This window comes from Pinus tabuliformis, chromosome 5_1, assembly GCF_031772625.1.
Source record: "Pinus tabuliformis cultivar Carrire ecotype Pingquan chromosome 5_1, CPIR1, whole genome shotgun sequence".
Taxonomy (NCBI): domain Eukaryota; kingdom Viridiplantae; phylum Streptophyta; class Pinopsida; order Pinales; family Pinaceae; genus Pinus; species Pinus tabuliformis.
The window spans coordinates 156,626,099-156,698,187 of NC_142305.1; the positions used below are offsets into that span (position 1 = coordinate 156,626,099).

The 72,089-nt window shown below is 36.0% G+C and overlaps 1 pseudogene; it reads left to right on the top strand.

Annotated features, from left to right (window-relative positions):
* Positions 1-6,021: 6,021 nt before the first annotated feature.
* LOC149163904 (iron-sulfur cluster assembly SufBD family protein ABCI8, chloroplastic-like) lies at positions 6,022-23,553 on the top strand (annotated as a pseudogene).
* Positions 23,554-72,089: the final 48,536 nt, after the last annotated feature.

Here is a 72,089-nt window from a genome sequence, read left to right on the forward strand (position 1 = left end):
AATATAATATAGCTACCATCATTTTGCTTTTTCAGATAAACATAATGATCAGAGTGACATCTAGTATAACCTTGTTCAGACATAAACTTGTCAAATTTTAGATACCACTGCCTTGGAGCCTGTTTTAAGCCATACAAGCTCTTCTTCAACCTGCACACTATTTTCTCCTTCCATTTCACATCATATCCTTGTGGCTACCGCATATATATCTCTTCCTCCAAATCCCCATGGAGAAAGGCTGTCTTTACATCTAACTGCTCAAGATGCAAATCTTCAACTACTACAAGACTTAAAATAGTTATGATTGAAGTCATTTTAACAACAGGAGAAAATATTTCATCAAAATCAATACCTTTCTTCTGTGCAAACCCCTTCACCACAATTCTAGCTTTGTACCTCTATTTTCCTCCATCTTCTTCCTTCAGCATGTAAACCCATTTATTCTTCAATGTAGTTTTTCCTGCAGGTAACCTGACTAAATCCCAAGTCTGGTTATGCATTAAGGAGTCCATCTCTTCTTCCATGGCTACCTCCCACTTCTTCCTGCTTTCAACCTGCATTGCTTCTTCATAACATTCGGGTTCACCAAAATCAGTCAACAATAAATAATATAATGAAGGAGAGTATCATTCAGGGGGTCTACTTATCCTGGTAGATCTTCTAACACCACTTTCAGATGTTTGGGGTGCCTCTTGCTGTTGTGGTGGTTGTTGTTGTTGATTATTATTATTTTCAGGCACCTTTACCTTTTCAGTGATTTCATCAAGAACTGCGTATTCCTTGTTTTCTTTTTCCTGTTTCTTTTCCTACAACCGATTCTTATACAAGACCTTTTCATTGAATATTACATCTATGCTCCTAATGATTTTGTGATTTTCGTAATCATATAAGCAATCACCAAAATCATTAACACCATATCCAATAAAGGTACATTTCTTTGACTTTGCCTCAAGCTTTGTTCTATTTTCTTTATCAATATGGACAAAGGCCTCACAACCAAAAGGCTTTAAAAAGGAGTAGTTTACCTTTTTACCTGTCCATTCTTCCTCTGGAACACCACCATCCAAGGAACTTGAAGGCCCTCTGTTTATTAGATAAACAACAGTATCTACAACATCTGCCCAAAATTGTAAAGGCAATCCTGCATGCAATCTCATGCACCTTGCACGCTCCATGATTGTTCTGTTCATCCTTTCTGATACACCATTTTCTTGTGGTGTTCTTGGAACTGTCTTCTCCCTGCGAATTCCATGTTCTGAATAGTACCTATCAAACTCTTTGCTGCAATATTCACCTCCATTGTCTGATCTAAGACACTTCAATTTCTTTCCTGTCTCAATCTCAACCAAAGCTTTCCATTTCTTGAAAGTATCAAATACATCAGATTTATTCTTAATACAATAAATCCAAGTTTTTCTAGTTGCATCATCAATAAAAGTAACATAATAACAAGAGCCACCGAGAGATGATACCTGAGCAGGTCCACATACATCTGTATGCACAAGCTCTATTTTTTCGCTCTTCTTTTCTTTCCCAACTCTGAGAAATCTAACTCTCTTATGTTTTCCATAAATGCAATTCTCACATAAATCCAAATCAACATTCTTCAAACCCGGCAACAAATTCCTTGAGTGAAGAATCTTCATCCCCTTTTCACTCATGTGTCCGAGCCTATGATGCCATAATGCTACATCTACTCCTTTGGAAGTTAAAGCATTAAAAGAGTTAGAAATACCATTGCATAAATACAATGTACCAACCTTTTCGCCTTTTGCTATTACCAGAGCTCCTTTGGTGACCTTCCAAGCTTTATCTGTGAAAGTTGTCACACAACCTTCACCACCTAGCTGCCCTGTTGCAATCAGATTTTTCTTTAGATCTGGAACATGCCTTACCTCCTTTAGTAGCCATTGGTTTCCATTCTGTTGTTTTACAAGAACCTTACCCATTCCAATAATTTTACAGGGTTTATCATCACCCAAACGAACTTGTCCAAAATCTCCTTGAACATAGTCATGAAAGTATTTCTTATCAGGTGTGGCATGGAATGAGGCCCCTGAATCTACCACCCAGGAATCAGTAATATTTTCGAAAGAAAGAATCAAAGCATCTTGTAACACCTCACCTGTCACATTTGCTTCATGATTGTTTTCTTGATGTGCATCTCCTTCTTTTCCCTTCCGAGATCTACAGTCTTTCTTTAGGTGTCCTTTCTTTCCACATTTCCAGCACACTATCCCCGATCTGGACTTGGATCTGCCTTTCCTTGATTTACTGCGATATCCTGAGCTCTTTCCTCTTTCCATTTTTCTTCCCCTAGACTCTGTACTCAAAGCATTACCCGATGTCTCACCGGAGCTTTTTCGTCGCATTTCCTCGCTAAGGATAGCACCGACAACATCATCAAACTTTAAAGTACTAGATCCAGACACAGAGTTACTAATGGCCATTACTAAACCATTCCAACTTTTTGGTAATGAGCACAAGAATAACAGAGCTCTAACTTCATCATCAAAGTTTACCCCTACAGAACATAACTGACTTGTAACAATATTAAAATCATTTAAATGGTCTGCAACAGATCCACCTTCCGACATCTTCATATTAAATAACCGTTTCATGAGAAATACCTTGTTTGAGGCCGAGGGTTTTTCATATAGTTTCGACAATGCCTCAATCAAACCCTCTATCATTGTTTCCTTCGAAATGTTGAAGGTGACTGATGCAGCGAGGCACAACCATATTGTTCCGAGTGCCTTTCTATCGAGAAGGTTCCATTCTTCATCTGTCATACCCGTCGGCATCTTTGTTTTTCTGCCCAATGGTAGGTACAGATCTTTCTGATACAGATAATCTTCCATCTGCATCTTCCACAGCAAGAAGTTTTGGCCGTTAAATTTCTCGACCCTAAACTTACCATCTTCCGCCATTGCTCCCACTCGAACCATGAACCCTTCTTTCCTGCGAGTTTATCAGCCAAATAGACCTTCGGCTTTGATACCAGTTGTTAGAAAATTATATATTACTGAGCAATGTAACACATAAAATATTGCAGAAATATAAACACAGAGAACGCACAAAACAAGAGAGACACAGATATACGTGGTTCACCCAGTTTGGGCTACGTCCACCCCGAACAACCAGTCCTTCCTTTCTATTATCCAGCAAAATGAAGAGACACAACCTACAACAAATCTACTGTAATATCCTCTGTTTTCCCTCACAGTCCCACCTCTCAGTTTCTCGCTCGCAGAATACACATCTATATCTCAGCCTCCAATACAATGCCCTCATACAAAGAGAGGGGTTGCCTTCTATGGCAAAAAACCCTAAACTAAACATAAGTTCTACCGTCAGATCATCTGCCTAATGAACGGCCCAGATTGACTAGAAATTACTATACTTTTACAAGGCAATTTTACATTTGTTTTTAGCTTCGGGGGCGCTGCCCCCGAGCCCCCGCCAGTGGATCGTTGGCCCCTGGACCCCCAGCCGAGGGGGATCGGCCCCCCCGCAGCCCCCCTACGTGGAGGGGTGTACAAACTTCTTGGGGTATACATCCGGCTGAAACAAAGACCTCTGAACAATCATGCTCCACACACAACATGATTATCTCAAATATTCCTCAAATCTTCAAGAGTTTGAAAGGGAAATTCGAATTTGGGACTTAGAGTCCAAATATGACTTTGTTGGAATCTTCAAATATGCCTACACACATCACAAAACTAATCCAACTTATATATAAGTCAATACATGTTATTTTTCTAATATTTAACCATAAATTGACTCAAAATACTAAAATATTGCGTTGGAAAATAATAATGATAAGCCCATATATGATCATGAAAATGGTCTTAGTGTAAGCTTATAATATAGTGGAATATGGTTAAAAATGTATGAAAAGATGATGAAAAATATGACATTTTGGAGACCCAACATTCCCCCCCAATTGAAGATGTTGAATGTCCTCATGCAACCTTACATTGATTCTCATGAACGAAATTCATCTCATTTTCTGTAGCAAGTTGATTTGGGACTTGAGATACTTTCAAAGATTTGCATCATTTGCAAAGGATTCTTCAATTCTTTATTTTTCTCTAGAGATTTCTAATGTGGAGGATTCTTTGAAAAATATCTAAGTTGTAGCTCTTGTGGTTGTTTCTTGTGTGGTAACCACAAGTATTGTGAGTGTTGGTTCTTGTGTAGCAACACTTTTGTTTTATTTCTATTCTTGCTACAACAAAGAATACTTGAAAATACATTCAAAATGAAGACCCATGCATATACATATCAATTTATCTTTGCTCATGATCTGAATCATTCCAAAACATATTCATCGTTTAGTAGAAGAGCAACTACAGTCAGTTGGGGGAACATGTTGGTCAACAATATATGAGGTTATGGAATATGAAATTGAAAATGCTAATAGATACCCTCCCCCCAACTAAAGGTGTTTTCTATCTTTGAAAAATGGTGAAAGAAATGTCATATGGGAAATTTTCCAAATACATGTCTTTTAGAATTCAAGGAATTATTGATTAAAGATTATAAAATTACATACCTTCACCTACATGAAAAGTCCATAGACTATGCATTTGGGGGATCTTGGTTGTTACTGTTGATCATGGAATATGAAGTGAAAGAGTATGCTATGCTTCTTCGTTTCTCTTGGTTGTATTAATAAAGAATAAAATATGAAATTGGAGCCTTTCTGCCTTCATATTACTGGAACTAGGAACCGAACCTTGATTTATTGGAACATTGTTGTAAGTTGTTGTTGATACCATAAACCATAGTCTTCACATATAACCATGATTAGTACAATTTAATCTATGTTAATAGATTTCATTGAAGTCAAACATAGAAATAATTCATTGGATTATTGACCATTAATGTTAATCATTAACCAATGGGAGAAAACTCACCAGTAATGTAAATGAGTTTCAAGGTACAGGTGTGGATTGTGACAAGTACAAATAAATGTGTTGAAGTCGAGTCACCAAAAAGATATAAAAATTAAGAGACATTGTTGTCATCAATGAGGATTTTCGTTGATGTATGCAAGCTCCAAGGCAATTAAAATAGTATATGATCATGGTCCCAAATAAAGTATTAAAGTCAATGGGACAAGATCTGTTGGAAGGTGGGCCTTAAGGAATCCCACATCAGCCAACTCAAGCATAGAACTAAAAATAATTTGAAGAACCATAATGAAATATTGAAACCAACATGAAACTGCATAATTTATTGTGAAATTTGTTTGCGAGTTGTCTGGTTTTCAACAAAGCTTGTGTCTAATTGTGCTAGTAAACTAGTTTCCACAAAAGACCTTTTTTTTCTCTCTTCTCTTTTTCTGTTATTTTTTTTAATATATATATTTTTTTCTTCTCCACCTTTTTTTATTCTATCATACTCTACTTTCAAAATGAAAATATCTGTCAAGTATAGGAATACTTCCAGCGGAACCATGTGTGTAACATGATGACAAATAAACTCATATGCAGGTTTGAAAGATATATTTTTATATATACCAATATATATATGAGAGACCAATTGCCTTGATTGGAATGATGTCAGAAAATATAATTGAAAACTGGGATCTGATGGCTGTCTTCAACCAATATTAAATGTAATCTTATCTTCTTCGGCTTCTTGTTATCATTCCATTCAAGTCTTTAGATATGTGATCCCCGTTCATAGAATCTGGTGATAGGCATGCAAGAAACTCTTCAATCTCAGGTTCTAGAAAGTTCTCTTCATCAACAGGAATCCATGATTCTTGGACATCATTTGAATCTTCTTCTTCTGGATATTGTTCTTCAATGACAACTGGAGAATCCTTTTCTTTTGGTAATACATTTCCTGATCTAAGATGAAAATCATTTAGATAAAGAGGATTTGTTTGAAGATATTGTACCTCAAAATTGTAAGTGGATTGAGTTATTTTATTGTTATGGATTGAAAACGGTTGTGTAGGTAGTTGAGTGGGAATGATTCTTTGGGGTGCTTGCATAGGTGGTAATGAGAAAGGTTGAATTGAGGTTAATTGACATTGAAAATGAGTTTGCGGTGGAGGTGAATGTCATGGATAGCATTGAGATTGAGGATAGTGAGAAAAAGACTGAGGATATGGTGGAATTATTCCATAAGGCCCTTTCCAACCTTATTGCCAAGATTGATTTTCAGGTTGGGATTGAGATGGTCAAGGTTGCCAAGGAAAGTATCTTACATTGAGATTGTTGTGTATAAGATTGAAATTGTGAACTAGGATCTTGAATCATACCGATTTGACAAGGTTTCCAAGGCCTTCTTGGAGCTACATAATAGAGATCCTTTGGTGCTTGATTTGCTCCATTATCATTTTGGTAAAATGTCATCAACTGTGGTAATGATGTACATTCCTTAGTAGCATGTTATTATGCACATATGACAAAAATTTTAATCTTATCAATTGGGCATTCAAGCAAATCATGTTTCTTTATACATTTAGGGAAAACTATAGACAACTAAACATTCTCAGTTTTTTTCTTATTTTTCATTCTTATCATATTTATTTGTTCACTTAAGTTACGAAGAATATCTGTTTTAAAACTATCAAGTAAATTTCCAAGTTCATCTCGACTTACCTACTCTAATGTTGACATACTTATTGAATCTTGAGGGGATCTACCATACTTTTCTTTTCCTCTTGATATGTGCTTACAATTAGTTCACAAATCTCTTCAAATAATAATAGAGAAACATCTCCTTTGCCCATGAGATTAAGAATATCAATCCATTCGTCTCTAATTTCTCTATGTAAGATGCTTTTTAATGTATCAAATCTTGAATTATGCAATTCTTCCCTCTTAATATTATGCATAAATCTCTTTACCAGATCCTCAAGGCTCTCATCTTCTTTTTTATTCATTTTAAGGATTTCCTCTTTAAGAACATGATGTATACAATAGTCTTCATATTGTTTCTAGAAACATGATTTTCATGTCATCCCATTACCTTATTGAGTTAGTCCCTAAACACATGAACCATTTAAGAGCTCTATACTTTAATGTAGCTGAAAGAAATTTCAATTTTTGAGCATCTAATATATAATTATAAGATCTACAAAGTATTTCAAACTCAAAAAGAAATATTTCTAGGTCTTATGACCTCATACCATGGAAGTTGGGAACTATAGACAGAGAGATGTTTCTCATTTTAACATTTATTTCGGTATCTTGAATGGGAAATCCAAAAGGATCTCCTTCATTTTCATCATTTCCATCATTTTTTTCTACCTTCTCTACCATGTTTTCCACATCAAGGAGGGAGTCTTCTTCCACCTGCAAAAGTAGGAACTTATAATGTGGATGGCAATGTGGTTCTTACTGCACCACATGATATACTGGGGATGGTAGGTGATTGTCGATTTTATTTGATTTTTATTTATTTGATTTTTATTTGATTTTACTTTATTTATTTTATTTTTTATTTTTTATTTTTTATTTTATTTATTTATTTATTTTTATTTTTATTTTTATTTTCTGTAATGAATCTACCTCTAGAATGCACTCTAAAATGAATGAAATTAAGCTTATGCAACAAAAAAGAAAGCAACTAAGAATGATATGCAATTAAACAACTAAGGCTAAGAAAAACCTCACAATGGTGATGTGCAGATTCTTACCTCTCGTCTTACCATCTCACTTTTCCAAGGCTGCATAAATTAGAAAACAATCTAAATTGAAACTAAATCCTATGTATACTTCCCCGACAACGGTGCCAAAATGTTGGGTAATTTAAATGTGCTTTAAATTACTTTACATTATGTTGTGAATTTGAGATCATAAACTTGTGAAACATACGACACAATCTATGTTAGGAGTTTAGTTTTCAAATCTAAAAAAAATAAATTGCAATGAAAGAAATTTCTACTCTATAAAAACAAATTAAATGGCATGAAATGAAATATTAATCTAGAAAATAATTGAAGAATTAATCTAGGAAAGCATTGAAAAATCAATCTAGGAAAACATGTAAACTTAATTTATGAAAGCATGGAAATCTCTTATCTATAAAAGCTTGTAAATTTAATCTAGAAAACATTTGCAATCTATTTCTATGAAAGAAAGAAACTCTAATAAAAAATAATAATGTTTTAGATTTTATTTTTATTTATTTTGTATATTTATATTTCTTAAGCGCTTGATTGCAATATGGAAAATAATGAAGTGAAAATTATAAACTTGAAATTAACGCATCTAAAACAAATAAATAAATCAAATCCTAAGTGATCATTGAAATGTAAATTATTTGTTAATTAAAAAGATCAGAGAATTGTGATGAGTTAAAAAAATAGATTGATTTAGATTCAAAATGAGAGATCTCTTTCTTAATTTGATGGACAGTTCAAATTCATTTTTCTATTGATATATTTGCTGGTAGCAACATGAAATTTGAAAATTTACATTTAAAGATCCTTTAATATCTTCAAAACTGTGCATTGTTTTGAAGAAATTTTGTTAGTGTAACTAAATTGACTCATTCTGTACAAAACCCATGTTTTATTTTTTGAATATCTATCTTATTTTAGTAAGAAAATGTGTTAGAAGTTAGATGCTCAATTTTTTTTTTAAATCTAAATCACCATCTTTGATCAAGTGTTGAAAGCTCACAATTGTAATATTAAATAAAGTGTTACTGTTGATATGCAATAAATACTAAATTAAAAGATAAGAAAACTAATATAAACAAAATATACTATGAAACTACATGAATTATGACACTACATCTTACAACAAAATAAAAATATAAAAATCTAAAATAAATAACACAAAAACTTATCAAATGTATTTTACTCCATCATAGTTTGGAATTATGCTCCAAGAGTTCCTCCCTTTGAATGGAGAAGACACTCCTATTTATACAAAAACTAGGACAACTAATTAATAAATGTAGATCCAACAATCTCTCCTAGATCCACAAATATCTCATGTGGCTACAACCATGTGTTAACATCTAGCAAGTGACATCTCTACATATCCTCTTACAAATATCTAAAATATTTGATAAAAAATATTATCATAACTTCCATGATTTTTCTCCCTCAAATTTGCTTGAATGATTATCTCAAATATTCCTCAAATCTTCAAGCGTTTGAAAAGGAAATTCGAATTTGAGACTTCGAGTCCAAATATGATTTTGTTGGAATCTTCAAATATGCCTACACACATCACAAAACTCATCCAACTTTTATATATAAGTGAATACATGTTTTTTTCTAATACTTAACCATAAATTCACTCAAAATACTAAAATAATGCTTTGGAAAATAATAATGATAAACCCATATATGATCATGAAAATGGTCTTAGTGTAAAGTTATAATATATTGGAATATGGTTAAAAATGAATGAAAATATGATGAAATAGATGACATTTTTGAGACCCAACAAGTCCCAAATGAGAAACTTTATCTAGATGATAACTATGATTCCGTCTTTTAATGGATCTAGCCATAAAATGAATCTAGATATAAAATCTGCAGTTCAATGTGAATTGAGCTAAATAAAAATTGTTAGGGATTGATAGATTCTTTCTCCATAATTTTTCTCATAACTTTGTTAGTTAATGTATTAAGAGCTAAACCCAAGCTTGATATAGATTTAATTTCAATCTCGTATTCTATTTTAGACCAAGATAACTATACACAAGTAGAACTTTGAACAGTGAACTCTAAGATTGAAGTTGGGATTGTAAGTCCCATCCTGATAGTATACATCAAGGGCTTGTAATGGTTAATCCATTTGGAATACAAATAAGACCAATATCAACTTTATCCTTGCTTTTAAATATCTCTCAAAATATAGTAAATGCTCAATTATAACACAAATAACCATACATAACCTATATATATATATATCTATATATATATATATATATATATATATATATATATATATATATATATATATATATATATGGAAGGGGAATGTTACAAGACTTTTCTAATACTAACATCAGCTTCCTCCTTTACATAATTTTTCCAGAACTAAAACACTCACACACACACTCTCCTCCATATACTTCAAGATTTTTCACTGTTACATAATTTGTCTATATATAATAAGAATAATTTTTTGAGATCAAATAAACATGGACCAAATGATTTATTCATAAAAAATACCAAGTCTACCCTAAAAGGTTTAATTTTCTCAAGAAACCACTAGAAATAGCGAATTACATGTCGTTGAGGAAATGAATTCCTCATTCCTATAATCAAGCTCTATTACATCTTTATTTCTTTGGAAACAAATCTTATAATCCTATCTTCATAAATCAAATTGAATCAAATTAAGGGAACCTAATCCCTTTAGTAAAATTGAGAAGACCTTCTAGGTACTTTTTTCTTTGAATAGATGTTCTTGCATTTATAATACATTCAATCATAGTCCATAATGTATCCACCTATTTAACATGGATACATAGCACACAATATTTCCTTGTGCTCACACTGAAGGAATTCAAACACACACACAGTATCTTCTTTGCTAAACAAGAGTCTAGAGTTTACAGTGTTTCCACTTGCTCAACCCTGCAAGCCTCTGGAACACACAATGTCTCCACCTTTTTATTTTTCTCCTTTACTTCAACCACTCTCCTCACACTAGTACAAAATGGCTAATTAGTTACTAAAAAATGACTAGAATTTTCATATAAACAACCATGTTTCGGTCGGTGACCAATAGTAGCTAATTTACAGTATCTTATAATGCGACCAACTTTTGTTTGTTTTTAGCATAGTCATTAATTGGTTGTCACAATTTCATTGTCCAATATTATATTTAGTCATAAATTTGGTTATTAATTTAGTCATTAATTTCCACAATTAATAACCAAATATACAACAAAATAAATTATTATATAATTACCCGAGAAAATCCATTAATGGCCAAAGAAATATGACCAAAACGTTGGTCATGTTATAAGATACTGTAAATTAACTACTAATAGCCATATATATGAAAAATTTAGCCATAATTTGAAACCAATTAATGACCAGAGAAATATGAATAAATTTTGGTCGTGTTATAAGATACTGTAAATTAGCGACTAATAGTTGTATATATGAAAAATTTAGTCGTTATTTGTAATCACAAATATATCATTTGCATTAGTCATTTATTTTTTTTTCCGTAGTTTCATATTCAAGATATAAATGACTAATTTATTAGTTTATACTCATTTCATTTACTTTCATTAATAATCATTATAAACAATTAATTCAGATATATGTTCATTTTATTTGTGTTTATCATTGTTGGGTCCCTATAATACTAGTAATTACCCCATTACTATTGTAGTTGCATCCCTTATTAATATTTTTGTGCCCCTATTATCCCCATATTGTTATTACTGTGCCCCATAGAATCCCTCTATTGTTATTTTTGTGGCTTTATATTATTATTGTTAGGTCGGCTGGGTTATATTGTGACTCCTTAGACTCCTATATATAGAAAGGAGGTTTTGTCATTTGAATCATCGAAGAATTGTTCATTTATGTAATGTAAAGGAGGTTTCCCCTCGAAGAGGCTGAATTATAAGGCGTTGATCTATCTTTTCTATCTTTTCTTGAGCTGGTTTCATAACATTTGGTATCGGAGCTTTGGATTCTAGGGTTTCGCTGCTCCAAACAGGTCATCGTGGCATTTTTGCTATAACTTTTGTTTTACAACATTGCAGAAGTTGCAAAAACAACCCATTTGAGAAGAAATCGCGCTGAACCTTGGGTCCGAATTTCAGGTTTTTTCGCACTATATTCGTGGAGATATGATCTGAGGAAGTTGGTCTTTTTGCAGACTCCTGAATTACATTCCAAACAGGTGACCTGGGGAAAATAGTCATAACTTTCTCTCTAGGGATCAGATTGAAATTTCATAAGAAGGTACAAAAAGAGGACGGACCATAGTTTCTTGTATGGATTTTTTTAATTCCAAAGGTTGAAACAGTGACTTGTGACACGTCGTACAAGTTCACTCTACTGAACTAGTCTATAATCAAGTCACTGTGGGAGATTTCACATAACTCTTCCTTGGAGAATCCAATTTGGGTCAGACTTGTGGCATTGAAAAGAGGACACAGAGGGCTACTGCAAATCACAAATTCAGAACTAGAAGATCAGAAAGTACAAAGATACATCAGAGGCAATATCGAGCTCCCACAAAGTGAAAAAAGGTGTGTAGATTTTCTTAAATTTTTGCTTTAGCTTGGCTTGAAAATTTATTTTGAAGGAATTCAAAGGGCATAGTAGAGCATTATTATCGGTAATTGATGCCCTGAGGAAAGAAAATGCAAACACCCAGTAAGGAACCTGAAAGCTCTAGCATGACTCATGAAGAAGAGGAAGAAATGCTACATGATATATCAAAATTACAAGAACAAGTGCAACAAATGTCACTGTCACAAAAGCTAACAGAAGCTAAGATAAATGGCATGGAAGCTAAGATGGACAACTTGAAGGTAGATTTGAACACGAATTTGATGACAGGCATGGCAGATTTGAAGACAGATTTGACAACTTTTCTACAGGAAATACTTACCAATGCTGAAAAGGTAGTAAAGGAAACTCATGATGCGAACAAAAGAAATGTTAATCATGATTTCTTAGACTCTAATGTGGGATCGAAAACCCACCATATTCCAAAAATCGATCTGAGGAAGTTTGAGGGCAAGGATCCTACAACATGGATATTACAAATGGAGCAATTTTTCGATCTCAATAATGTGCAAAACACACAAAAAGTACGTATGGCAACTTTATATTTGGAACCAAATCAGTTTGTATGGTATCAATGGCTTTTCTCTCGTAAATAATTTATCACCTGGGCAATTTTTATGGAAGAATTGATAGAATATTATGAGGATACAAAAAGCAACACTTTTTTTAGCCAATTGATAAGTCTCAAACAGAAGGGTTCAATAATGGAGCACATTGAGGAGTTCCAAAAATTGAACATAAGGGTAAAAGATATTCCAGAGGATCATAGGACTGATGTGTTCATAGGGTCTTTAAAGGATAATATCCAACATAATGTTCGCCTTTGGGAACCTGATTCATTAGAGAAGGCATTCAGGTTAGCAAGAAAAATGGAAAGCAAAATTATGGCAACCAAGAAGCATACCACTCTCAACTATAAAGATGGAAGTGTGGTTGCTCATAGTCTTCCACAACCTATAAGGTTGACACCACAACAATTGGAAGACAAAAGAGCAAAAGGGCTTTGTTATTGTTGTGATAACAAATACACTAAAGGTCATAAGTGTGCTGAGAAGAAATTATTCTACATAGATTGTGAAGAGGAAGAAGAAAAGGAGCAAGAAAGGTCAAAAGAAGAGGATATACTCCAAGAACAAAGCCTAGATAAAGAAGAAATGAATCCGACCATATCTTGTAATGCATTGGCGGGAATTACCACTCCTCAAACCATCAAGATAGAAGGACAAATCAAGAAGAAAAAGGTACTAGTGTTGATTGATTCAGGAAGTACCTGCAATTTTACTCATTGTAAGGTAGCAAAAGAATTGAATTGCTTCTTATACCCAGCACTAGAGTGTCAAGTGATGGTTGCAAATGGAGGAATAATAAATTGCTCTAGAAAGTGCCATAATATCAAGCTATCAATGGGAGAATATGTATTGACTAGCCCAATGCTTTCCATTCCAATGGGAGGTGCTGATGTTGTACTAGGAGTACAATGGCTACAATCCTTGGGTACAATAGATTTCAATTTTCAAGAACTTTTCATGAAATTTTCCATGGAAGGAAAGGAAGTTGAATTAAGGGGTATTGCAGGGAAACTGGGAAAGATAAATTAGCTCTAATGGTATGACAAAGCTTCTAAAAAAGGAACAAAGGGGTGTAATTTCACAATTATGTTCGCTAGATGTTTCCACATTGCAATCATCTATTTCGCCAGATCTCCAAAAAGTCTTGGACAATCATTCCAAGGTATTTGAGACTCCCAAAGGTCTCCCACCTATTCGTGATCATGATCATGCTATTCATTTGATTCCAGGAAGTGTTCCTCTAAACATCAGGCCGTACAGATATCCTTATGCCCAAAAGAGTGAAATTGAACGTATGGTTGCAGAAATGCTAGAGGTTGGTATAATTCAACCGAGTCAAAGTTCTTTCTCTGCTCCAGTAGTATTAGTGCACAAGATGGATGGATCATGGCACATGTGTCCAGATTATAGGGAGCTCAACAAGCTCACTATTAAAGATAAGTTTCCCATTCCTGTCATTGATGAATTACTGGATGAATTGCATGGATCAATTTACTTCACCAAGTTGGATCTTCATTCAAGATATCATCAAATCAGAATGAAGACTGAATACATTCCAAAAACAACATTTAGAACTCATGAGGGTCATTATGAATTTTTGGTCATCCCTTTTGGCCTTACCAATGCACCTTCAACATTTCAAGGTTTGATGAATTCCATTTTCAAACCATTCCTTAGAAAATTTGTGTTAGTATTTTTTGATGATATACTAATCCACAGCAAGTCTTGGAAGGATCATGTTGAACATGTTGGCAGGGTGCTACAATTATTGGAGGAGAAACAATTATATATAAAAAGATCCAAATGTTTCTTTGGAGTGCAAGAGGTGGAATATCTGGGCCATATTGTATCTCATGAAGGAGTTAAGGTAGACCCTAGCAAAATTAAAGCCATTAAGAAATGGAAAATCCCCACATCCATAAAGCATCTGCGAGGATTTCTCGGGTTGACAGGGTATTATCGCAAGTTTGTTAAGAATTATGGGAGAATAGCAACACCTCTAACAACATTATTGAAGAAAGATGCATTTTCATGGACTCCAGAAGCAACAAAGGCCTTCGAACATCTTAAAGAGGCAATGTTCCAAGCACTGGCCTTAGCTACACCGGACTTCACAAAAACCTTTATTGTGGAACGAGATGCTTCAGGAAATGGAATTGGTGCTATTTTAATGCAAGATGAAAGACCCATTGCTTTTGAAAGTCATCCAATCAAGGGAAAGTTTTTACACAAAGCTATTTATGAGAAGGAAATGTTGGCAATACTCCATGCACTTAAGAAATGGTGACCCTACCTAATGGGAAGACACTTCAAGGTAAAAACGGCTCATGATAGCCTTAAATACTTTTTAGAACAAAGATTATCCTCTGAAGAGCAACAAAAGTGGGTCACAAAGATGTTGGGTTATGACTTTGAAATCATCTACAAAAAAGGGAAGCAAAATGTGGTGGAAGATGCACTCTCAAGAAAGGATGAGGATGTGGAAGCATTGTTGTGTGCCATTTATATTATCCAACCAGATTGGATAAATGAAGCAAGGGAGGAATGGAAGAATGAAGAAGAAGTATGGGCACTTATTGGAAAGTTACAACAAGATTCTAGTACGTATGATACATTTAGCTGGCAAAATGATTCTTTATGGTAGAAAGATCGCTTATACCTCTGTAAGAATTCCCAACTAAAACAAAAGATTCTTATGGAATTGCACACTTCTCCCTTAGGAGGGCACTCAGGATTTTTAAAAACTTACCACAGGGTTAAGAAGGAATTTTTTTGGGATGGCCTTAAATCGGATATTCAAAAATTTGTGGCGGAATGTTTGGTTTTCCAACAAAATAAAGTTGAAACAATTAAGACACCGGGTCTATTACAACTTCTATCCATTCCAAGCCAACGTTGGGAGGAGGTTTCAATGGATTTTATCACAGGTTTACCCAAGTCTAAGGGAAAGAGTGTCATCATGGTGGTAGTTGACAGACTTACCAAGTATGCACACTTTTGTGCATTATCACATCCATTTAAAGCCAGTACGGTTTCTACTGCATTTATGGAAACAATTCAAAAGCTACATGGAAACCCAAAGATTATTGTATGTGACAGAGATCCCATTTTCATTGGACATTTTTGGACAAAATTATTTTCTTGTCTTGGTACTCAGTTAGCTCATAGCTCATCTTATCATCCTCAATCTGATGGGCAAACTGAGATAGTAAACAAATGTTTGGAAGGATATCTTTGTTGCTTTGTATATGATAAATAGACACAATGGGTCAAATGGTTGCCTCTGGCTGAATGGTGGTATAACACTTCCTTCCATACAGTAACAAAAATGACCCCATTTATGGCACTTTATGGATATCAGCCACCATCCATCACAACATATTTAAGAGAAAGTCCTAAGGTTCAAGCAGTGGAACATCACATCGAACATCAACAACAAGTCCTCCAACTCTTAAAGGATAACCTCGTGTTGGCATAGAATAGAATGAAACAACAGGCAGATCAACATCGCAGTGAAAGAAGTTTTGATGTAGGTGATTGGGTATTCCTACGGCTACAACCATATATGCAAATGTCCCTCGAGCAAGCTAAGAAGGATAATAAATTATCACCAAAGTATTATGGTCCATACAAGGTGTTGCAAAAGATTGGTACTATGGCATACAAATTGGAGCTTCCTGCAGCTTCTCGATTGCACCCAGTTTTCCATGTTTCATGTTTAAAGAAGGTTATAGGCGACAAGCTCCTAGTTCAAACAATATTGCCAGAACTTGACGAGGAAGGAAAAATTATATTGGAACCGGAAGCAGTCACAGAAACAAGAACTCGACAGCTACGAAATCGATCAATTTCAGAGTATCTTATCAAGTGGAAGAACTTATCCGACGAAGATTCCACATGGGAGGATGAGAATTTTATACAGAAGCATCCAGAACTACTCAAGTGTTGAGGAAAACACTTTTTTTGAAGGAGAGGGGCATGTTGGGTCCCTATAATACTAGTAATTACACCATTACTATTATAGTTGCATCCCTTATTATTATTGTTGTGCCCCTATTATCCCCATATTGTTATTACTGTGCCCCATAGAATCCCTCTATTGTTATTTTTGTGGCTTTATATTATTATTGTTAGGTCCGCTGGGTTATATTGTGACTCCTTAGACTCCTATATGTAGAAAGGAGGTTTTGTCATTTGAATCATCGAAGAATTGTTCATTTATGTAATGTAAAGGAGGTTGCCCCCTCGAAGAGGCTGAATTCTAAGGCGTTGATCTATCTTTTCTATCTTTTCTTGAGCTGGTTTCATAACAATCATTAATCAATATAAACTACTAATTTAGTAGTTTTAGATTGATTTTATGTGTTCATTATTAATCAACATAAATTAATTAGTATGATTTGGTGACTACATTCAAAAAATGTCATACAATGTGTATGACCTTTTAATATGAAAACATAAAGTTACATATGTTAATTACAATACTAAATAATATCAAGTGCATCTATAAATAATTTCAAACACATAAATTGTATTATAAAAAATGTCAAGTATTACAATATGAGTTTCCAACTTAATATTGGTTGGACTACAATTTACACATGAAATATTGTTTTATCCACTTGTATAAAATGAGAAATTAGTGACTATATGACTAAAAAGTTTGGTCACCACAACTTTTCCAAGTGAAATACTACAAAATATGAGCAATATTAAGTGACCGAACTAAAAACGACTAACATAAATCACTAATTTAGTCACGGGTTAAAATATGTGACTAGATAATAAGTAATACAACTAAAAATGACTAACATGAATGACTAATTTAGTCTAAAAACAAAATTACAACTACCTTACAAGTACTATAATAATATGAATTAGTTTTTTATGTTAGTCATCTTAATTGTGTCAACCAATCTAAACTTACAAGTGATAGGGGATTGAAAGACTATTAAAGATTGGTTGAAAGGTTATCCTTTCTTAAAAATTTATTCATCCTCACATGGTGTATAGGTAAGCCAAATTTGCATTATTTATCTCTAACAATTTGTAATTTTAAAAATAGATTTTTTAATAGATTTTTTAATTTTTTTTTTCAATGTATTTTTTAAAAATCTATTCATTGAATCTAATTGGATCTAGTTCCAATTTGAAATTAATTTGAAGAGAAATTTTATTTTTTAAGACTATAATATCAAATAAAAACTACTTTAATTTCATATTAACCGACCTAGATCCATCTTAACCCCAGATCTATCAAGCGTCGAGAGGGATCCAATCTCTCGAGGTGCAAACTTTTTTTTCTAGTGCAAAACTTGAGGAAATGTTTGCACCTCAAGAGATTGGATCCCTCTTGGCACTTGATAGTTATAGGGTTAATATGGATCTAGGTTGGTTATATAATACTATATAATATCTATATTTGTATTTGTGTCTCTTTGTTATTCCCTCTCTCTATCTCACCCCCCAAACATACACACACAGTCTCTCCCTCTCTTCCCCTTCTCTATCTATCTCTCTCTTCCCCTTCTCTCCCTCTCTATCTATATCCTTCTCTTTATTCCCTCCCGCTCTCCTCTCTCTCCATGTCTCCCTTTTCACCCCCTCTCTCTCTCCACCTTTCTCTGTCTGAACTGACATGCATGAGTTATTCATGAGTTAATACTCAGTTATCTGAAATACAATAGTTACATACATGCAAGCATTAACTAACTAAACTTTCATTAATTTAACAAACTGTTAAATTAATCTAACTGGACTTGACACAGTTAATTGAGCCAACTAATTACAAATCAATATTACAACTCATCCTTATCTCTTTAACTAATGGATAAATTCCTCAATTAATAGATAAATTGTTGCATGTCCTCACATAGACTTCAAGTTTGATTTTCCTTAACTAATTAACTCAAGATGAATTAATTAACTAATTTAGAAACTGCTGTTAATATCAAATTCGAATTTTACTTCCTATTTTTAGTCTAGGGACTGACTAAAATAGCAATCCATCCTGAACTGCTAAAAATAGAATTCTATTTTTAGCACTTCCATTTTTCATTCCGTGTTGCCCAATTGGTACTCAAACTGCTATTTTAGCACTTCTATTTTTAGCATTTCTTGTTGCCATTTTCAACAGGATCCTTAGCTAAGATGGATCCATGCCAGTTATATATATATATATATATATATATATATATATATATATATATATATATATATATATATATATATATATATATAAAGAACCAACACAGAATTTCTATGGGAATATTTTTAGTAGTCATGAGGATAGAGAGTTTAGATGTATCTCAAATTGTAACATTTTCCCTTTCAGATTCAATTAAAAAAATGTTGCAAAATTAAATTAAAATGAAATATTTTACTATGAAATATGTTATGGTTTTTTTGCATGTGCTATTGATAAGCCATGGTATTGGCCCATGGTATTGTAACAAAGTCTATTTACAAGTTAATATCCATGGTAAAGTGAGGGTGAATATCCATGGTTAACAATCTTGTCATATTGTTATAAAATATTTTGATTGTGAAATAATTTACATTTTTTGGTCATGTGGTATTGATAATCCATGGTATTGACCCATGGTATTGTAACAAAGACTATTTTTTACAAGTTAAAAATATCTATCGTAAGGTGGGGGTGAATATCCACGATTAAGAATCTTATGATATTGTTATCAAATATTTTGGTTGTGAAATAAGTTATGGTTTTTGGACATGTACTATTGAAAAAGCCATGATATTGCCCCATGGTATTGTAACAAAGCCTATTCACAAGTTAATAAAAAAATCAAAATATAACAAATCGAATTTTATTATTTTTATTAATTTAACTTTTTATTAGTAATTGAGGCCATATTTAAATGTTTACATTCATCCCAATATCATTTTTAACTTCTTCTTCTTCTTTTTAATTTAGCATCTTATGCAAAAATAAAAAATTATTATTAAAAATAAATCATTTAACCCAACTGAAATTTATATATTTTATTTTATAATATAAATATTTATTTTATTTTTTCAATTATAAATATTTATTTTATTTTTCATTTCCAATTTAGCTTTGGGATCAAATAAAATATTCATAGATTACAACATCACGTTGTAGCACTGCATTTTTCTCTTCCTTGTTGATATCTGTGTGGAAATGCTAGATGAAGGAAGACCATCAATGTGATCTATGGATTTCATGGGATTTGAACCCCATAAGGAGTTTTCATGGGAAACACCTTAGGAGAGCATAAAAAATTAGATGGAGGAAGGGCAAGGTCATTGGGCGTGGATATTTTGGCCATTTATACATGGGTATGAATTTGGACTCTGAAGAGTTCTTCCTTTTTACTAAAGATGTTTTTTTGTTATTATGGGTAAACAATTTCGAGGGTTTATATGATCAAAGCACAAATTTCATCTAGAGTTTAGGGTTTAATGATTATGATAATGCAGATCTTGATTGCAGTCAACAATTCATCAAAAGACAATGCACAAGTAAGCATTTTGCATGTCCTTATTGTATAAAGGGTTTAATGATTATAATAATGCAGATCTTGATTCGGCCAACAATTCATCAAAATATAATGGACAATTAAGCATTTTTCATGTCCTTACCCTAACGTTTCTAGGGTCAGAATGCATGAAATACTTTTTTGTGTAATGGACTCTACCATGCCCAAATTCACATGGCTCGAGTGATGCAAGAAAATTTTCTGGTAGGATGAAAATACTAGACCTTCCTCAAACTTTGTTCATGAAATTAAAATTGTTTGTAATCATGAACATAAAAGGTTCTTCGTTTCATCCTTAGATTCTGATCTCAATGCCTACAATTTTAAACCATGTTACTATATTTTAAGTTGAATATACTTAGATCCATTAAACCTTACAATTCTCCAAAGCTTAGGTTAATTTCAACTAAAAAAAGGAACCTGAATGGAAATTTCAATTTAGACTCAATACTTATAGACAATGATTAAAAATGGAAGAACCCAAATGGTTTGATAACTTTTACCGACCTATCAATTTCCAAGACCTTTTTTATTATTCTGAACCTAAACAGAGAGAGTAGAAGAAGAAGAGGAGCCTAGATGAGGTTGACCGTGACCTGCTTGATACTTTTCAAAAGTTGGGCATGCCCTCAACTAAAAGAAGAGATTGACCAATGTTATTGTAGATGTTGTTTTTTACAGTGTTTTCATTGATACCATGCATAGGTAGACTCTATAGGTAGTTGAGGTTATCTTTTGTTCGTTATAAGAGGTAATTCAAGAGTATATTGATCTAGTTAGGAAGTAGCTTGACAAGGTTGTTCCTCCTGCTGATAACCATTATGCTACATTGTATTTTTTTTTAGTGATAACTCCTATTGAATCCCCAAGCACACTTTGTCACCCATGGAAATATCCACTTATTTTAGGATGAATGAGATGGAGACTAGGTAGTTTGAGAGGAATCTTATTATTGTAGATGAGAGGAGTTTTGTGACATATATTGAAGGATACACTACACCATTTTATGACACCGATCATCTCCATACCACAATAGTGGATCTCTATTGCACCGAGGGAGAAATGATAAATTATTCCACTGTAAAAAATTGGTATGTTAGGGACGAGGAATTCATACATGGGATTTATAATTTTATTATGAAAATGGTTTTTTGTGATGGAGACAAATCAAGGATTTTGTGGACCTGAGTAGAGGCTGGTTTGATAATCACCTAGAAATACTTAAGCATTGTTTTGAAAGGCAAAGAAGTAATTGGAGAGTTCTATTCTATTGCCTTGAAAAATAAATATCAATAGGGGGGACAAAGATTATCCATTTAGGGAATAATTTCAGGAGTTGGATTGTTTCTAAAATTATATCGATAGGCAAGTCAAGGAACTATTATACAGGATTAGTGCAGGTGCAAAAAAATTATCATAATGCAAGGAATTTTTCACAGTGTTATTCGATGCTCATTGGTGACCAAGCGGCAGTAAATACTTATCGTTACATTCAAGTACGATTTGAGTTGCATTCTAAAGTCTCTAATTTCATTTATTGGTAGTCCTTATTGTGTCCTTATCTCTCTTAATTTCATTGTGGTGGGATTGGAATGGGTTAAAAAATCAAGCATATCATTGAGTAAAATAGACACCCACATGTCACTACATGTCATTGTGCATACTCTCTATTTTTGATACAATTAGGATTGAGCAGTATGATGTGTTCATAACTAAAAATCATAACAGGCATGATGAATCTAGCCTTAGCATGGAAATCGAAACCAAGAATCATAAAATATCATTAAATTTGTGACACGGAGTAAAAAACACAATAAAATATTCTATGCCAACATTATCTATTTAGTGCAAGATACTAATAATATCTCATAATTTTCAGAGGTGGTGGATGTCATGAAGATGCCCTCAAGCAATGTTACTGACTTGAAAATAAGATGGTCAATGCAACTATTTACTTTAAATAGGTTAAATTTAGGTAATTAAAACAAGTTTGAAAATCAATAGAAGCATCACCCATGTTTATTTTAAATAGGCTAAATTTAGGTAATTAAAACACATTCGAAAGTCACTAGAAACACCACCCCCACATCATTTTATTTCCATTTGTACAAGATAATATTGAATAAAATTATGAGCAATTCCATTTAAATTGACCGTACATAAAATAACAAACAAGGTTTATGCTTTTAAAAGCTATATCCATCATTAAATATAAGATATGACAAGGATGGCTCATACTTTTAAACGCTATATCCATCACCAACTATAAGATAAGAGTTAATGAGATGAGAAAACATTTGTCTTGATATAACATGTAAATGTCATATTACTTATAACTCACATATATTGTATATTATTATGGATATGTTAATTGTATAACTTCAATTTAGGTAATTTGTTACATTTAGTTGTCAAATATGTAGAAGTTACATTACACTAGCTTAAATCCACACAAAAATAAAATATCAAAAATATGGCAGGGGAATGAGTAAGCATTTTCACACTGGTTTAAAATTTCCACTTGGTTGGTGAAGAACCAATTCAATGATATTTTTGGTAGAGTATTAAGTTATTAACCGAAGATAAAATACCGTTAGTCTCTTAAATGATTGAAAAGGGATATTTAGAATGTTATATAGAAGTTACATTTCATGTAGCTATAGAAGTTACATACATGTGTTTTAGATAGAATTTACATTCTACATAACTATATCTACCCTGACATAACTATAATATTCCAACTCCATTTTTTTCACACTTTTCAACATTTTAAAAATTTGTCTATTTTAGTGTGATTAGGCAATTAAATAGTTGATATTGTTTAAGACATCTCCTATTTGCAACATTTTGAATTCTTAAGTGGGATATTGGGTAGGATTTTCTTACCACCATATATCATGTTTTAAGTAGATTGTGTTTTATAATTCACCCAAAAGACTTTAGGAGAAACCTTGAATTGCATGCTTGTTTCCATTATATATCTAATATTTGCAAACATTTCCATGTGAAGAACCCAATAGCCCATGTTGAACATGAATCAAGTAACTCAAAAATTGGGGAATATCAGTTATTCTATTTATAGAGGGGGATAGATCGAGAGAAGGCAATGAAAGTTATCATAAATGGATTTTGCCGGGTTGTATTTAATGAAATCCCACTATAATTTGCTACTAAAGTAAATCAATTGATGAATTTGAAGCTTTAAAGTAGTGTTGAATAGGTGTTGCAAGGTATCTATATAACATTGTCTATCTACATGATAATGCCATGAGATGGTGTCTCAATAACACTATTGTCTAATGACGGGTGCTAGATGTAGGTAGATTTCTCATGTCCTACAGGTAAATCATATCGTTATATTTCTATGAAATCTTGGAATGTGTTCAAAGTTTGTCTCAGATAGGGAAATATGTATGTACTCTTGAATTTATCTATGTTGTAATAAGATCAAGAATAAAGTTGTCATTGCAAATAATTGGGATCTACCATGTAGGTTTACTTTACTACATGAAATTGTTGATTTGTTAGGTCCCAACTAGTTAGGGTTGATTTTATTTTTGTTGGAATGAGATTAAGAATAAAGTTGTCATTTTAATCATATAAATCTACCACATAAGATTTATTCACTACATGAAATTGTTTATTTGTTTTAGCCCAACTTATTAGGATTATGAAGAGTCCTATTTCATGACAATATTTATGAATGCTCTATTCTTGCTCAAAGAATTACATATTACAAAAAGGTCGAAAATAAATGAGATGTAGTTGAATGGTTTTTGTTTTAAAATGTGTGTAGGGAGTATAAGATCATTTTCAGTTGCATTCAAATATTTTGGAGCACCCACTAAAGTGCTTCGTTTTCCTCCTAGTTAATTCTTTTTCTACTATTCCAATGCTTCTAGAAGTCCTTCTCCAATGTGATCTCTTAACTATCTTGGAGGGAAATTGATTACTTGATTGGAACCCACAAATTACAATTTGATTAAGAGCAAGGGATGAGAAAGCTTCATATTCTTCAATATATTTCACAAGTTAAAAGCATATCCAATGATTTCCTTTATGTTTAATTGATATGAAAATCACTTGAGAATTTGCTAGGATTTAGAGATCTTTTTCAATGAATTTTTTTCTTTCTGAAAATTATGTTCTCAACTAAAGAAATTAAAGAAAATGTGAAAATGATGCAATGGAGGGATTTTCTGTTTTAGTGCCTAAGAATGCCTTGCTAATGTGAAGATCTTAGTATTTTCTTGACTCAAGATTAGTCGCATTTAACTTCCTAGCATTTATTTTAATTTCATTTTTGTTGTGTTTATATTGTTATCCTTGAAGTTGGTGATCTATTGTGTGTGTAATAAGAAGTATTAACTACTAAGCACTTTGAAAGGTGATATTGATGGATGACTAACTTTAAATGTCCCTACTTGACACTTTAGTATTACATGATCATGCAAAGAAATTATTAATCAATATTAAAGGGAAGATGCTTAACGTGTAGTGTTTCTTCACTTGTCATATAATTACTACATTTTGGCCCCCAATAATATATTTGAGGCTACTTTTTGGTTGTTACTTGTGGAGCTTCCCTTTGGCTCAGAAAAAATATCGAGGATAAATGTCCATTACATTGGCATTGGACATCATCAAAGAGGAATTCACACAAAGTAGTAGAGGACATGGGAACAATTGGTACAATGAGAAAATAACCGCTAGAGAAACACCGAGGCACCATAATTTCTTATGTCTTTAGATTCACTCGAAATTAACTAGTCACAAAAGGTACCTTATCTATTCCAAATATTTTCATGTATACGGAAATACTAAAAACACAATTTCAGACTAATTATTCAAACTAATAATTATCTGATAGTCATAATTTATAATTAAATAGTATAATATGATTGATATTATAGGACACAACTATAGGGTCTGACTATGAGGGGAATTGTGACAATATATGTACACTTCTCATTATATTAGACAATCATCTCTTAGAGTGTGATATCCATCCAAAGAAATGTACTCCAAGAGGTTATTCTGGGATTAAATTTTTTTCTTTTAGTGGACAAGTGGTGATATATTTTCTTAGGGATTAGTGTTATGCTTCCCTAAGGTTTTGACACTACTCACAGCTAGCACCTTCATTCAACCAAGCAGGGAAAATTTTAGGGGCTAATATTCGCAGGTGGGTTAATTTTCCACATTTTTTCCAAAAAATGATTCGCCAATTTCCATTTTTTTTCTAAAATGATTCACCCAAGTTTTATACTATAAAATTATTTTACCTTAAAAATTGCCAAAATTTTACAAACATTATATAAAATCATTATAAATTTGAATATTTTTACAAAATTATCTTCAAACATTTTATACATTACACGTTAGTGACTAGTAAGATTCGCCAAGGTTTCTAACCTTTAAAATAAATTTGTATCCTTAAAATTTTCCTTGCAACCAAGTGAGGTACTCATCTTGGAAAGTTGAATCATTTTGTGTCCACAATCTGATATGATGTTGGATCAATCTCATGATCCTAAAAACATAGGTCATAATAGCGAGGAACTTTTACTGTGGGTAGAATAATATCCAAATTTAAGGAACATGACTCTTTTAGAACAAGCAATAAGGATTTTTTTACACTAGTTTTTTTTTTCCATTTGTTTTTACAAGTTATCTATTGCCTAATATTTTTAAAATGTAACTTAGCTGGTATGATTGTGCGTAAGGTTTTGTTTAAGTTTTAATACCAAGTTCCTAAGGTGTTATTTTCTATGGTGACATTTTATTTTCTTTGTTTATATAGGTCATCTAGCCGCATAGTGGCCACTATCGAATGTTGAGGTATATGTAGTATAAATATTTTATAGTCTACTTTATTTTATATTCAAGTATTTATCATCTTTCATGTATTATACTTTGCATTTTATCTTATTTCATTTTCAGGAGAGGAACGCAATATTGATGGCAAGAATAATTAATTCAAGAAAAAGGAGAACAATAACCCTAGAGCGACAAATACAAAAAGAGAGAGAGAATAGAATTTGTCTAATGATAGCATCAGATATAATATCTTGCATAAGACACACTCATAGAGACTAATGGTCACAACTTCAGAATTGGTGAATTCACTTGCAATGATTTGGCAACACAGTGATAATGTTTTGAAATTATGAAACAATATTTCATGTGTAAATTGTAGTCCAACCGATATTAAGTTTGAAACTCATATTGTAATACTTGATATGTTATATATTAAAATTTATATGGTTGAAATTATTTTTATTTGCACTTGATATTATTTAGTTTTGTACTTAACATATGTAACTTTGCTTTATCATATTAGATAAAAATGCACATTCACTAGAATTCAACATCAGTAATGTCAATTCCACTTTCCCCATAAAAACAAGAAACTCGAACAAGTTTTCTTTAGTTGGATGATAGTGGCTACTATGTGGCCAGATGACATGTATAAACAAAGAAAATAAAACAACACCATAGAAGATAACAACTTAGTGAACTTAGTACTCAACCTTCAAGGAAAGCTTAGACACAATCATGCCAATTAAGTTACATGCTAAAAATCTCAAGTTGTATATTACTTATACAATGTGGGAGTGCAAACACAACTCCTAGAAAATGTCAAACCTAAGTCTAGAATAAAATGAAATGAAGTGAAAAGGATACAATAATAGGATAGCCTCGTATACATGTATATAACTGGATAATATATAAGGCTAAGTGAATAAGTCCAGGGTTGGAAGTTGACGATGTAAAAAAAGCCTATGTTTGATGAACATTTCTTGAGATAAGAACTACTATTTATGTCCATTATCACATATGAATAAGCCAATTAGTCTATATCAAATTATTAATGTTTTTCTTATATTTATGGATCACTACAGTAGAAGCAGATAAATTTCAAAGACAATTCCCTTCCCATTGTGTTCTTGACCTGTGGTACAATATATTAGGTCTGATTTGGAGAAAATTTCCAACATCGAAAGTATGTAGTTTTTACCACTAGTAATCCCCCAAATAGGCATTGAAAATATGTAGCAATCACCATTAATAATCTTCCAAATAGGATAATTTTGGAACGTAACTTTCAAATTCAATTTTCTATACGATTATTGAATGGAAAATCCACACTGAATTCCAACACCAAACTTCCAATTTGAGGGAACAACTGTGGCTATCCTAGTGTATTATGGAGGCTAGATAATTCACTCCCTCAATCCAATACCTCCATATTGATTTAAAAATTCAATCGCCCAACTCAAAACATCAATGATCATTATAATGAAAAGATAAAATAAGCATAGTTTTGATCTGTTTTGCAGGTTTACATGCAAAGCACCAATAATTTTCCCATATTTACCATACTTGTAATTTCCAATATATAACACATAGATTAATATTTTACAACAAAGACTTGATTCAATACAAACAAGGATTTAACATATTACAACAATACCACCAATGACTGATCCTCAATTAGTTCAAACTAGTTAGTGCAAAAACTTCAAGAAAGAGCAACATGTAGAAATAAAAAATCCATCAATTAATAGTCAATTCAAAAAAGGATAAGCTTTTTGTTGAAGATTGATAACCAACTATAAATATTGACAATCCACTACAACTAGTGGTCTTGTTCAAAGAGAAATACTACCTGGAGAACTCATCTTCCAAATTCTTTTCTCTATCCATGAAGCTTTCTGTTATCCTCAAAACATAATTCGCATTCAATCTTTTAGGTTTTTGAAGCTGCCCAAAGGCCTTGCCAAATGAAGTAGTGAATTTCATTGATTTTCATAAAATTCTTTTGGTACTAAAAAAATATAGTTTGACCATGTGATAGAAAATTCAAGCAAGCAAGTAAAAAATTGTGTACAATATTTCTTAGAATACTTCATGTTAAAACGAAAACTTGCATATTTCATATAGAAAAAACATCATAATAGAGATGGCCGATATTCCAAAACAATAGACTAGATATAAAAATACAGTTATAATTAAAAAAATCCTAATTGTAATACAATTTATTAATTATTCTAAGTGAATCCAACTAGATACATACAAGTTTTCATTTTCATTTTTTGTTATGAAACCAGCTCACAAAAAGATAGAAAAGAGAGATCCACGCCTTAGAATTCAGCCTCTTCGAGGGGGCAACCTCCTTACATTACATAAATGAACAATTCTTGGATGATACAAATGACAAAACCTCCTTTCTATATATAGGAGTCTAAGGAGTCACAATATAATCCAGCCGACCTAACAATAATAATATAAAGCCACAAAAATAACAATAGAGGGATTCTATGGGGCACAGAAATAACAATATGGGGGTAATAGGGGCACAACAATATAAATAGGGGTATAACTACAATAGTAATGGGGTAATCACTAGTATTATAGGGACCCAACATGCCCCTCTCCTTCAAAAAAGTGTTGTCCTCAACGCTTGAGTAGTTCTGGATACTTCTGCATAAAATTCTCATCCTCCCATGTGGAATCTTCAGTAGATAAGTTCTTCCACTTGATAAGATACTCTGAAATTGATCGATTTCGTAGCTGTCGAGTTCTTGTTTCTGTGATTGCTTCTGGTTCCAATATAATTTTTCCTTCCTCGTCAAGTTCTGGCAATATTGTTTGAATTGGGAGCTTGTCACCTATAACCTTCTTTAAACATGAAACATGGAAAACTGGGTGCAATCGAGAAGCTGCAGGAAGCTCCAATTTGTATGCCATAGTACCAATCTTTTGCAACACCTTGTACGGACCATAATACTTTGGTGATAATTTATTATCCTTCTTAGCTTGCTTTAGGGACATTTGCTTATATGGTTGTAGCCGTAGGAATACCCAATCACCTACATCAAAACTTCTTTCACTGCGATGTTGATCTGCCTGTTGTTTCATTCTATTTTGTGCCAACACGAGGTTATCCTTTAAGAGTTGGAGGACTTGTTGTTGATGTTCGATGTGATGTTCCACTGCCTGAACCTTAGAATTTTCTCTTAAATATGATGTGATGGATGGTGGTTGATACCCATAAAGTGCCATAAATGGGGTCATTTTTTTGCTGTATGGAAGGAAGTGTTATACCACCATTCAGCCAGAGGCAACCATTTGACCCATTGTGTCTGTTTATCAGATACAAAGCAACGAAGATATCCTTCCAAACATTTGTTTACTATCTCAGTTTGCCCATCAGATTGAGGATGATAAGATGAGCTATGAGCTAACTGAGTACCAAGACAAGAAAATAATTCTGTCCAAAAATTTCCAGTGAAAATGGGATCTCTGTCACTTACAATAATCTTTGGGTTTCCATGTAGCTTTTGAACTGTTTCCATAAATGCAGTAGAAACTGTACTGGCTTTAAATGGATGTGATAATGCACAAAAGTGTGCATACTTGGTAAGTCTGTCAACTACCACCATGATGACACTCTTTCCCTCAGACTTGGGTAAACCTGTGATAAAATCCATTGAAACCTCCTCCCAACGTTGGCTTGGAATGGATAAAGGTTGTAATAGACCTGGTGTCTTAATTGTTTCAACTTTATTTTGCTGGCAAACCAAACATTCCGCCACAAACTTTTGAATATCTGATTTAAGGCCATCCCAAAAAAATTCCTTCTTAACCCTGTGGTAAGTTTTTAAAAATCCTGAGTGCCCTCCTAAGGGAGAAGTGTGCAATTCCATAAGAATCTTTTGTTTTAGCTGGGAATTCTTACAGAGGTATAAGCGATCTTTGTACCATAACGAATCATTTTTCCAGCTAAATGTATCAGAAGTACTGGAATCTTGTTGTAGCTTTCGAATAAGTGCCCACACTTCTTCGTCATTCTTCCATTCCTCCCTTGCTTCGTTTATCCAATCTGGTTGGATAATAGAAATGGCACACAACAATGCTTCCACATCCTCATCCTTTCTTGAGAGTGCATCTGCCACCACATTTTGCTTCCCTTTTTTGTAGATGATTTCAAAGTCATAACCCAACATCTTTGTGACCCACTTTTGTTGCTCTTCAGAGGATAATCTTTGTTCTAAAAAGTATTTAAGGCTATCATGATCCGTTTTTACCTTGAAGTGTCTTCCCATTAGGTAGGGTCGCCATTTCTTAAGTGCATGGAGTATTGCCAACATTTCCTTCTCATAAATAGCTTTTTTAAAAACTTTCCCTTGATTGGACGACTTTCAAAAGCAATGGGTCTTTCATCTTGCATTAGAACAACACCAATTCCATTTCCTGAAGCATCACATTCCACAATAAAGGTTTTTGTGAAGTCCGGTGTAGCTAAGACCGGTGCTTGGCACATTGCCTCTTTAAGATGTTCAAAGGCCTTTGTTGCTTCCGAAGTCCATGAAAATGAATCTTTCTTCAATAATGTTGTTAGAGGTGCTGCTATTCTCCCATAATTCTTAACAAACTTGCGATAATACCCTGTCAACCCAAGAAATCCTCGCAGATGCTTTATGGATGTGGGGATTTTCCATTCCTTAATGGCTTTAATTTTGCTAGGGTCTACCTTAACTCCTTCATGAGATACAATATGACCCAAATATTCCACCTCCTGGACTCCAAAGAAACATTTGGATCTTTTTGCATATAATTGTTTCTCCTCCAATAGTTGTAGCACCCTGTCAACATGTTCAACATGATCCTTCCAAGACTTGCTGTAGATTAGTATATCATCAAAAAATACTAACACAAATTTTCTAAGGAATGGTTTGAAAATTGAATTCATCAAACCTTGAAATGTTGAAGGTGCATTGGTAAGGCCAAAAGGCATGACCAAAAATTCATAATGACCCTCATGAGTTCTAAATGCTGTTTTCGGAATGTCTTCAATCTTCATTCTGATTTGATGATATCCCGAACGAAGATCCAACTTGGTGAAGTAAATTGATCCATGCAATTCATCCAGTAATTCATCAATAACAGGAATGGGGAACTTATCTTTAATAGTGAGCTTGTTGAGCTCCCTATAATCTGGACACATGCGCCATGATCCATCCTTCTTGTGCACCAATACTACTGGAGCTGAGAAAGAACTTTGACTCGGTTGAATTATACCAGCCTCTAGCATTTCTGCAACCATACGTTCAATTTCACTTTTTTGGACATAGGGATATCTGTACGGCCTGATGTTTGGAGGAACACTTCCTGGAATCAGATGAATAGCATGATCATGATCACGCATAGGTGGGAGACCTTTGGGAGTCTCAAATACCTTGGAATGATTGTCCAGGACTTTTTGGAGATCTGGAGAAATAGATGATTCCAATGTGGAAACATCTAGCGAACATAATTGTGCAATTACACCTCTTTGCTCCTTTTTTAGAAGCTTTGTCATGCCATTAGAGCTGATTATCTTTCCTGGTTTCCCTGCAATACCCCTTAATTCAACTTCCTTTCCTTCCACAGAAAATTTCATGAAAAGTTCTTGAAAATTAAAAGCTATTGTACCCAAGGATTGTAGCCATTGGACTCCTAGTACAACATCAGCACCTCCCATTGGAATGGAAAGCATTGGGCTAGTCAATACATATTCTCCCATGGATAGCTTGATATTATGGCACTTTCCAGAACAATTTATTGTTCCTCCATTTGCAATCATCACTTGACACTCTGGTGCTGGATATAGGAAGCAATTCAATTCTTTTGCTACCCTACAATGAATAAAATTGTGGGTGCTTCCTGAATCAATCAACACTATTACCTTTTTCTTCTTGATTTGTCCTTCTATCTTGATGGTTTGAGGAGTGGTAATTCCCGCCAATGCATTACAAGATATGGTCGGATTTATTTTTTCTTCATCTAGGCTTTGTTCCTGGAATATATCCTCTTCTTTTGACCTTTCTTGCTCCTTTTCTTCTTCCTCTTCACAATCTATGTAGAATAATTTCTTCTCAGCACACTTATGACCTTTTGTGTATTTGCTATCACAATTGTAACAAAGCCCTTTTGCTCTTTTTTCTTCCAATTGTTGTGGTGTCAACCTTGTAGGTTGTGGAAGACTATGGGCAACAACACTTCCGTCTTTATAGTTGTGAATGGTATGCTTCCTAGTTGCCATAATTTTGCTTTCCATTTTTCTTGCTAACCTGAATGCCTTCTCTAATGAATCAGGTTCCCAAAGGCGCACATCATGTTGGATATTATCCTTTAAAGACCCTATGAACACATCAATCCTATGCTCCTCTGGAATATCTTTTACCCTTATGTTCAATTTTTGGAACTCCTCAATGTGCTCCATTATTGAACCCTTTTGTTTGAGACTTATCAATTGGCTAAAAAAAGTGTTGCTTTTTGTATCCTCATAATGTGCTATCAATTCTTCCGTAAAAATTGCCCAAGTGATAAATTGTTTACGAGAACAAAGCCATTGATACCATACAAACTGATTTGGTTCCAAATATAAAGTTGCCATACGTACCTTTTGTGTGTTTTGCACATTATTGAGATCGAAGAATTGCTCCATCTGTAATATCCATGTGGCGGGATCCTTGCCATCAAACTTCCTCATATCGATTTTTGGAACATGGTGAGTCTTCGATCCAACATTAGAGTCTATGGAATCATGATTAACATTTCTTTTGTTCTCATCATGAGTTTCCTTTACTACCTTTTCACCATTAGTGACCCTTTCTTGTAGCAACTTCTTCAATTCATCCATCTTATCATCCATGCCATCAATTTTAGCGTCCATGCCATTCACCTTAGCTTCCATGCCATCCATCTTAGCTTCCATGCCCTTTATCTTAGATTCCACGCCATTTACCTTAGATTCCACGCCACTTATCTTAGCTTCTGTTAGCTTTTGTGAGCGTGACATTTGTTGCACTTGTTCTTGTAATTTTGATATATCATGTAGCATTTCTTCCTCTTCTTCATGAGTCATGCTAGAGCTTTCAGGTTCCTTACTAGGTGTTTGCATTTTCTTTCCTCGGGGCATCAGTTACCGATAATAATGTTTTACTATGCCCTTTGAATTCCGTTAAACCAAGCTTACACAAAAATTAAAAAAAAACTACACACCTTTTTTCACTTTATAGAAGCCTGATATTGAATCTGATGTATCTCTGTAATTTCGGATCATCCAATTCTGAAATTTCTAGCTGTAGTAGCCTTCTGCGTCCTCTTTCCAATGCCACAAGTCTGAGCCAAATTGGATTCTCCAAGGAAGAGTTATGTGAAATCTCCCACAGTGACTTGCTTTTAGACTGGTTCAATAGAGCGAACTTGTACGACATACCACGAGTCCCTGTTTCAACCTTTGAATCTAAAACACACATACATCAAACTACAGTCCATCCTCTTTCTATACCTTCTTACGAAATTTCAATCCGGTCCCCAGAGAGAAAGTTATGACGATTTTCCCCAGGTCACCTGTTTTGAATGTAATTCGGGAGTTTGCAAAAATACCAACTTCCTCAGATCATATCTCCGCAAATATCATGCTAAAAGCTCTAAAATTCGGACTCAAGGTTCAGAGCGATTTATTCTCAAATGGGTTTTTTTTGTAACTTCTGAAACGTCACAGAAAAAAAGTTATAGTGAAAATGCCATGATGACCTGTTTGGAGCAGTGAAACCCTAGAATCCAAAGCTCTGATACCAAATGTTATGAAACCAGCTCACAAAAAGATAGAAAAGAGAGATCCACGCCTTAGAATTCAGCCTCTTCGAGGGGGAAACCTCATTTACATTACATAAATGAACAATTCTTGGATGATACAAATGACAAAACCTCCTTTCTATATATAGGAGTCTAAGGAGTCACAATATAATCCAGCCGACCTAACAATAATAATATAAAGCCACAAAAATAACAATAGAGGGATTCTATGGGGCATAGAAATAAAAATATGGGGGTAATAGGGGCACAACAATATAAATGGGGGTATAACTACAATAGTAATGGGGTAATCACTAGTATTATAGGGACCCAACATTTTTCTTTCCCATATCTTTTTTGGAGGTGGAAGCTAACTTGCATGCATCTCGCAAGATTGTTTTAAAAATAGTATATGTTGCATTCTCATATTCCACACTTTCTTTTCCATGAACAATCACAACAACTATTGATGGAATTAGTTGCTACATCAACTGAGTTGTCAACTTTAACCTTCTCTTTACTTGAGGGACTAATCCCTCCCCTTCCTCTTGGTTATGAATATCATCTTTCTCCTATAACCAACATAGGAATAACTTGGGTTCATGAATAATAAGGATACTCATATGATGTCTTAAAATTTGAAAGGATGCATTTTTATATTTAACTACAGGTAAAAAATTGATAGGAAGACCTTAAATATAACCATACCTTTTTTATGAAGTGTTTTGTTGTAGACGCCCATGCTAGCACAACATCACTGAAAATAAATGGTCAACAATAATTAATTTTTTTTCCATAGCATGAACATTGGCTTAGTCTTCATAAAGAAACATAAACTATTACAAACTAGAAGGAATAAACAAAAATAACACCATTGATATAAGTTCACAGGATATTGACGACAAAAAAAGAAGTGACTTTGCTAGGTAGTAGCTCAAAACCTTGCAGTGGGAAGATGCCCTCAAGATTGAGTAATATTTACATGCCAAGAAATGAATTATGACACTTGTTTCTTACGTTTACTAGGAAGAACTAAAATGGGAGATCCAATGTTTGACTTATATAAATAGTATTAGTGCTGACATGCAGTGTGTCCCTCCATAATTGGAAATGACACAACTATTGGGGTTCACACAAGTACTGCATATTCAATGTCTTTCATGTATGACTGACTAGTGTAGCTGGTAATTATTGGTGTTAATCCTGAGCTAAGGAAAAAATGCTAATTATTTCTTCTTGAAGGAATCTGTTGAGAGTTTAAAGCTCCACACCTTCCAAATTCACCTAAACTCTTATACAAGGTAGCAACTTGCAAGACTAATAGTCTGTCACTAGTATGAGGCCCAAACTAAATTAATCTGGAATTATAAATTTATTGATTGAAATGATTTCTATCACCCACTCCTGAAGACAACTATGAATATCCATAATATTATGATTGTAGCCTTGATTTTGTAACTAATTCTACATAACTGAAGCCATGATTTGATTGGAGGATTCTTCACGCCTCTCTTTGATTCCTTGAGAAAAAGGAATCATCCTTAGAATCAACTAGAAAATATACTTGTTGTTATGTTGTCTTTTGTGTAGTCCCAAATTTGAACTATCCTATCCCATAATGAGGGTTCATTGTTTGATCGATGGATTTTTCCTTCAGATTTGGATCAACACCACCACTGCCATCATATGCAATCTTTATCTTTTTCACTACTTGTTTATCAAAATCAATCTGCATGGTTTTCATTGGTGACATCCTTCTAGATGAAATATATTGATGGTAAGAAGCATTAAATGGTTAAGAGGCTTGGCTCTCAATAGGATCATCACTACAAGAATCACTTGGTTCTTGGGTAGGTGGACATGTAGCACATCAATTTACTTGTGACTGGGAACCTTGCATAGATGTGGAATTTATTTTCTCTTACTTGTGAGCACAAATACTTAAATGAAAAATGGAAGAAACAAATGTAGTTATCCTGAATGAATTTTTGACAATAAAATTTGACTTTGATCTCACCATTGAGATTGTAATATAGACAACTAGGGGCTTTGTTAGGTCCCTATAATACTAGTGATTCCCGAATTACTATCATCATTGTAGCCCTTAATGTTATTGTTGTGCCCCTATTGTCCCCATATTTTTATTATTGTGCCCCATAGAAGGTCACTATTATTATTGTTGTGCCCTTATCTTATTATTGCTATGTTAGCTTTGATTATATTGTGACCCCTTAGAATCCTATATATAGAAAGGAGGTTTTTTCATTTGTATCATCCAAAATTGTTCATTTGTGTAATGTAAAGGAGTTTTCCCCATCGAAGAGGCTTATTTTGAAGGTGTTGATCTATATTTTCTTCTATTTTGTGAGATGTTGCATAACATTTGGTATTAGAGCTTTGGATTCTAGGGTTTCGCTGCTCCAAACAGGTCATTGTGGAAGTTTCACTATAACTATTTTTTCTGCAACGTTTCAGATGCTAAAAAAAAACCTAGTTAAGAAGAAATCTCTCTGAACCTCGAGTCTGAATTTAAGATCTTGTATAGCTATAGTTTCAGAGATATGATCCAATGAAGTTAGGGTTTGTGCAGGATCTTGAATTATATCTCAAACAGGTGACCTAGGGAAAATCGTCATAACTTTCTCTCTAAGCATGAGATTGAAATATCATAAGCCGTTACAGAAAAGTGACATCCTGTAGATTTTTTTGTATTGTTTTCAGGTCCTAAGTTCAAAACAGGGACACGTGGCACTTCGTACAATTTCACTCTATTGAACCCGTCTATAATCAAGTCATCGTGGGAGATTTGACATAACTCTTCCTTTGAGAACCCAATCTCGATCAGACTTATGGGGTTGGAAAGAGGGCTTAGAGGGCTATCGTAGGTCACAATCTCAGACCTTAGAGATCCAAAATTACAAAGATATAATAGATTTAATATCAAGATCCTACAAACTGAAAAAAGGTGTGTAGTTTTTTTAAAATTATGCATATGTTCGGTTTGAAAAATTAGTTTGAAGGAATTCAATGGGCATAGTGAAACATTATTATCATTAATTGATGCCCCGAAGAAAGAAAATGGAAACACCTAGTAAGCATCCTGAAAGATCTAGCATGACTCATGAAGAAGAGGAAGAAATGCAACATGATATATCAAAATTACAAGACCAAGTGCAACAAAATTCAGTCTCACAAAAAGTTGCAGAAGCTAAGATGGGTAGTTTAAGGAAAGGTGTGGAAGCTAATATGGATGGCATGGAAGCTAAGATGGATGGTTTGTCATGGAAGATAAAATGGATGGTATAGAAGAAAAACTTAAAGGCAACATGGAAGATTTGAAGATAGGCATGGAAGCTAAGATGGATGGTATAGAAGAAAAACTTAAAGACAACATGGAAGATTTGAAGACAGTTTTGAAAAATTTTCTATAACAAATGCTTACTAATGGTGAAATGGTAGTAAAGGAAACTCATGAGGAGAAAAAAAGAAATGTTAATCATGATTTCATAAACTCTAACAGTGGATTTAATACCCACCATGTTCCATAACAGACTTTCTCCAAATGTATAAAGCGGCAATGTGGGTATTGCTATTGGCAGACCCATAATTAAGGTTTGAGGACTAGGACTCGCACTTAATTCAATTATGTCAGAAGCCATCTATTGAAATGAACTTTCTTGTTTTGAAAACACTCCCATAGAGGGTGGCTACTGAGAATTATATCTATATACTTTCTAATGATTTGGCCATGAACTAAAGCTACTGGCTTTCCTACCATGTCAAATTTCATATAACTATCAAAACATGACATAAAAGGCTACAAATTATTTCGAGGTCTGCCAATTGATGGTCGAAATGAGTCAAAACTATTTGGAAATACCCTATCTCTCCCATCGACATCCTTTTTAGATTTTCCAAAGTATTTTTGAGGGAATTAAGTAGCTTTGAAAAGTCAGCTATCTGAGGCCTTCCAGCAGGTCCTGGTAGATGATGTGCAAATTTTTATTTAGACTCTTCTAGTTTCTGATTAGAACTCCTTGGGCCAGAAAAGTTATATTTATAGGAATAAAATACTGGCTTTTTCAAGTCCATCTTAAATAAGTAAAGCATTTTGATAATTGATTTGAATAAAAGGTCAAGTTAAGCGGGTGAGAGAGCCTTACTTCTTAGTTTCCTTTTCTATAGCATAATTAAGGAAGAAATTATAAATGGTGTCGTTGAATGGAAAAATAGTATTATTTTCCCTACAACAGCTACATCATGTGAGCCTAGAAGTTGATGAGTGGTGATCATGTTACCTTGCATGTTGGTTTGTCTTTGGGTGAATACATGTCAAACTGTTGATTGAGGAATTGATATAAGTTGTCTAGTGGCATTTGGGCATTGAATATGTTATAACTGAATTGAAGGATGTATATCAGAGGTTGTGAAGTAAGGATTTTTGTCCAACTTTACAACATTATTTGTTACACACGTAGAAGATGATCTAGAGGGAACAATTAATGGCATTATTGAGGTGGTCACTTGCAATAAATTCCATAACAACTGTACTTTTGGGAATTTTATTACAAGCATAGACTAGGCACTAAGGAACTTATAATATATTCTAAAAAGAACTAATAGACCCGTGCACTTAAAGTGGAGTGATGTTTGGTGCACAGGTTTAACTTCTTAAGAAAATCATCTATCCAAGGGGGAGCTTAAGAAAATCATCCATCCATTGGTTTTTTCATTCAATGTATTGGGGAACTTATAATATATTCTCAGCAAATCTAATAGACCAATATGGATGAAGTGGAGGGTGTAGGTGGGTTTGGTATAGGGCTTTGAGAAAATAATCTTACAAGGGGACCTTAAGACAGTCATTCATCCATTCATTTTATTCATTCAAAACTAAATGTAAATGAAAATCTAGTGGGAATTTGGGTAACGTATGTGATGGATGGATCATTAAGCCATCCAATATTCCCATTCTAGTTGTATTTTGTTGTCTTCACCTAAAAGATGGCATCTAGAAAAGGGATGATGTGATAATTGGCATGTTGAAAGGGATTGAAACAAGGATTAACATATCGAGAAATCAAAAGGGATAAAAACAAGGATTGGCATATTAAGAATGATGAGGCTAGGTGAAAATATGTGTCAATTGTTTCCACAATAAATAACATTCAGGGCCTCACACCTGAGCTAAAAGAGTTGTGTGTTCTTATGGACCAATATAAGGAACTTTTTGATAATATTAAACATGTTTTTTCTATTGCAAATTCCATAAATATAAGTGGAATGTCAAGGAACACAAAACTGAGGTGGCTCGGGTGGTATTAAGGCATCAGGAGGTCTGGATCTTCTTAAAGACTTCACATAATGGGGTGTTTGTTTCTTTTTAACAGTTCATTAGTGAAGTTTCTACATTTAGACCAACCTGGAAGAAGTTTCTCTATTTAGATAAGTTTGGCTCTCTAGATTTAAGTCAGGGTAGTCGTTTCTAGGAAAGAAAACATCATATCAGATATCGCTCTCCAAATTTCATCTATGAAAGCCTTGTTCATGAAAATATATAGATGCTCTTCTAGTTGAAGCCAAATTAGATATACTCGTGTCTTAGAGAAGGGTCATAATGGTGTGCCTTCTCTCTGTACCCTTGATGGGTCCATCATGTTTCAAATGTATATGGACTTCTATTGTAATATATACTGAATATTGAAATTTTTGAAAAACATATGAAGGCACTTGGAGCAATCAAGTCAAGTCGAAGAAAATGGGTGTTCCATATTCACCATTTAAAATCACTAATACTTCTGAGCTAATGTATACACTAGAAAAAAAATCCATGAAACTAATTACAATCAATTTGCTTAAATTTTGTTGGTTAAAAAGGATCCCACTTGGATTCTTATATTCATCATGAGAAATATTTCCCATTCTTTCATCGACATTCCAGACATACATCATCTCATCTCAGCACTCAACTGGTGCAACAAAATACAAAATAGAACAAAATCTCAAAGCATGAAAAACGAGGAAGAAGGGGCTTAGTAAATACTTACTTTGAAGGTTTTGTGTTCATTATATGAGTCATAAAAGAGATCCATCATAAGGGCCCACCTTCATGAAATCAAGGCCATATTTGAGAAAGGCAGTTAGTATAGGATACCATAACAATACTCCAAGGAATGTCACCATTATTAATCCACTACAACGGGTTAGATTTTGGTTCTTGAACATGAGCAATGCACTCTCCTTGAGACACAATGAATTGGATCTCACACACTAGAAAATGAAGGGAAAGATCTCTAGCCATTGACCCTCTTCCATGATGGAGGCAATAAGCTTGCCAACAGTGTCTCAAAGCTTCTTCATGATTGTCTTGGCCTCCTCCCTTTGAATGCAAATGAGGTGGGCCTTAATGATGATAACTCTACTTGACTGACACATATTTCTTAGTGTATGAAGATTTTAACATTAAGAAGAAGATCGAGATTGAAGGCTATCTCTAGAAATAAAATATCCAGTAGGGTTTTGAACCATTCTGCACCCCACCATGCTTCACTCCTATGTTACCTTTGCCTCTACGTTTGTTGCACCAATAGATGACAAGGAGTGCTTTGATGTAATAATTTCATTTGTTCTCCTATAGATTTTGTGATCCCACATTCACAACAATTGGAATTTCTTTGTCATTCGGTAGAACCATGTCTAATAGCAGGGAAATATAAAAACCTGTATCTACATCACTATCCCTTATAAATTATGCATAATCCCTAAATTCCAAAATGGATTTTTCTCTATTTTAACAGTAGTTTGTGTGGGCAGTTTCAATCATGGCCATATGTATGTCTCATCCCATGTTATTTTCTTCCTCATGAGAATCCTAGTCATAGCCCAAATTTTGACATGCATGTGTGATTGCTAGACATGAACGAGCTTCAAGGCCAGAGCATCCAGGCGCTTCAGCTTGCAGATGTTGAACAACACCCCCACCTGACCTATCTGCTCATTTTCAGTGTTCATGAGGTTCATTATTAGGGTTGAACATCGAAGGAGAGAGTTTTTATAAAACCCTCCTATAGAGGCTTAAATCTCTATTAAGTTCCCACTTAAATTTCGTTAACATTTGATCTAAACCACTTTAATTTTCATTTTCTTTGTTTTGGGTTGGTTTTTGTTTTTCCGGGTTCATTGTGTAAGCCATAAAAGTTGCATGGGTCTTATTTTTGTCTCCGTATAAAATGGGTTGGAGGGTGGGTCAAGGGAAAGTGGTAAAAGTGGACCATTGCTTTTAATTTAAATTAAGACTTTTCATACACCATTGATTAAAGTAGGGAGGGAAGATTATGGTATTAAACCAATATTGTTTTATAAATCATGTAACTAGAAGTAAATTATATAACATATTTAGTAGTAATTTATGCTCACGGGGTATAGAATAAACAATGACAGGGTGTATTGCTAAGCCACTCAGTGGTGTTAAGGTCACCAATTCAAAACTCTATAGGAAAAAGTCTAGTCATGTTAAGGGCTAGTGTGTCCCAACTTGAGTGTGATCCCCTAGTGATTTTAATGGCTTAGATTCCCCTGGGTATCGATTAATCATGCGAAATGTTAAGTGTGTGGTCATCTAAAGACTCACACAACTCAACAAACCAAAAAATATTAGTGGTGATTTATAAGTCAATTTTACTTTTTTAGATATCTTTGTATTTTCAATAGTTAATCCACCTTTTTATATTATAAAATAAAAATATTCAACCAATTAAAAATCATTCTATATTATGTTTTCAACTTAAAAGTATTTTTAAATTTTATATTGCCAATTTTGTTCAACTGTGAAGCATTTATAGGGTATTGGAAATTGTGTTCAGTGTTCAAGTTAAGGTAGTAGAATGAAAAATGTTTGAACTCCTAGGAGCACAAGAGGCCATGATTATGTGAGATCTATGATAAACAATGTTATTAGAATATGTGAAAAGAGATCAAATAATATGCAAACAAATCAAAAGGGGTTAGGCCTCCTTACTCACCTACAATGTCATGATCCTCCTATAAAGGAGAACAAAGGTATTTAAATCTCAACACATAAATATAACTAAAGGAAATGAGAAAAATGAGGGAAAATATAAATCTAACTAGGATATAAATGATGCCTTTGGCATTTGTTAGAAGGATATCAATCTCACACCTCACAAACACAGTTGAAGCCTTCCTTTGAGGTGATAATTTAAGGAGAGGATCAAACAAAGTGTGAAGAAAGTATGATTCTCAACACTCAGATAAGCATGTGAGTGCAACATGTCACAATAGGCTTGAATATAATTCTTCCACTGCTTACAAGCTTCAACAATAGAATGCAACTTGTTATCATAGGTTGGGTATTTATGAAACCCATCATAGAGTGTATCGCTATGATAGACCAATATTGAATGTCCATGGCGTGTGGAAACTACATCAACAACATGAATGATTGGCTCATAGGGTCCCTATTATGTAGCCATTCATCGATGAAATCTACTTCCCCCATGGGATAGAAGTAAAAACTGATAGTTTCAAAGGTAGGAATAATGGCGTCAGAGATAATATTGTTTCCATAAATAAGAGAACCAAAAATAGGCTCATGAACACCATCAATATCTACTAGAGGTGTTGCAATGAAATAAATAATGAATACAAAAGTTGTGGTCAATAGGATAGGGATCATCAACTAGGCTTCCCAATGTTCAATAATTTGAAGCCTTCAATGTGAAAACCTTTGAATTCACACATACCTAAAGGATGCTTCTGCAGTAGCAAATGTTTTCAAAATTTTCAAGGGTAAGGTAGCATTCAACCTATTGAAATTTATCTTACAACACCTTTTCTAGTCTTGGCCCAGTAGTTCCCATGACCATATGCTTGTGCTTTGATTGTTGGGTTTCTGTCACGATTTCAAAGATCAGATCATTAAGCTCACAAATTAAAGGATGATCAAGAAAAAATAAATGGGTAGGGTGTAAATGTAAATGAATTAAATTCAAGTTTAAAATAGTATTGATTTATAAAGTGTTATATGTATTGAGTTTGTTAATTTAAGGTCATTTGATAATTGATTCGATCAAATGTCGTATATTTGAAAAAATGTGAATGTTTGTTGGATATCTGGAAAACATTCAATTATTGTCGAATATTTGATCAACATAATTAGTGTCGTATATACAACTAATTCATCATTGGATATCCGATGATAATTGTGTTTATCGGATATTTGATAAAAGTTGGGGCTTAAAAAAAATGCAAGCAAAATTCGACAGTATGGCCGAACTGTCGGAGTATAGTAGTGTCAAATTTTTCGCCCATACATACTAGTGAATTTTTCTAAATCCAGCATAAAATTCAACTCCAAGAGAGGCCCCAAAGGTACTTACGTCACTATCTGAATACCCCAAGAATTCCTAATCTCTCTCTCTCTCTCTCTCTCTCTATATATATATATATATATATAGATATATATATATATATATATCTATATCTAGATATATCTATCTATCTATCTATATATATATATATATATATATATATATATATATATATATATATATATATATATATATATATATATATATATATAGATATAACCTTGAAATGTTTTAGTCAATGACATAGATTGCACCCAAAAAATTGTGAAAGGCCACAGAGAGAGTAGACTCATTGATATAGAGGTTAGTTTAGAGAGAAAAAAGGGAAGCCAACCTAGGATAATGGTTAAAATAACTTGATTTTTAATACCTTATGCCTTATGTAACAATTTGAGTCGAAGTAAAATAAGGGTATCAATTTGTATTAAAATGACTAATATAAACGAATGATTCATATAATTGTAGTACTTGTTAGGTAGTCATATTTTTGTTCTTAGACTAAATTAGACACTCATGTTAGTCATTTTTAGTTGTGTTATTTATTAGTTAGTCGTTTAAACTTGGGACTAAATTAGTCATTTATGTTTGTCATTTTTGGTTGGGTCACTTAAGATTTCTCATTTTTGGTAGTATTTCAATTGGAAAGGGGAGTGACTAATTTTTTTAGTGACTTAGCCACTAATTTCTCATTTTCTACTAGTTTTAGCAGGCTCACAAGAGTGTTCTCCTTCCGCGAGTTATCTTTCCACTATAATATGCAAATTCCAATATATCATTCACACACAAAATACAACTCGTGTCTATGAAACTCCTCAAATGTCATATAAATTCCCCCTTCTCTTTCCTTTTGGACTTTTTCCTTCCTGACTCCTCATCTGTTTCTTGTGTGTTGACCACCCACCACCCCTCACAAGAACAAAGGTGGTATGGGTCTTGTCCTCGACTTAGGAAGCACATACTCCACCTCCCTACCTATTGCACGTGCCATAAAACCCAATCAAAGAACTATTAGCACATTATTGAACATCCTAAGTTTAATCAATTTCCCAAGCAACTTCTCCTCCTCAAAATCTAGTCTTCGTCCACTCTTTCAGCCCAATCAATGTTTACATTTCCACATTATTTACATGAATTGAAATTAATAGTCACACAATTACAAGAGGTGTAGCAAAAAAGGTTGTCAAAAACCCCACCCCCTTAGAGGAACACCATCCTGAGTATTCTATGTCTGAACACAAAATTAAACAATGTTCTATACCTGAAGATAAAATTCAACAACATTCTATATCCGAAAACAAAATTTAGAAGTGAACTTTATACATAGTTTTCTTTACATTTTGCTTACACAGTAAATAAAAATGGGTATGGTACCCTCGTCTGATTATCCATTTCCCAAGTGGCCTCATCTAATGAAAAGTGCTTCCACTTCACCTTCACTTGCTCTATTAATCAATTTTGGAGCACGATGCACCTCTGATCTGGAATGCATTGTGGTTTTGGTTAGAAATTTCCCCCAGATTCCACCTATATCACAAACCAATAAAAAATAATATTAGAATCATGCACATACTTTTAAGAAAAGAGACATGGAAAACATCATGTGCTTTCATTGTGGGTGGAAATGCTAGTCTATAAGTCACTGGCCCCGCTCTTTATAAAGTCTGAAATGGTTCACAAGGTCTTGGTGCCAAATTGGCGCAAGATCTAATTGTTAGTGAACTATTCCCTGGTATGATGCGGAGGTAAACATGTACTCCAACTTGAAATTTCTTGTGCATTCTAGGAAGATATATATAGCACTTTTCCTATCTTGAGCCACTTTAAATTTATACTTGATAGTGGCTACTTCCTATTCCATTTACTTTAGCAAATCAAATCTAATATGCACTATATTCATTGGCTCATTCTATCTTATAGGTGTATTACATTTCCTATTGTACAAAACCTCAAATGGACTCATTTCCAATGATTCATCATACCCATTGTTGTAAGAAAATTCTATCAAAGTTAGAAACTCTTCCCATTTCCTGGGATGATGCATGACATACATTCTTAGCATGTCTTCTAGCACCGTTTTTATTCTTTCAATATACCCATCCATTTTAGGATGATACATTGTACTAAATGCCAACTATGTTCCAAGGCTAACAAACAACACCTTCCAAAACTTTAAGGGGAACTTGGCATCTTGATTTGAAAATTTTTCCTCTGTACTCCATCCAATCTAAACACTTATTGAAATGTTAGATCTTAGAATTTTGTGATCCATATTGATAATAAGATTGTCTTTTGGATTAATCACATTATTGTGATTTGGTTGATGTTCTGAACCAACTAATATGGTTCATGCTTAGGACAAAGGTGAAAAAATCGATCTTCCCAAATGTTTAAATAGTAGAGATACATCGTGGTCTGGAATTAGCTGTTATGAGAGGTTCGTTATGAATTAGGAATTAGTTAATGGGATATAATATTTACTTATTTACTATTTATTTTCATTTTCAATGTTATTATGAATAAAACTAATAGAATAAAGTAATATTTATTTATTAATTTATTATTTATTTTCATTATCAATGTTATTATGTAATAAACTTAATTGAAAAAGAATAAAGAAAAGCGGTTAGAATTTATTATTAATATAATTAAATTAATATTTAAAATAACAAAGAAAGCTAAAATAAGTTCAAATATTATTAAAGATTAAACTATTAGGGAATAATAACATAAGGAAGCAAAAAGGATTACAAGAACGAAGATGAAAGAATAAATAAAAATAAAAACAAAAATAGAAAAAATAAATAAAAGAAATCAAGAAGAGAGGGTGGGAATCTAGCTCCTACTTAATTTCCACCCATCATCCCTGTTGGTATTGATTAGATACTTCCCAATAGCAATGGCTTTTCTTAGCTTCCTATGATGTAAATTATTAGCCCTGGTGATGGCCTGGGAATCCTCAATGCAAACATGGTGCTTAGATTTCATCGCATGTTCAACTAAAGCTGGGGAACGAGAGCGATTGTGCCTAATGTCTGATGCATGTTCTTGGATTCTCTGGTTTATGGAGCAACCGGGTTCACCAATGTAAGGAATCCCACATGAGCAAGGAATTGAGTAGACCCCTTTCATGTCTTTAAGATTAACTGGGTCTTTAACATATCTAATAGAATTCCTAATGGTATTAAGGGGTTTGAAGATATAAACAACCCTTTTCTTCTTAAGAATATGGGAAATTTTATCAGTGGTCCCTTGAATAAAGGGAAGACACACATTGGAATTATGATCATCACAAGCAGGCTTAACTCGAAATTACTTACTGGCTCTTTGAAACACTATGATGCCTTGTTGTTTGCTGTGGCCATTATTTAAAAAAAATCAGTAGATGAAATTTTTCTTCCTCTCATTGATTCTCATCGGAGATCCTAAGAGTGTGGGTGGCAAGAGTGTTAAGAACGCCTAATTTATGGGCTGGAAAATAATGAGAAGTGGCATGAAGATATTGTTCCATGAGATTTTTTTTTGCGAAAAAATTGGTGAGAAATGAAACCATCATCCATTATGGAGAAGAAAATATCAAGGAAAGGAAGGTACCCATTATCTTCAACTTCCATTGTGAATTTGACGGATTTAGACTGGGAATTTAGTTGATTCAGAAACAAATCTAATTTCTCACGATCATTCTTTCCACCTGTGCTCTTAGGATTTCTGATGAGGGTCGCTTAGAGGAAGAAAAATCTCATCAGCTGAAAGTTTTTGAAAATAATGGCTAGAACAAACAACAAGGTATCAGAGTGTTTCAAAGAGACAGTAAAGAATCTCGAGTTAAGCCTACTCATGATGATCATACTTCCAGTTTGCTTCTTCCCTTTATCCAAGGGACCACTGATAAGATTGCTCACATTCTTAAGAAAAATATATTTGTTGCTATCTTCAAGCCCCTTAATACCATTAAGAATTCTCTTAGATCTATTAAAGACCCTGTTAACCCTAAAGACATGAAAGGGGTCTACTCAATTCCTTGCTCATGTGGGATTCCTTACATTGGTGAAACTGGTCACTCCATAAACCAGATAATCCAATAACATGCAACAGATATTAGCCACAATCACTCTCATTCCTCAGCGTTAGCTGAACATGCGGTGAAATCTAAGAACCATGTTTACATTAAGGATTCCCAGGTCATCGCCAGGGGTGATCATTTCCATCATAGGAAGCTAAGCAGAGCCGCTAAAATTAAGAAGCATGCGATCAATCTCAACAAGAATGATGGTTGGAAATTAAGTAGGAGTTGGATTCCTGCCCTCTCCTCTTGATTGTTTTTATTTATTTTTTATTTTTTATTTTTTATTTTATTTTTATTCATAATTTTTATTTTATTATTATTTTTCATTATTTTTTCATTTCTGTCTCATTCTTTCTTTCTTTATTCTTTATTCTTTATATTTATTTTTTCATCTTCGTTCTTTTAATCTTTTTTTCCTCCTTAAGTTATCATCCCCTAATAGTTTAATATTTAGTAATATTTGAACTAATTTTATTTTTCTTTGTTCTTTTCATTATTAATTTGATTTTATTAATAATAAGTATATGAATAATATAATTCTAACCACTTTTCTTTATTCTTTTTCAATTAATTTTATTACATAATGACATTGATAATGAAAATAAATAATAAATTAATAAATAAGTATTTTTTTTTTCTAAATAAGACTGAGCTAAATTATATTACAGCAAGAGCAAAATTACATCATTAGTATTACACCAGGGCCGCGGCCCTGTAAAACTGGTCCTGGGACCGACTGTAAACACGAGAGTATTCATACCAGGATTACAAAAGCTGGAACCCGAGTGACACTTATGTAGCCGACACATGGACTGAGACAACATAGACACATAGAGGACACCGACACCATAACAGAAGTAACAGATAACCGACACCATAACAAAGATGGACAGAAGTACAAAATGACTGAGTGCAGATACATATATGGTCGCGAAGAGAGCTGACAGAGAGAAAATTCATGCAGAGAAACCTGGAGCACGAACTAGTCTTCTTCCGTTGTCTGTGGCTCATCCTCCATCTTGCAACAGGGAGGCTGGAGAATAGCCTTACCCTTACCAGCATTGCGCTGCACAGGCTCGCTTGGACCAGCTCCAGGATCATGAACAGGCCTCAGCATATCAACGGCCGGAAATTCCATTTCCACAGTGGGGACAACCCCAGGAATCCGCTGAGGGTCAGCATGAGGAGCATCATCATCACCCCACAGATTTCGGCAATGCTCCACTGAAACAGTGACGAAGAAGGTAGAATTGGACAGAGTGCATGGTAGGTGGTATCTAACCATTGGATGCTCAGTATGCCCACACTCCATTCTCTCCGGAGGATCCGCGACTCTTCCTCTGCCTGGAGGCCTTCCTCTTGGCCTTCTACCCTCAGAGGAATCTTCAATTGAGGAGGAGGGAGAAGGGGCTCTTCCACTGTAACTGCCCCGCCTACTAGTGCCCCGTTGCTGTTCACGCTGCATTCTGAAAGTGAGCGGATGTCGAGCGTGCACACACAGATTGTCCCCCTGAACCAGACGCCCAATCCCCCAGCCAGACTGCGGATGGAAGGTTTGCAGCACCGCCAATCTACCAGGTTCACGACCAAACTGCCTGGAAGCTTTCCAATTGCCCCAGTCTATGGCTCCTGAACCATCGCAGTCGCTCTCAGAGCCTGACGGAGAGCCGAAACAGTGAGCCTCCGCCACTTCCTTCAAGACCAGAACAGGTGCAGACGAGAAATGCGGGAGAATATCCGAGAGCTTCCCGCTATGAAGAGCCATGGTTAGCTTCTCAATGCACGTAGTGAATGTCGAGGGGACGTCTATGCAACAAGATTTAACTGCCCTCCTTGAATGCTGCATGCCGGAGTGGTTAAGGCATGTCCTTTGGGTGTACGTGGCTTGTCCGGGCGGATACCTGCCCTGCTGACAAGCCATGGGCCTTGTATAGCTAACAACCACCCGCATCCGGGGATTAATAAATAAGTATTACTTTATTCTATTATTTTTATTTCATAATAAAATTGAAAATGAAAATAAATAATAAATAAATAAATATTATATCACATTAAATAATTTATAATTCAAGACAACCTCTAATAATAGCTAGTTCATAACCACTCATTTCGGGCCAAGATGTATCTTTGCTATTTAAACATTTGGGAAGATTGATTTTTTCACCTTTGTCCTGAGGATGAACAACATTAATTGGTTCGAAATGTCAACCAAATATCAATAATGTGATTAATTTGAAAGACAATCATATTACTTATTGAAATTTTGAGCAATGTCACTTTCTTGGTGAGTGGATTTGAAAACTATAAAATTATATACCTTACTTAGCTTATCCATCTCTACCATTGTAGAATCATGATTTCTAGGTCTCCTTCGTATCCATGTGATGACGTATATAGAAATGAATTCCCACTTCTACTTCGGAATGGGGATTTGTTGCAACAATATCACTGGATGTCTACATTGCTCTTTCACTTGTTGAGAATCCAATCACTTGCTAATGTTCTCATCAACATCCTTTTTCATGCCTATCCAATAGTAGATATTTTTCATATATGTTATCATTTTCTAATAATCAGGATGAATGGAATAAGGTATTTTGTGAAACTCATCAAATATGATCTTCTTTAAGCCTCCAATGCAAGGTATATATCACCTAACATTGAAATTCAACAATCCATATTCTAGGAGAGAGTAATTCTTACTCAATGTTCCCTCTAGATCCTACTGCAAGCATTATATTACTTGTTGGTAATGCTCATCCTGATGAATTTCCTCAATATTTTCTTTAATGTCAAAAACACAAGCTTGTAGCCTTTTGCTGATTACGTCAACCATTTATCAAGGATAACCACCTTTCATGTCTTACGTCCAACTTGGATTGGTAAAACATATACCTCAACCCTCCATGATCTAACATTAAAACAAATTTCCTTCCTGGCAAATAATGCCTCCACATTTTCAAGGCATCCACCATTGTTGTTAGCTCCAATTCATGAGTAACATAATTTATCTCATGCTCATTCAAATTTATTGATTCATAATATAACACTTGTCCTTCTTGCATTAGGAATCAATCGAGCCCTTATTTGTAGGCATTAGTGCAAACCACAAAGTATTTCTTGAGGTCTTCTATTCTTAATATTGGTGCATGTGTGAGTAGATGTTTTAACTTGTCAAAGCTAGCTACACATTCTACTATCCATTGGAATTTAGTTCCTTTTCTTTATAATGTCATGATTGAGTGTGCAATCTTTGAGAAATTCTAAATGATTCTCTGATAATAACTGACTACTCTCATGAAGGATCTAACTTCTGTCACATTCTGAGGAGTGGGCCACTTCATTATGGCTCTGATTTTCGATAGATCCACTGCTACTCCTTCATTGGAAACAATGTGTCCCAAGTACTAAAATAGTGACGGGAAGAACTCACACTTTCTGAGTTTAGCATAAATATTGTGCTCTCTGAGCAATATAAAACATGCTATCAAATTTTCTTTATGTTCCTCCTTGGTCTTAGAATAAATCAAAATGTATTCTATAAAGAAAAACACAAACTTGTCAAAGTATGGAAACATTTTTCATCAAACACATAAATATTATTGTAGCATTGGTGAGTCCAAATGGAACCACCATAATCTTGTTATTCCCATACCTATTTATGAAAGTTTTCTTGCAAATATCTTCATCTGTATCTAGACCGGAAGTCAATCTTTGAAAATATTGTTACTCCTCTTAGCTAGTTAAAGAAGTCATCAATCCTCAACTGAGGATACATGTTCTTTATTGTGTCTTCGTTTAATTTCCTTTAGTTTATGCAAATTCTCAATGTGCCATCCTTTTTCCTGAGAAATAATACTAGAGCTCCCCAAGGTGATACATCGGGTCTAATATATCCCCTTTTCACTATTTCATTTAATTTAATTTTAGCTCTACTAACTTCGATGTACTCATACTATATGGAGTTTTTGACATTGGTGCCAATCATGGTAATAATACAATTGAGAAATCAATTTCCCTTCTAGGTGGAAATCCTAGGATATTCTCAGTGACCACATCACCAAACCATTTTAAGATGGGGTACTATTCCATCCTATGTCTGTCAAATTTGACTCACTAGTCACTCAAGCAACATACAAATTCACATCCCTTTCAAAGACACCTTTTCATCTAGAACACTAATATTTTCCAAACCATCATAGGTTTTATCTTTCATTGTAGCATAACTCTGTCCCTTTCTTCCTTGAGGAATTCTATCGACTTGCTGTAGCACTCGATTTTTGTTTTATGACCTACTAGCTAGTTCGTGTTTACCAACATGTCATATGAACCCAATGGAAATATGTTTAATAATACGCATGTGGAATGTCATTTATTACCACTATGAATGACCTCACCATGTCTTCAAATAATCTCTTAGTTCCCATGATTAGCTAAACCAACCATTCTTACTCGTGTTCTTTCTTACGTAATGAGAACTTCTTTACAATTCATGGACTTACATAGCTAAAATTGGAACCTTCCATTTTATTCACTGATGCTTTGTGATCAACATGCTTGTTATCCAATGCATCATAGATTTATGTCATGCTCTAAGCCACATCATTCACTATCTCCACTTCTTACACATTGTACAGCCTTAGGTCGTTCTTCTTTTGTTGAGGTCAATCCTTCTTGTGGTTTTCTCCATAAGTCCAACACTTTATAGGTTCTCCTCCAAAACCCTTGGATTCCTCTCCTACACATTGAGAGAACCGATCATTACCAGGAGTAGTGGATATTTACTAAAACTCACCCCTGACAAAAGAGATAAACTTTACATTCCTTCATTCGGTATGATGTCTTCGAACTTTCTTCCCTTTTCCACAAAAAAATCGGCTTTCCTTTTTCTTTCCAATCAGTCCAGGACTCAGTCCTATACTTGGATTATTAATAATGACACTTCATATTTTAGATGGTGTCCTCCAATTCTTTTGTCTCATCAAACTCTATTATGTCCTTAAATTCTTATTACAACCCATTGAGATACTTATGGATCTTTTCCTTCTCATCCTTGATGTAAGGCACATAACCCAACAACTCTAAGAATTTATTGGTGTATTTATCAATTGTAATTTTCCCCAATATATTCTCAGGAAACTCTTTCATCTTACTATCATAGTACCTTTTAGATAGGTACTTCTCCTAGAAGTATCTCTAAAATATCCTCTAGGAAATCTCCTTCTCTCTAATGTCCTTGATATTCGTCAGGTATTCTCACCAGAAATCAAATTTTCCTTTCAAGCTGGAAATGGCTACTCTTTCCTTCATATTATTAGAGTAGTCATGTACCCTAAAACTACATCTTCATTCCTAGTAGCCAAGATTCTTCTTCCACAGTATTATTCACCTCCCCATCAAATTTAGGAAGTCTTTCCTTCTTAAATTCCTCTAGCATCAAATAATTTCCTTTCCTTTTTTGCTAGAAGTGTCTCTTTGTGGAAACACTAGAAAATTACTTATGACTATTTTTTCTCCTCTCTAGAGTACTAAGTAGAGTTCTTCCTCTCACTTTGTCTTAACTTGTTTTTCCATGTCTTTCCTTATATCTAATTTTATCTACACCATTAGTCCTCAATTCATGAGTCCCCTGTCCTGATGGAATTTTACTGCATTTACCCCTTCCTAGGTAGTTGGAACCTATATCATGTTATCTCTTCCTTTGTAAATATGATAGAATCCATGGTATAATTTCATTTACTTCTACGTGTTGCTCCTAATCCATGACAATCCTTTCATTTTCAACCTTATAACTTCTCATCTTAGCTCTTATAATTCTAAGGTTGTTCATCTAGACATGGGAGTCTTCCTCTATCTACTTTCTAATCGACTCTTCTTCCTGACAATGCTAGAATTTATCAACGTTGTACTACACCATTATTTTGTTCATCCTTTTACTCTCTTGTTGTTCCTAGGTGTCTTCTTATGTGTTGTTACACTCATCAATTTTAGCCAAATGAAAACGCAGATAAACATATTCACTCATCACCTTAGCATATTTCCATAAGTATGTTGATATGAGGCTATTCGAAACATGAAATTTTAAGTTAGTATGTCAGCCAAAAATAAATAAATAAATAAATAAAAATTCTTCCATTCCTATCAGTTCATAATTATGATATCAACACATGCATACATCACACACTAATTAGCAAATATTATGAAATCAACGCACACTTGCACACAACAAACAATTAGTCTTTAAATATTACAATCAGTAACAAATCTCTAATCTTATCCTCCTCAGACCATTTAGTTCATGCACATAAACTGAGTGATTTGATGCCACTTTGTAATTCTCCCTCCCACCCCCATAGATTTCCCAGGATGATGGGAGGTGTTACTTGTAACTAATTGTTGGGTCCCTATAATACTAGTGATTACCCCATTACTATTGTAGTTGCATCCCTTATTAATATTGTTGTGCCCCTATTATTCCCATATTGTTATTACTGTGCCCCATAGAATCCCTCTATTATTATTTTTGTGGCTTTATATTATTATTGTTAGGTCGACTGGTGTTATAGACATTTTTGTGCCTTACAGCTCTAAGCATGAAATGTTCATAAACCAAGGGATCCTAAGTCCCTAAAAGTGTTGTTCCTACCCCTAAAGGAACAAGGTCAACCAATTACAGCTTCTCCCAGAAGTTCTCCACCAGAAACTGCTCAGAATCAGTCAAATTAGAATCATTTCAGCTGCTCCACTAGCTAGCTGTGTTGCATAGCACCCCAGTACACTAGCTCGGTGCATTGCAACGCACCTAAATGCACTACCAGGGTACGCTGAGTGGTAAATGACAAATGGCAGTGTCATTCCACGAGGTGGACAGACAATGGAAGCTTCCAGAATCTTCCCCAATGACACTTGCCTCACTGAGTTCGACCAAGGATGAGTAAGAGGCTCTCAGTCTCCAAGTGGAAGCAAGAACTGACAGAGAGAGGCCACTAGTCAAATCATAAGCTGACTCATCCTCTTTGCATACATCTATATATGTATCCCTCATCCCAGAGATCCGGAGGCGGGAATTTTGTACATTGCAAAGAATTGCTGTTGGTTTTGAGATAAAGATCAGTGTATTGGGTGATTTATGCTTTGTTGGAGGTGAAGAGGGGATTCCTTTGCAGGGGGGTTGATGCTGGATCAGAAATCATCGGTTGTAACTCCTCCTGGACCTTCTTGTTATATCAATAAAACTATTTGAGTTTCTCCTACATGCTTGTGTATCAATGATGTTTTGTTATATTTGCATGTTTAGCTTAAATCTGATCCTAAGCTATTTATGAATATGAATCCATGTCTTTGTGTAGTTTTCCTCTTCTGTGATCTTACAGGAACTTGGTGAAGCTTGGCAAGTAAGGGAGCAGGTAGCTGGAAGCTGTCAAAGAGGAGAGAGATTGGATCAAAGGACTAGCGCAAGACACAGGTTGGCTCATCCTATTCCTCTTCGTTTATAGTTCATAAAGAAGAATACGAAAGTAGTTTTCCTTGTTTGTTTCTAAGGTACTGTCACACCTTAGTGGGATAGGGACGTTCTGAGTAGACACTTTTCCCGTTAACAAAATGGCGACTCCGCTGGGGAGCGTGTCTAGTTAGTTTGTTTGTGTTTCTCTTGTTGTTTGTTTCATAAACATAGAAGTAGCAATCGAACTGCATTTGCCATTATCAAATGCAAAGTAGACACCTGCTACTTCAATCCATTCACTGGATTTGTTTATGATTTGAACAGCTGATTCACAAATGATCTGATTACCCTTTGTGATAGCTCTTAGACCTCCTTTAAATCCACCCTCTGATTGTGCATTACTGATTGCTTTTACTCGGCCAAAATCCATAGATTAAACTGCAAACCGTGACCCAGAACCCGGATAGAAGTCTCATTTCTGCCCCAACGCAGGCACAGTGAAGAGATTCTGCATTTCAACGCAGTTCCCGAGAGGGATACCTGCGCTGCAATTCAGTTTTTCTGTGTAACAGGTGCGCTGATCAGCCTAGCCCTGTGCAGCTGAGGTTCTTTGCTTCATTTTTTCAGTTTTGTCTCTGATTTTTGCAGCCTGTGATCAGTGTGTACCTGTTTAAAAACCCCTTTAAATTGCCTTAATTCCGCCTCCTTTGTACAAAAATACTGTAGATGTTCTTTGTGTGTTTGTTACATCATTTACAGTTTTCCATTGAAAGAGTAGAATAGTCATACTGTCGTCCTTGGATTTAGATCTGTCGCAAGTGTCGATTTTGATCTTAGGAGAAAGTTTATTTGCTGTTGACAGTCAATTATGCTTTTACTTTTGTCTTTGGTTTGAATTTGTCACTTTTTAGTGTCGAAACAAGTGTTTATTTCAAAATCATAAAGTGTCGTAATCTTCTCTACCTTTTGAGTTCGAAAAGAAGCTTGTTTGTGTTTTTCACTTGAAAGAAAATTCAGATTTGTACATCAACTTTCTTTTTAGGCATCAATATTAAGAAAGTGAAATCAAATACATGCATATGTGCATTTGCATATTGATAGTCTATTTGGCTTGATTTAGGAAAAGTGCATTTACAGTGTGCTCTTTGAGAAAAGATTGTGTCTTTCTTTTCCCCTTTGTAGCTAGGATTTTCATTGCTGAAAAGAGATAAAAGCTTGCTTATCATCTTTAGATTGCATTTTAGGAATTACATCTACATCTCGTGGTGATCCCAAAAGGCAAACTTCTAAGAAAGATCAACTTAAAATAAATTGAATGAATCTAACAACGCTTTGGAACTTAACGCACAACATTTATAGGTTTAGGCTAGAGACGTATTCCGGCGTCGTAAAGCCTGGTAACTGTTGTCCTCACTGATGGTTGGGTGATTCCTCCACTTTGAGACGATAAGTGCCAGTACGGACTTGTGCTCCCACGTACCATCGAGTATATATTGGGAGACCCCTATAGGCTTAAAACCTTTTATCCATGGGAAGCCGTGTCGGCCACCCTACTGATCGCAATGCACCGAACACAGCATTCGGGAAGATTGACTGCCGTACCGTAAAAAGTATTATGCAGTTTTGCGATTGGTTTGGTACTCCCTCTACCTAGATCTCCAGAGCAGTCCCTTTCGTTCCTTTTCAGACTCCTTAACGGAAAAGGTCCATCTGAGCACTTGTCACTTCAGGCTCATTAAAAATCGAAGGAGACTAGAGTCATCTTTTGTTTTTTCTCGACTCTTTAAAACTGAAAAAACAAGTTGTGTCAAAGCGTCTTAAAATTTATTTTAAACGGAATATTCATACCCTTTTCCTACGTTGATCTTAGGTTGAGAAAATGGAGTCTACCAACCAAGGAATTCCCCTTGGTGGAAATCCTAGTCCCTTCTCCTCTTGGGGAGATGTTGGTGCACCCCATATGGCCACATTGTCGCTTCCAGGACTAACAATTGGCTTGCCAGTCTGGCTCTTCTCAACCAATGTCGTTCAGAACACCACTATTCCTGATCAATCGAATCAGCAATTAGATGAGTCCAAAGTTTCCCACCAACCGTCTACTTCCTCTAATTCCTCCTCTCCTCCTTCCTCTTCGCTTGATAGGGCTGGCAAAGCCAAAAGTCAAGTTCCTAAGGAGAAGAAGGAGAAGAAGAAGAAAGAGAAGAAGAAGAAGGAGCCAAAGGCGAATGGGGGAAAACGATTGTCGTCTAACGAAAATCCACACACTGCACTGACCAGGCCTAAATCGCCATGTGTCATTTGCAAAGGAGACCACTTTCACAGAGATTGTCCTTGCATCCTTCGGATACTAAGGGACTGGTCTCCTCGTTTGCACAATCCGGTGTCATCAACCTCTGGTGATCATGTTGAAAGCACACCGTCAACTAGCGAAAGTGAAGCCCCAGGACAAAGAGGGAAAGCCAGATTTCCCTGTAAACTGTGCGAAGGCAATCATGTCATCCACCGTTGTCCCTTCTTAGATGAAGCGAAAAGAGTTTTGGATGATCGTCCGGTTTCACCGTTACGACTTCCTCCTGGATATAAAAAACTCTTGCCGAGTCCGTCGCTAGTTGAGAATCCAGTTGGCCCGCTCAAGTGGTTGGTTGAAGCGCCGATCATCGAAGATAAACCATCTGAATCCATATCAGATGAAAGTCAAAAGGTCGAGGCGGCAGTTGACCCGGTCTTGCCTTCAGAGGTTTTATCTTCGGATGATACAGTCACTAAAGAGAACAAGGATGACACCGTCCAAATTCTCTTTATCAACACAGACTCCGACGAACATGGGGGAAATCTACCCATTCCCTTACCACAGGAGGGAAGTTCGTCAGAGCCATACCCGGCCGTCTACTCGGTCCCACCTCCAAGCAACCTAGTTGTCTCCTTCGACTGGAATCAACTAGGCAGACCCCGTTTACCAGCAAGCATACCATTCCGAATTATCGTTCAAATATATAGAATGGTCATGGCTGGTACCATCATAGATGAAGGGGCTTCTGTGAGTATCCTTTCCTCTACTGCTTGGAAAGCGCTTGGTTCGCCATCGCTTTTGCCTGAAATGAGAAATCTGACAGGCTTTGATAAAGGAACCAGTTGACCTTTAGGGATCCTTCCCAATGTGCCCATAACATTGAGAAGGAAGACGGTTCAAATGAACGTAATGGTAGTTCAAGGACCCTTGGATTATAACCTACTCCTTGGACGAGACTATATTTATTGCATGGGAGCCATCATCTCCTCACTCTTTAGAGTAATGTGTTTTCCGCACGAAGGAAGAGTGGTCAAGCTCGTGGACCAGCTTTCATTTCCCGGATCACGCATAGCAAATAGTCATTTACCATCCCTAAATGGTCTCTTCACGCAAGAAATGTCTCAATCTCCAGTCCGTCCTCCCGATGAGCGTGAGTAATTCGGAGGGATATGACTGAAACCCAGGGGGCATGCATCCTGGTCTGCTTCGGCAGGAAAACTTCAGGTATAGGGTAGATTTCCGTGGGAGAATATGACTAGTCTGTACCCCGTCCATGATTGGAAGAGGGGTTATTATAGAACAAGATTCTCTTGTCAAAGTTATGTGAGTTGACAGAACTGAGTCACTTGCCTTTGTTTATCTCTGTAGACATTGCCAAAGAAGTGTTTTGTTTGCACCGCGAATCGAGCAATCTTTGGGTAACCTGTAAGAGGTAGGCCTCTCTCGGTAAAACAAATGTTTTGTCTGCAAATTGAGGGTTAACCTTGAAACCATATTTTATACCTGGGGGCATGCAAACCTTTTGGAGTGCAAGCGAGGGGCGGCTATTTATTTTTTTTAAATTTTTAGGACCTCTAACCCTTTAAACTCGTAGGATTAGTCGTCACCTAACTTGCATAAAGAAAGGATGTGGGGAAAAAATCTAAAAATTGTCGTTTTATATGAGACATTCTTATCATATGACTGGATTAATCGAGCAGTTTTAGCGCATAGTTCAAGCTTGTTAAAAAATAAACATAAGACATGAGCAAGTGTTTCAACCCGTGTTTAAGCTCATTAAAAAATGAACTATTCCCCGGTAAATAACCACCGTGAATGAAGCATTTCAGCCATTAAAGCCTTGGTCGTGTTTGCACTGTCACCTCCAATTTTCATTGGCCGATCATTCACCTCCATTTGATTGTTTACCCATTTTGAGGAACAGCTGCGAAGAGTGATTTCACTAGCCATCCTTGTGACACTGCCGTGATTGGAAAATTCCAACCATTACCTGGAATCAGCTGCTACCCATTTTATCACTCGTTCCTCAAAAGACGAGTCTTCTTTAAGCTCTTTTCAACTGAGTCGTAAAATATGAAAAGATTGCCGAGTTTTGGCCTTCCAGCTCGTTAAAGCGACCGGAAGTGCTATCCCTCCTCTAGATTTTAATCTTTTTGGACCTGAGGGATTATTGCACAAAAACATCGAGCGCTTATTTTGTTCAGCTCGTTAAAACTATCGAAAATTCATCCCTTCTATATTGTTTTATACTTTTTCGGACTTAAGGGATTAGATGACGAAAAAGGAATTTCGGAGTTACCTTTACGTACCTTTTCAAACTCTCTAAAAATGAAAAGGACCGAGTTATCTTTATCGTTAAACTCGTTAAAAAGATTAATAGCGACAAACTTGTCTTTAGACGAGAACGAGCTTCACTATTGCTAGACTCGTTAAAACATAGCGATGGGTTTGCCCGAAGGGCAAATTATAGAACAAGCATATGTTATCCTCCTCAAGCTTGACAAAAATAAAGAGGTACTGGTCAGCAATGACTGGGGAAAAATTGGGAAGAAACTCAAAGAATCTTTATTGGTAGCAAGTCGCTCTTGAACATGACACTTCCACTCCGTGCCTGAGTCGGGTTGGGTTGTTTCATTCACCGGTCACATCACCATGGTCACGCCATACCATCCACATTTGGGGTAAATTCTACCAATCCATCACATAAGTGTCGCCGACATGTTCAAGAGAAGTCATCCAGAGAAGTCACCCGTGTCCCATCCACTACCATACATTATACTTCATTCCTTCATGACCGCCATCCTGAACAATATATCATCAGATCGTTTTCACCTCCATCAAAATCATTTGCTCCGTTCCGTGTCATTGATGTGGGATTCATCAAGGCCCTCCTTTGACGGATCGCTTCTTGTCAACATCAGCTCATTATCCAAGAAGTTGATCTAGGAACACCCCATTCAGTACTTTGAAGCTTGCATGCCTCAATGGCAAGTTTCTCACTTCCGGCGACAGATATACATCAATGACCTTCGACCGAAAAATTTTGCGTGGTGTTTGAGACCAAGTCCTTTATTCACACCACGTGAATTGTACTGTAGTACCTTGAGGGTCATCATCATTATCGGTGATTCCTCTCGTGCTTGTTAACAGTTTACATCATTGACTGGTAATCAAGCGATGTCCTTCCATGTTCGACTTCAAAACATTTCTCACATGGATCGACTTGTACTTCGAGTGAAGATCGGACGAGATTGAAGACCCCGGATCTAGTTTCATCCATCCGGGCTGCGATACATATTCAGGAAAAATAAAAACATTGACATGTACAACATTGCAGCACAGATAATCATCCTACCAAAAGGATGATGACTTCATCAGAATCATCAGTCTACCATCAAACGATTGTCTGTCCTGTGTTCATAAAAATAAGTTTATAAAGCTGAGCATGGGAATGCCCGCCTCAGCTAGATCATGAAAACAGTATGAAGATAATGTATTGTATTGTATCTTATTATAGGTCTCCTCCCAGCATTGAAAGAACTTCGGATCCTCCTAATAAAGCATTTCACCCGATAAACGGCCTCATACTTTAGGGGGCAACTGTTATAGACATTTTTGTGCCTTACAGCTCTAAGCATGAAATGTCCATAAACCAAGGGATCCTAAGTCCCTAAAAGTGTTTTTCCTACCCCTAGAGGAACAAGGTCAACCAATTACAGCTTCTCCTAGAAGTTCTCCACCATAAACTGCTCAGAATTAGTCAAATCAGGATCATTTCAGCTGCTCCACTAGCTAGCTGCGTTGCATAGCACCCCAATACACTAGCTAGGTGCGTTGCAACGCACCTAAATGCACTACCAGGGTGCGCTGAGCGGGAAATGACAAATGGCAGTGTCATTCCGCGAGGTGGACAGACAATGGAAGCTTCCAGAATCTTCCCCAATGACACTTGCCTCATTGAGTTCGACCAAGGATGAGTAAGAGGCTCTCAGTCTCCAAGTGGAAGCAAGAACTGACAGAGAGAGGCCACTAGTCAAATCATAAGCTGACTCATCCTCTTTGCATACATCTATATATGGATCCCTCATCCCAGAGATCCGGAGGCGGGAATTTTGTACATTGCAAAGAATTGCTGTTGGTTTTGAGATAGAGATCAGTGTATTGGGTGATTTATGCTTTGTTGGAGGTGAAGAGGGGATTCCTTTGCTGGGGGGTTGATGCTGGATCAGGAATCATCGGTTGTAACTCCTCCTGGACCTTCTCGTTATATCAATAAAACTATTTGAGTTTCTCCTACATGATTGTGTATCAATGATGTTTTGTTATATTTGCATGTTTAGCTTAAATCTGATCCTAAGCTATTTATGAATATGAATCCATGTCTTTGTGTATTTTTCCTCTTCTGTGATTGGTGGGCTCCAGTATTGTAGCAATAATGCTACAACTCCTGGGGCTTCCTATCTCTAATTTTATCAACCCGCTAGTTCGTACAAACTTGGAAGCGACGGTGCTGTATGCACAAGTACTAGCTCTTGTCGCAGCTGTCACGTGGTCAGCTGGCACAAGTCCGCTAGGGCTCAAGCCAACTTCTATATCCTCTCAGAAGAAGCTTTCTAAATGATGGACGAAGGCTATCTTAAAGGAAATTAATCTACTTTGCAAAAATGAACTGAAAGCCAACCAAAACATGGAAACCCTAGTAAACCCTAATCTGACTAGCTTAATCTCTATGATGCAATGGTGGGAGTGCAAGTGTCTAAGAATGATGCCATTACTGCTAGTGATATGAAATGAATGAACTTAAACTACTTCCATTGAAAATAACATTGTTTTTGTATTTTTGCTTAAGTGGATGGAGTGATTATGATTTTGTTTCTTATTAGGGTTTGGCTGTGCAGAGGTGGTGCGAAGGGAGAGAAAGCTTGGGAAAGGTCAGGAGGGCTAGGAGAGGTCCCAGGGGATCCCTAGCATCAGTCCACAGAAGTCCACAACGTTCAGGTGCTCGGAAACCAAGTTTGCAGGCTTCTACAGGATGTCTGCAGGGGATCCTACAGGAAACTCAGGAATTCTACAAGAAGTTTGCTAACTTCTACAGGATGTTCTACTGTGGGAGTTTTGGGTGATGGTGAAGTGATGAAGCGGTATGGGTGGATAGGTAAGGATGGAAAGGGAGCCTATGATGGTTCAGGGACAGAGATCTGAGGTGAGGAAAGAGTGAGTACAGTTGGTTGGTGAATAGAAGGGTGGAAGCAAGGAAAAGTTAAAAAGATGGAGCTACGTGAGAAGTAGATGGGTTGGAAGGCTAATGAGCTGAACAGAGGTCAAGCAAGTGGCTTCAGGTGTTGTGGAGAAGAAAAAGAACACGATAAAGTGATGCTATGCAGTGTAAAAGAAACAAATCCTCTATATCTTGCACAAAACCGAGAATTCCATCAACCTATTCTAACTGTGTTATTAAACCAATGAACAACAATGTAAAGTGTGGAGAAAAATCGTGCATGGTGTTGGAACGAAGCAGTAGTGCTCAAGAGAAAAATGCATGGATGGATCTACAATTGCAATGACTGTGTGGCAGCTTGCATGAAAGCATAAGACTGTGTTTTTGGTGGTTGGTAGAGCCCACACCCCCAATCTCTAAACAGAGATGGCAGCGAGTGCACTATCAACCTTTTTTGGAGCTCTAATGAATTACAATCCTCCTACTCTAATCTAAGCAACTGAAAGCACTTGAACTGTAAACTAATCCTACTCAATCACATAAAAGAAATCAAATCAGTAGACTGTAAATTCTAAATGCATGTCAAAACAGAGGAAATAAAGTGTTGCAAGGAAACAAGTAACAATACAAGGAAGAGGAGGTCTATTGCTCTCAGGTTGGGCCCTAACCTGAGAGCTATAGCTCCCTTAAAAACTCAGAATTGAATCCAAAGCTGCCTACCTTTATTAAATAATCATGAGTCTAACATCATGCCAAAACTGGCTTACAAAGAGAAAAAACCCAAATTGACTAACTGAAATGAGGTCTTAAGCCCTCTTATTTATACAATTTGAGGACCCAACAGTCCTCCTAAAATTTAGGGACTCGGCTGCCCAAGACTTGTAGTTAACAGCAGTCCTACTTGACTTGCTTGGCTACCCTTGTGCTGATTGATTTGGTGGCCCTTGAACTCCGAGCTGATGGTGGAGAATTCGAGGTAAGGGCCCATAAATGAAGGGGACACCTTCCTACAAATCCTCTAGCTTGTTCTCCCACGAATTTGGCTGCCAAGTGCACATTAAGACCTTCAATTTTGTCTCCAAGTTGACCAAAAAGGCTACACAAAGCACCCATTAGACTTGTTGGCATAATGACTAACCAAATTCACTCTATTAACATAAAAATAATCAAAAACATGCAATAAACCAATGAGAATGGTGGATTAAGTCAACTTAGGAGGTTGAATGAGCCCAAATAATTGTCCATTTTTGGGGCTCATCATCACCCCCCTACTGAAAGTGTTGCTCATCCTCTGAGCACCCAATCTCTCTCCTCCTCTTTGATGGCCCTGGTGGCTTCTTTGGCTAACATCTCGGCTAATTTCTCCTTTGGCTTCCCTCTTTTCAAACTTCCTGTAGAAACAGTTCTCTGTCTTCCTGTAGAAACAGTCCTCTGTCTTCCTGTAGAAATAGTCCTCTGTCTTCCTGTAGAAATAGACAGCACCACCGTATCTTGCTTGGTTGTGGGCGATTTTCCTTTTAGCTGGGTTGTGGCAGCCTTCATCTTCTCCTCCTTTCTGCTCTTCTTCCCCACTGTTAGAAGGACTGATATCAAAGGTGAGGGCTTTTATGTCACTTTCTGCTATCAAGTCCCTGAAGACTTCCCAATTTTCTTTCTAACTGCATGGTGTTGACCAAAAGATTCATGATTAGGATCATATTCAGCAATGGAAGAAGCATGCAAATTCCCTTCTGGTGTATTATTTCTTTTCTTTCTGGCAGCTTGTTTGAGGAAAAAGTGGAATGAGCATCTTCCTCTAGCTTCATATTCACTTGCTTGGAAGGATTCACATTCTGGTCATGTAGATGTAGATCTTCAGAGAGCAAAGGATTGCAAGCAACCTGTGTATCCAGTTTCACTGACATCTTGTCCTTTTTAGGAACTGACGAAGATGGGATACCTCTTGCACCCATATGCTTGTTCATGTCATTAGCTGCTTCATCAACAGACCGTACTCCTATGGAAGCCCTTTTGTCAGTTGCAAGAGCAAATGGTTGTGGAACTGCAAGGTTCAGTTCATCGGCCAACAAAAAAATGGAACTGCAAGGTTGAAGTATACTGCTGTTGGTGCTCCAGATAGTTCAGTTCACCACCTCAGGGGTTTCTCGTAACTTCTTTGAGTCTGTAGGCTCTTTTCTAATGAACCCTCTCGACATGGTAAAAACTTGCTTTGTTGGCCTGCTTGCCTGCTTGTATACAGAAGTGGATTTTTGGGATTTCCTTAGAGAGAGCGCAGAGCTATGCCTCTGTTATGCACACAGTATATAAAATTCACAATTTTCTGCAAGTGAGCCTTAACAGTGGCTCAATTATGAATCAACCCCTGGAGAAAATCCCGCATACATACTACGACAACAATTCTCATGCAGTGATAAGAAAATGGCTTGTAATTTCATGAACAGACTTTTATTCACAATTTCCTACCCCTTCAACACGTCAACTCCACCAGCTTTTTAATCAGTTGCGTGGGAGAATTATGTTCAGGCCTACCTCATTAAGAATCGCCACCCCCGACATGAACAGTCCAAGCTCTTCGTATGCTGGGTTTCTTGTAAAACAGCTTCCTGTAGAAACGCCTGTAGAGTGTGATAGGTGGGAGATTTTTTTAAAACGGCAAAAATCTAAGAAATCAGGAAGAAAACTTGTAGAGGACCATTGGTTAACTGATCTGGAAGTGGCGGATGCGTGCTCCAGTTGTGACCGCAGTTGAACAGAGGGTGTGAGAGTCAGCCGAGCATTTTTTTAATTACGGCATGATTCACGTGAAAGAGTGAAGTGGCCAAGTGTACGTGGCCTCATGCAACTAGAAGTGTTGTTCCTCACTGTAGTGTAATTATGAACTGTAGTTCTCTGCCTGTAATCGCTCACCATTAGTTGCACTGGAGTTCAAACGGCCAACACTTCCTGTGTTTTTTTAAATTTCACGTGCATGACTGATCCATGTGTACTGCGTGACTGCCGGCTGAGTTCTAGATAAGACAATCAGCTTAACCTTGATAATTCGTGGCTTAATCCCACCATTCCATTAATTCATGCAGTTTTTAAATTAAATTTATGCAATAGAGGAATGAGTTTCAATCACATACCTCGAAGTTGAATGGCTGTCGTGAGCTGCTGTGGCCTGTCATTGCTGCATGCATTGATTTTTCTAACTGCGTGTGGCTTGGCTACTAATATTTGATTGCTTTTCCTTGTGCAGGTGTCCTCTGGCCGGATCTGAGCTGCATGCCATTGTTTCCACGTTCAGATCTGCACCTTCAAGCTGCTGCTGCTGCATGGTCACAAAACCAGAACTTGTTTTCGCCATTTCTCCCAAACGGCAAAGTGGATCGATCTGAAACTTGCTGAGCATGTTTCTATCATCATTATACATCTCCCATAGCAAAATCGTGATCAATGGATGCACGGATTTCGAGAAAAATGGAAAATGGCTGAAGATTTCAGAGCTTGATTTCTCGGAAATCGTGCATCGGAATCGGCTGAAACTGCTTGGGTAGGGTACTATCACCCATATACATATCCCCATGAAATAGGTTTTGAAACGGATGCACGGTTATGGAGAAAATGCAAAAATGGCTGATGGTGATGGAGGCTGATTTCTTGGAAACCGTGCACCGGAATTGGCTGAAACTGCTCAAGCATGTTGCCATCACCCTTGTACAATTCCCCATAAAACGGTTTGTCAAATGGATGCATGGTTTTCAAGTTATGACAAAAACAAATTATGTTCTATGTGTTTTTGCTTCAAGGCTTTTTGCAAATGTTTGCTAGAAGGAAAAACTGAGCTTGGGCTGTGATGCAGGTATGGAGATGATGGAGGAGGAGTTGGAAGATTTCATGAGGACTTCTGAACCCTTGAGGAAGCTACCATGTTCGCCAAACCACTTTTTGAAATCCATGTCTAGTTTCCCACAATTTCTACAGGAAGTTCCTGTAGAAGCACAATGAGAAGCACAAGGAGGTGGAAAGAATGATGGAGAAAGGCAAGGGATGGCCACATAAGTGCTTGCAGGCGTAATCAACAGATTCACACCTTCAGATTCCATTTTAGACTTGAATTTGGTTCGCCCAAAGGTTCTACAGGATGTTTCCTGTAGAAATACAGAGCTTCCTGTAGAAGGCACAAGAAAGATTCCTTTAACCTTGATTTGAGTGCTCCTTCTGTCATGAAACGTCCTTCTTGCAACCTGCAATGTCATTGCTGCAACATGAAATTATTCAATGGAGATTAGCTTTATTTTTCTTTTCCTTTTTCTCCTCTTTTTTTTTTTGAAAAACAACTAGGGCGCCTCATGGAGGTTTTCACCCTAATTGCCTGCCTTGGGCGCCTCCAAGGGAGGTTTTCACCCAAAGATCTTATTCTCTTTTCTCTTTTTTTTTTCCAACCCATTGACCGCCTCATGGAGGTTTTCGATCAATGAGCCAATCTAAGGCGCCTCCAAGGAGGTTTTCACCTTAGATTTCTATTTTCCTCTTTTTTCATTTTTTTTCTTTTTCTTTTTTCTCTTTTTTTCTTTTTTTTTCTACCCTACCCTACTTGAAAAACAAAATCGTTCTCAAGTATAAGAAAACTTCCAATGGAGCCATGTGCACATCGAGATTAGAGACAAGATGATGTGAAGGCTCGAAATGCATGCTTTGATAGGTATCCAGATCTCAGAGACCAAATGATTTGACCTTGAAGGGATCAAACATAGCTGAGGAAGAGAGTACTGTTGCAACTTAGTGATTGTCTGGAACCATGTCTCAATATAGCTTTGATATCCTTGGTCCTCTTGCTGATTTGGGTCATTCTTCATGTCACCTTCTATCATGACCTTCTCATCTTCCTCTTTTTGCTGATCTTTCTCTTGAATACATGGAAGATTTGATGGTAACAATGAGGAAGCTTTCTCAATCTCTGATTCTGATCTCTTCTCTTCATCAAGTGCAGCCCATGGTTCTTTGATCTCCTCTTTGGAATCTTCTTTTGTTTTTGGTCCTTCAATGTTGTCAATATAATCTCCGCTTTGCAACACTCTTCCTGAGCTTTGGTGAAGATCATTGGGCTCAAGAGGAGTTGTTTGGATATGTTGTGCCTCAGATTTGCAATGGGTTTGAGCTGCTCCATTGTGTGGCTTTGGAAATGGTACGGGTAGTTGAGTGGAGGTGTGAAATTGAGATGGAGATGGATGGCATTGTGGTTGGGTAGGCATTTGGGGTTGCCTTGGTGGAGGAGGAGGCGATGGGTGTGGATGAGCAGGTGGTGGAGGAAACGAAGTGGTAGGAGTGTTGTACTGGGGCCTCCACCCCTGATGAGGTGCATTCCACTGAGGTTGTGGCTGAGCATAAGAGTGAAACGAATGAGCAGCTGGTAGGGCATAATATGGATCTGTGAAGGAACAAGGAGGATATGACCAAGGAGGAGGTGTAGACCAGGAAGAATGAGCAGGGGGACCCCAAGAAGGCATGAAAGTGGCTTGGTAGGGGTCATAATAGGTCTCGGATGTCCCTTGAAGTTCCTGCTGGTAAGATCTAGGTCCATGCGGCCTCCTTTGGTTCATATAATGGAGTGGTTCAGTGGCTCCTTTGGCTCTCTGATATGCAGCTTTGAATCTGGGTAAGGAAGGGCACTGATCTGTGGGATGGTATTCTTCACATACAAAACACACTTCTATGGAGTACAATGGACATTCGTTCCTAGGATGCTTTCTAGTGCACCTAGTGCAAAAAATGGCCAAAGCCCTCTTGGCTTCTTCTTGCTTCTTTTGGATCCGCAAGGTATCCAGTTGCATGGCAAGAAACTGCCTCATATCACTCTTGAAATCTTCCAGCTGATTTGAAAATTCGTGTTGGGACAAGGTACTGCTCCTAACATCTCTGCTTGTAGCCATTCACTTAGAGGAATGTTTTCTTCTTCTTCTCCCCTAGAGGTTCTTCAGATATGTCTTGATGTCCACCCAGGGGTTCTTCTTAGTCACAGCCATCGAAGAAGAGAGAAGATTGGCTGTGTGAAGCAAAGGGGGGTGTTGTGAAAACATTTTTCTAACTTATCTCTACTCCTACAAGGCATGAAAGGAAATATTTTTGGTTGATTTTTTGTATTTTTCTTCTTGTACTTTCAAAACTAAAATAGATTGAACTACAACTAACTATCTTACTGAAATGAAGATGCAGAATTGAATTGAAGGCAGGAAAGAACTAGTCTACTTTGCTCAAATGAAATTGCAGGAATGGAAATGCTAATCTACGCTTGCAGAATTGAAATTGCAGAATTGAAAGGCTATTCTAGGAAAGCAGGAAATGCTAATCTATGAAAGCAGGAAATGCTAATCTATGAAAGCAGGAAATGCTAATCTATGAAAGCAGGAAATGTCTATGCTACTTTTGCAGAATGGAAATGAAATAAACTACTGAGCAGAAGGCAAGAGTAAGAAAATAGAAGAAAAGCAACAATTACTAATACTCTGACGCTTCCCCGGCAACGGCGCCAAAATGATGGTGGGCTCCAGTATTGTAGCAATAATGCTACAACTCCTGGGGCTTCCTATCTCTAATTTTATCAACCCGGTAGTTCGTACAAACTTGGAAGCGACGGTGCTGTATGCACAAGTACTAGCTCTTGTCGCAACTGTCACTTGGTCAGCTGGCACAAGTCCGCTAGGGCTCAAGCCAACTTCTATATGCTCTCAGAAGAAGCTTTCTAAATGATGGACGAAGGCTATCTCAAAGGAAATTAATCTACTTTGCAAAAATGAACTGAAAGCCAACCAAAACATGGAAACCCTAGTAAACCCTAATCTGACTAGCTTAATCTCTATGATGCAATGGTGGGAGTGCAAGTGTCTAAGAATGATGCCATTACTGCTAGTGATATGAAATGCATGAACTTAAACTACTTCCATTGAAAAGAACATTGTTTTTGTATTTTTGCTTAAGTGGATGGAGTGATTATGATTTTGTTTCTTATTAGGGTTTGGCTGTGCAGAGGTGGTGCGAAGGGAGAGAAAGCTTGGGAAAGGTCAGGAGGGCTAGGAGAGGTCCCAGGGGATCCCTAGCATCAGTCCACACAAGTCCACAATGTTCAGGTGCTCGGCAACCGAGTTTGCAGGTTTCTACAGGATGTCTGCAGGGGATCCTACAGGAAACTCAGGAATTCTATAGGAAGTCTGCTAACTTCTACAGGATGTTCTACTGTGGGAGTTTTGGGTGATGGTGAAGTGATGAAGCGGTATGGGTGGATAGGTAAGATGGAAAGGGAGCCTATGATGGTTCAGGGACAGAGATCTGAGGTGAGGAAAGAGTGAGTACAGTTGGTTGGTGAATAGAAGGGTGGAAGCAAGGAAAAGTTAAAAAGATGGAGCTACGTGAGAAGTAGATGGGTTGGAAGGCTAATGAGCTGAACAGAGGTCGAGCAAGTGGCTTTAGGTGTGGTGGAGAAGAAAAAGAACACAATAAAGTGATGCTATGCAGTGTAAAAGAAACAAATCCTCTATATCTTGCACAAAACCGAGAATTCCATCAACCTATTCTAACTGTGTTATTAAACCAATGAACAACAATGTAAAGTGTGGAGAAAAATCGTGCATGGTATTGGAACGAAGCAGTAGTGCTGAAGAGCAAAATGCATGGATGGATCTACAATTGCAATGACTGTGTGGCAGCTTGCATGAAAGCATAAGACTGCGTTTTTGGTGGTTGGTACAGCCCACACCCCCAATCTCTAAACAGAGATGGCAGCGAGTGCACTATCAAAATTTTTTGGAGCTCTAATGAATTACAATCCTCCTACTCTAATCTAAGCAACTGAAAGCACTTGAACTGTAAACTAATCCTACTCAATCACATAAAAGAAATCAAATCAGCAGACTGTAAATTCTAAATGCATGTCAAAACAGAGGAAATAAAGTGCTGCAAGGAAACAAGTAACAATACAAGGAAGAGGAGGTCTATTGCTCTCAGGTTGGGCCCTAACCTGAGAGCTATAGCTCCCTTAAAAACTCAGAATTGAATCCAAAGCTGCCTGCCTTTATTAAATAATCATGAGTCTAACATCATGCCAAAACTGGCTTACAAAGAGCAAAAACCCAAATTGACTAACTAGCTAACCAAATTGACTAACTGAAATGAGGTCTTAAGCCCTCTTATTTATACAATTTGAGGACCCAACAGTCCTCCTAAAATTTAGGGACTCGGCTGCCCAAGACTTGTAGTTAACAGCAGTCCTACTTGACTTGCTTGGCTGCCCTTGTGCTGATTGATTTGGTGGCCCTTGAACTCCGAGCTGATGGTGGAGAATTCGAGGTAAGGGCCCATAAATGAAGGGGACACCTTCCTACAAATTCTCTAGCTTGTTCTCCCACGAATTTGGCTGCCAAGTGCTCATTAAGGCCTTCAATTTTGTCTCCAAGTTGACCAAAAAGGCTACACAAAGCACCCATTAGACTTGTTGGCATAATGACTAACCAAATTCACTCTATTAACATAAAAATAATCAAAAACATGCAATAAACCAATGAGAATGGTGGATTAAGTCAACTTAGGAGGTTGAATGAGCCCAAATAATTGTCCATTTTTGGGGCTCATCAGTGATCTTACAGGAACTTGGTGAAGCTGGGCAAGTAAGGGAGCAGGTAGCTGGAAGCTGTCAAAGAGGAGAGAGATTGGATCAAAGGACTAGCGCAAGACACAGGTTGGTTCATCCTATTCCTCTTCGTTTATAGTTCATAAAGAAGAATACGAAAGTATTTTTCCTTGTTTGTTTCTAAGGTACTGTCACACCTTAGTGGGATAGGGGCGTTCTGAGTAGACACTTTTCCCGTTAACAGCTGGGTTATATTGTGACTCCTTAGAATCCTATATATAGAAAGGAGGTTTTGTCATTTGAATCATCCAAGAATTGTTCATTTATTTAATGTAAAGGAGGTTGCCCCCTCAAAGAGGCTGAATTATAAGGCGTTGATCTATCTTTTCTATCTTTTCTTGAGCTGGTTTCATAACATTTGGTATCAGAGCCTTGGATTCTAGGGTTTCGCTGGTCCAAATAGGTCATCGTGGAATTTTCGCTAAACTTTTTTTCTGCGATGTTTAAGAAGCTAAAAACAAAACCCATTTGAGAAGACATCGCGTGGAACCTTGGGTCCAAATTTCAGAGCTTTTCGTACTATATTTGCGGAGATATGATCTGAGGAAGTTGGTCTTTTTGCAGACTCCTAAATTACATTCCAAACATGTGACCCGGAGAAAATCGTTATAACTTTCTCTTTTAGCATCGGACTGAAATTTCATAAGAAGTTACAGAAAGAGGATGGACTATGGTTTCTTGTAGATATTTTTCAAAGCCAAAGGTCAAAACAGTTACTCATGGTACGTCGTACAAGTTCGCTCTACTGAACTAGTCTATAATGAAGTCACTGTGGGAGATTTCACATAACTATTCCTTGGAGAATCCAATTTGGGTCAGACTAGTGGCATTGGAAAGAGGACACAGAGGACTACTGCAGGTCACAATTTTAGAATTGGATGATCAGAAAGTATAGAGATACATCAGAGGCAATATCGAGCTCCTACAAAGTGAAAAAAGGTGTGTAGATTTTTTAAATTTTTGCTTAAGCTTGGTTTGAAAATTTATTTTGAAGGAATTCAAAGGGCATAGTAGAGCATTATTATTGGTAACTGATTCCCTGA